The 72,089-nt window shown below is 38.2% G+C and overlaps 2 protein-coding genes across 2 annotated transcripts; both read right to left on the bottom strand.

Annotated features, from left to right (window-relative positions):
* Positions 1–34,606: 34,606 nt before the first annotated feature.
* Positions 34,607–36,341, bottom strand: LOC124091813 (nicotinamide phosphoribosyltransferase-like). The gene is given in 2 exon segments (XM_046443052.2): positions 34,607–35,749; positions 35,752–36,341. Coding segments are annotated over 2 exon segments (1,470 nt in total). The 5' UTR covers positions 36,278–36,341; the 3' UTR covers positions 34,607–34,805.
* Positions 36,342–41,817: 5,476 nt separating this feature from the next.
* Positions 41,818–43,888, bottom strand: LOC124091823 (MAP/microtubule affinity-regulating kinase 3-like). Its single transcript, XM_046443057.2, is given in 2 exon segments — positions 41,818–42,761; positions 42,764–43,888. Coding segments are annotated over 2 exon segments (2,007 nt in total). The 5' UTR covers positions 43,827–43,888.
* Between the last annotated feature and the right edge of the window lie 28,201 nt (positions 43,889–72,089).

Below are 72,089 nucleotides of genomic sequence, written 5' to 3'. Positions count from 1 at the left end.
TCTTTTCCTTTACGGTTTATGCTCTGTGTCTGCATTTAGGTTTATTTCCAGAGACTAGAAACATAAGTGGTAAAAAGTGAATGTAAACATTTTTATACACTTGATAAAATGTTCAAATTGTTTTCCAGAATTGTTGAAGAGTTAATATATCCACCATCAATGCAAGGAGAAAAACTAATATACAGTGTTCTTATGGCGGTTAATCTTGTGTCAGTGTGGCTAAGCCACGGTGCTCAGTTATTTGTTCTACCCTGTCTGGATATGTTGTGAAGGTACTTTTTTTTTCCTCACATGAAAAGAAAAATTTCCACATAAATCAGTAGGTTTTTAAAAAGCAGATTATTCTCCACAACGGAAGTGAGTCTCACTCAATCGGTGAAAGATCTTAAGGAAAAGGCTGACCTCTGCCAAGCAAGAGGAAGTTCTTCCAGCAGCTGGCCCTCACACTTGTGCTGCAACATCAACTATTTTCTGAATCCCTGAACTGCTGATTTGGAACTGGCCAGAGTCCACAGTCACATTTAGTCATTCCTTAAAATAAATCAATCTACATATCGATGCATGCTATTGACTCCATTTCTATGCAGAATCCTTACTAATCCAGTTCTGATGCACAACCTTTGATTTCTATGAAAATTAGATACATACCCCCCCCACACCCCCCAGTGTCAGACATGGTTAGGGTGAGGTGTCTGACTTTCAGGTTCCAATTTTCCTATTTAGGATCATGTTTAGTTTCAAGTGTGGTATTCACTTCCTTCTGTTCTTTTGATCATCATGTTGGTTTTACCTTCAGTTAGTTGACACCTCAATTAGATGGACTTCTTACAAAATTATTTCCCTATTTATAAGATTGTGTAGGCAAAAAGTTCACTTCCATCCATCAAACTTCTTCATCTTACTCTGAAGCATCAAATCATTGGCATGCGTGATTAATTTGCTGGAGTACATTTGTGTTTTCTAATTTTCCAGTAAGTTAATGGTGTTATTTCAATTAAACAGTACCTTATAAGAGAAAACGACTTGTAATTATTTAAAGTGTCAGTTTGAATATGACTTAAGTGGAAATTTTTACATCAATAAAGATAACAATACGGTTATTTTCAGACTTAGAAAAAAAATTAAAAGTATTTTGAAAAGCAGCTTGTATAACATTTTGTATATGACCTTATATATGGGACTGTATAGAACAAAATCATTTCCTGATCTGTATAACTAATTTTTCATTTTAATTTGATGCTTTCTTTAAAATGTAGTTTGGAAAGCATAATGAAATTTCAATGAACAATCTCACGGACTGAAAATGGGAAACTTGCTATTGTTCCAACTTCCACAGTAACCAAATCAGATTTATTCACATTCTACACCAATAGCCAATGCCATTCATGGGACAAAATAATCGCTGATAGCAACAGAAATATTTTTAAACTACCCTCTTCTTTTTATTCACATCTGTTCAGTGTTTGAATGAATTTTTTCATTTTGCTTTAGAAAATGTGCTTAGCTGTATGTTAAGTGGTGAAGGCCTGTGGGTGTGGATAGTGAGAACAGCTGATAGAGGGTGGGTATATCACCAGACTGGGGGAAAAAAACAAACCCCCAAAACACAGTGATCTATGCTGGCCATTCCTTGTGGGATAAAGAATAAGAGAACTCTTTACTAAATAGTTTCCCAAACCTAAATAGTACACATATCTGTGTGCCTTATCATTTTCAAATCAGAGTCTATTATTCTTGAAACTACTTACTGGCCTTAAAAATTGTTACTTAAATCCTAAGGTTCTGTACAGAACTTTATTGTATTACAGTGTAAACTGACTTTTGATTTTAATACTATCAGAAACATATTTTCTACATGGAAAGAGTAGTAACAATTGAGAAATAAACTGGCTTGTATTGTTATCTTCATGAAGTGGTAACTGTAACTGATGCCCAGAAATCTTAAATAAAAGTCTACATAAGAGGTAACTATTTTAAAAGGGGCCCTCTATAGTTATAATCCTGTACGTATTTATTCCTCTGAAGGAAAGGCATCTCTTTCTCTAAGAACTATTTTCTCCTTTAAGGAATGTGTCCTTAATGCTGGACTGGGACTCCATTAGTCTATTACCCCAGGGGACAAAGTATTTTGCAAATAGCTATTAACATGGCTTTCTTTCTAGAAGGGACTCCTTCTAAATCATGAATTCATCCCACCAGCCAGGTTTGTGCTGGTATGTGCTGCTTTCCCAAGCAGAACAGCTCTTAGGAACTTGAGAGAGGTCATTAGTAGTAAGAATTTCTTGAAGATACAGAATATTGAATGCTTCTTACAGAAATTTCCTGGAGAGTGTGGCATATCACAAGGATAGATCCACATGAAAATCCCAAGGCCCAGCATGGTTTCTGGACCACATGTCTCACAGCTGAGTTGTCCTCCATGCTTACCACATTGCTTCCACCTCATTGCCTTTCCATCAGCAAGTCTTGCAGCCTCATGTGTCCCATCCTTGTTCTCAACACTTCCATCCCAATTCCGTCAGGAACTGTTTCTCTTCAGAACAACTGCAATGATCCTTAATTGGCCTTCCTGTATGCATTTCCACCCCCCAACTATCCAATGTCTACACATCCAGTGGAGAGATCTTTCTAGAGTGTAAGTCAGATCATGTCTCCTCCACCTACATATTCTCCAATGGCTTCCCATGACCTTCAAGGCTTTTTGTGACATGACCCTGCCTGTATCTCTTACGTCACCATTCTCAAAGTTCTAATTCACCAAGTTGGGTTTCTTACTGAACTCAGACATGTCAGTCTTCTTCCTGATTCAAGGCCTCTGTACCTGTTCCTGCTTTCTGGGTTTCTTTCCCCAAGATCTCTCCATGGCTGCATCTTTATGATTAGTTATATCTCAACTTAAATATTGCTTCTCAGAGAGGACTTCGTTTCCCAGCCTTAGCAAAGCAACTCCTCCTCACCCCTCCATCACATTTGTTCTATTCTATCTTCGTCATGATGCTTATTGAGACTTGAAATTTTGTATTGATTCATTTATGTGTTTACAACATTCTCTGTATTAGCTATCAAAATTATTGTATGATAAATTATCTAATATTTAGAAGCCTAAAAAGCAAACATTTACTATCTCACAAAGTTTTTGTCAGTTAGGAATTTGAAATGGTTTAGCTTGGATGTTTTGGGTCAGGGCCTCATATGAGGTTCTAGTTAGAAGTCAGCCAGGGCTGCAGTCATTTCCAGTCTTGACTTCAAGATGGCTGACATACAATGTTGGCAGATTTGTGCTGGCCAGCAGATGGTGGTCTCAGTTCTTCACCATGTGGATTTCTTTACAGGCTGCTGGGTTATCCTTAAAATATGTCAGTTGGATGTGCAAGACCAATGCTCCAAGAGAAAACAAGACTGAAACCACATATGTTTTATTATCTAAAATATCCCACTGAAGAGGGAATTATCTGCTCAGTGAATACTTGATTGATAGTTGGCTAATTTGTTAATTACAAATATATGTCTCAGTTTCTAAGTTTGTTTTCGTGCATATCTGTGTGTCAAAAAATACTAACTGGAAGTCAAAGGAAATGAGTTTCTTCCTAATTTCATCCCAACTTAGTCACATGCACCCTTCTAAGAAAGTCACTGTATCTTTATGATCTTTAGTAGTTTCATCTATAAAATGATATTAATATTTATCCTGACTCATTCACATATTGTTGTAAATATTGTGTAATTACAACTTAATTCAACTTGGACTCAGAATTTCAGGTTCTAGGTTTTTAATTCCTTTGAAATTAGTGTTAACCTTCTATTCCTCTTTGAGCAAATAGGTTAAATTAGGTAATCCATAATGTCCTTCCAGCCCTCAGATTCTTCAGTCTCTATGGCTAAGACAACAAATAGGATGATGTAATTTGAAGGCAATTTTAAAACAAAATTGTATGATTTAGCTAAGGAAAATATTTCTATTGCCAAAGGAGTCACAATATAAGTCCACCTATCAGTAAAGCAGCTGTAAAGTGTTCTGACCAAGGAGAGGGGTAGAAGAATGTCTCACATTGTTAGAAAGGGCCCAGAGGACAGTTGGAGGTAGGAATGTAATTACTAGCAAACCTGACTTCCAGTCAATTATGCATTTGCTATCACTTCAGCAGGCTAAAATCTTGTCAATGGTTTTTGAGATTTCTGACTACAGGGCCCAGAGAATTCAAAAAAGTATGAGGAAAACATTTTTTTTACCAGGGCCCAAGAGGGCACCCTTACACCTTTCTAGAAATGAAGGGAAAACAGCACCAACTACAGGTCAGCCCTGGCCTACACATAGTATAAATACACACTTGTTTTGGAATTCTAGTCAGCCCCCAGCAGGAGCTGCATGTACCCACAGACCTCAGCCAAGAACAATCCCCTGCCCCAATTGTAAGAATCTTCAAAGGCCACTGAACCACTAAATGCAAAAGACTCTTGCTAAGACTACTAGCTCATAAGCTTTCCTGAAAAATCCTCTCTGCTTTCATTTTAAAACTTGCTTATTAGAAGTCAGTAGAAACTGAAGTGATAACACCTACCACATTTGTACTTCAGTCATGCCAGTTTTTTTTCAAGATCATTTTGAAAACTGCGACTTGTAGGTTTTGTAAAAACAATTGCCTTATTTCAGATAGAGGTGGTTTAACTTTGAGATCTTCCACTGTTTTTCTTACGAAAAACAGCTTCAACTTTGACAGTCATAACCCTGCTATCCTCATAGTCCGTAATGTAATTAGCAGCCTACATCTATATTTATATGCATGTCTGTAGCTATCTATATAGATTTATATAGATCTGTAGAGACAGAGCACAGAGACAGACAGAAAAGTAAATACCTAAAGAAATTTTAATATTTGTATCTTATAAGAATACTGCATTTCCCATGCTTTTTAACTCAGAAACTTCTTTCATTTGTGTTTAGAATAAAATCTGGGATGTAAAATTCTGGACAATGATGTAACTGATATATTTGAACAAACATCTGTAGGGCAAGACAACGTGTCATTGATTTGTTTGTGGAACTAGACCATTTGAAGTAAAGTAAGGGAGTCTGAGTGACTTATTTGTCAGCATTCTTACTAGTTGTAGCTGGTTATAATAAGCTTAAATAGTCAAGCATATTAACACAGCTCTGGGCATAGGACCTAAAGGAAAATATTAGCATTCAAAGCAATACAAAACAGTGCTACCAAATGCACTGCATTACACATCTTAAATTTTTGATCCTTAATCCCTCAAAGCCACCTTGAACCATGTGCTGAAGCCACCAAGAGTGTTGAATGAAAAATCCAAAGGGATTAAGGAGTCATTTCCGCTAGAGAGAAACACATTTTCTCAGCTGTTCTGGTTTCTATGAGGAGGGATTTTCCCTAAACACTCCTGCCTTTTCTCTGTCCCCTCACTCCCTTTTCCCTGGGGAGTAGAAGGATTTATCATACCGGGAATTTAAGAATAAATTGGACATGTTCAGTTCAGTTCTCCCCTTCTCCATCATCTTTGGGGAGAGAGGCCCTCTGGTCCTTTAAGTCCCACCTGACAGTCCCCAGTACCCCAAGTTGGGGAAATCTGCCTGCTCCAGCATTATGAATAGAACGTGCAAGGTTCTCTGAGGGTCAATTAGCAGGGTATTTATTCTCTCTAATTAAGTACAAGTTTTAACTTTGCCAATATTTTAAGTTTCCATCTGTCAATTTTTATTTCACTTCTCAAAAACCCCAACAGTGTCCAACAAACCAATTAACAGAATGTCTTGGCAAGTTTCCATGCACCTTCATATCCCCCAATTCAAGTCCAACTCTGAAGAAACATACATGCTAAAATGGTAGTTAAGGTTGAGACTTAAGAAAAACTCTTTATACCATGTCAAAGAAAAGAGTAATGTAAAAATATCTGTATTTTAAACACTGCACTAAACATCCCTACAGGACAATGTTTTTTTTTTTTTTTTCAAATTAAGCATTTTATGAATTTTTAAAGAATTGTTCGTATTTACTTTAGTTCTCTCCCTGCCAAAATATGTCTCATATTTTCAAACAAATAGCAGAGATCTCTTGCATAGCCTACAACAAAAGCAATTTTAGGAGGCTGGGGTTGTGGCTCAGAGGTAGAGTGCTTGCCTAGCATGCATGAGGCATTGGATTTGATCTTCAGCACCATATAAAAATTAAAATAAAGATATAGTGTCCACCTATAACTAAAAAATATATATTTAAAAAATAGCAATTTTATATAAAATATATAGTTCTTTCTTATAATTACTTCAATTTAGATTACTGAATGGAAACTTAGAAGTAATAAAAAATTATTTGCTTCAAGAGTCAATTCAAAGAAGAAAAATAGTATGTGTAGACAGCAAAATATTTGTTTTATAATCACCAAATGAAATATCTACAATGATGCATTTTTACATTTTTTCTAATCATAAGCTCATCTTTCTTCCTTGTCTGTGTTCTTTCACTTCTCTACTCCACACTTTGTTCCAAGCTTTGAAATCATGGTCAAAAGTTCCACTTCCCTAGTGACAGCCACTGTCAGGGACTCCAAACTGAGTCAGACAGAAGTTGGCCTAGGATAGGTCAGGCTTTGACGGCTTCCTCAGTTCAAGCACATGAGTATATGAGAACACTACCACTTAACTGTTCGTGTGTCTCTACCATGAAATCGGTATCTATATCATGATGTTAGGAGACCTACACATACTTCATTAAGGTACACTGCCCATTGCCATTATATTGAAATGAATGGAAAATGCTCATTGTCTGAAGGAAGGCTTTTCATCCCTGTGTTTTGATTAATATCAAGATATATTTATGGGCTGGGGATGTGGCTCAAGCGGTAGCGTGCTCGCCTGGCATGCGTGGGGCCCCAGTTCCATCCTCAGTACCACACACAAACAAAGATGTTGTGTCCACCAAAAACTAAAAAATAAATATTAAAAAAAGATATATTTCTGTCATTCCACACCTTCATTCCACAGCCTAATTACAAATGCTCAGTCTCTTAGTGTCTGCACACTGAATTCCTATGCATTGTGTGTGTGTGTGGGGGGGGGGGGTTACGCGCGCATGCGCTGCATGGATAAGGAATTGGAATGAATGGGGGGATGTTCAATCCACCTTTAGAGCTATCTCAGCTTCTTCCATGAGAATCTAGTTTCTCCGACTGTGCTTGAGGATTATGAGAAATGCATCCTTTGCTTTCAAAGCACCTTGCCTTTGGAGTTCCTCAGAGAGCAACATGTTTTTCTCTTTAAAAGCCACAGAGGCTACTTCTTAATTTTTCATGATATAACTATGGAGGGTAGCAGATCTATAACTTTGTTAATACTCTTCCTCTGAAATTAAATATTTTGAAATTACAACATAGACCAAGAAGAAAACTTTAAAGTGATTTATTTCAAGGGGAAATGAGCAGGATGTGGCAGGATCCAGCATGAAACAGAATGACAAAGGGGAAATGAACAAATAGAAGCTGCTCTCTGGATTAAGCAGTGAAAGTAGAAATGAGGTGATGAAGACCTTTCATCAGACAGTTAAATGATTTTTAATTTACTTGACCTTTAAGGAAAAAACATGAGGCTCTTTAAAAGCAGTTATCCATTTGGTTCCCTGTGCCAAGCTTTAATTTTTTTTTCCATTTATGATTATTATTTACTACAAAAGAAATATTAAAATACTAAAAGAATTTACAAACATGAAGAACTTTGTTTACTGCTGCCCTAACAAACTGAAACTATGTGTCACTTCCACCAGTGAAAAGGGAACCAACCACTTCCACTCTCAAAACAGATAAAGTACCTTGTTGAAAGTTCCCTGCATTTGTTTTTACATATTCAGCCCAATAAAGCATGGATATTTTATTCTTTATTGTATGCCCAGCATATAGCACAGTGTGTAACACAAAGTAAGTATTGAATATAATTTCGAATAAAAATGAAATAATGAATATTTCACTAGTCATCCTTGAAACCTACATGTCTCAGTTCTTAGTATATATTGACATAAATGACAACACTTAAAACATTGAAGTGAATTTTATTAGCTTTAAGCCCTCACCTGCTTTTGTAGGAGTTTCTGGTCCCTCAAACATTTTTCCTAAATATTTAAGTTCCCAAGACTCTCCCTGCTGTCTGCTGCTTCAAAGAACATCTCTCTGTCAAACATAGCATCACTAATTCTCTCAATGCCCTGTAGAAGTAAAACAGCTCTTTGCTCCTCCCTTCCTCCATCCCCACTTTGACATAATCAGTTATGAGTGGCCCAAAGCAGCACCACAGTTGTGTTCTGAAACATTATAAAGCTTAACAGGCACACAGTGCTCTTCCTTCCCATGGCAAATACTCGCTGGCAGATAAGAGTCATGGATCAGCTTCATATGGGTCAATCAATTCAGATACTGGAGAGAAAGTGATCTCTTAGCCCCAGTTCTGGCTTTTACCTGTTTATTTAGGAGACCAGTTTGCCCAGAAATCTGGTCCAGATGGGAAAATACATGATATATTGAGGTCTTTTATATTTTAGTTTTTCCTATCCTGTCATTGTATTAAATCATAATCTGCAGAATTTCCATTTGTCAATTCCATAATGTCATGTCTGGAAGATCCTATAGCATTCTGGTCCTTTTCAGATATTAAAGCAGTCTCATTTGATGCTTCTCATTTTAAATTCCATTCTCATATTTCTTCTTCTCACAGCTCAGGCTTAACCTTTGGCTTGTGAGATCCATAGTTCTTAAGAGACATGGTTTGCCTTTTAACTCCTCCCACCCCACCCCACCCCACCCTTTTTTTGTAGTTGTAGATGGACAGAATGCCTTTATTTTAATTAATTTTTTTAAAATTTTTATGTGGTGCTGAGGATCGAACCCAGTGCCTCACACATGCTAGGCAAGCGCTCTGCCACTGAAATATAGCTCCACCCCTCTCATTCCCTTTTCTATGAGCTGTTACATGGGAAAAAGAAATAGGAAAAGTGACAGGGGCCTGGCACAGTTGGCTGTCTGCAGGTGGGGGAAGGTAACCCTAGAATTTACTCCTGAAAGTCTCCACCAATGTGAGGGTCTCTGTATAGACATTATGCATGATTTCTTAGGGACATTCTTCAGCCCCACGTGACCTTTCCTATACAAGAAATCCTCCGAGAGCATAAATCACATTTCCCATTTCACTAGTCAAGGATCAATGTCTCCAAATCCCTCCCTGAGTGGAGTACCACCTTTCCTGACTAGCACATGCCTAAAAAGCTTCTGTTTTGCCTCTTTCTCTAACTTTTGTGAATTTTCTTGTAGAGTCATGGTAACTCCTGAGGTCATTATGCAGACTTCCAATAAATTGGGAACTTGTCACTACTTTCTTCCCATGTGTCCTATACCTGGGTTGCTGTACACTCTATTAACTCAGCTCCTCTGGTGAGATTTCTGTCCTATGAAATAACCAGGTGAGAAATAAACACCAGTCTTCGTGCTCACATTTGGGCCCCTATCTCCAGAGTACACACATCAAGGTTTCCAAAGAGCTCCTTCATCTTCCGTTTTGGGGGACATGCCAAGATGGCTCTGCCAGTTCCATAGCTCAATAAACATTCAGTCAGGAATGAGCTGCGTGCTTCTTGAAACTCATAGTTTCCTCTTTACATCCCTTTTCCTCTTCCTTTCTGAAAAGGAAATCTGTCTATGAAAATGTGTGCTTCCCTTTCATAGTCCTCATGCAAAGACTGCATTTTCTAGCCCACTGGCACATGGGGGGATCTACACAACTTGGTCTTACTACAAATTAAGGAGACTTATTGCCTCCAGGCCCAGGGTTTTAAGAAACTGGTGACTTCCCCCTTCTCTGTCTTCTCCCATCTGGCATATGAATGCAGAATACTTTGATGCCCTGGAGAGTGGTCAAGTTGCAGCATGCAAGGAACTTTGGATCTTAAATGACTCTGAAGACTCTGATCAACAATATTTATGTGGACTTTATGTGAGTAAGAAATAAACCACTGTTTTGTTAAGCCTATTCTGCATTCTGTTACAGGATCTGGAAGTATCCTCACTAGTAGCTCTAATATGTTTGTGAGAAAAGGCAAAGAGTTTTGAGGTGGTCTGTGGAGTTTACAAGGCCAGTTCTGCAGATTATAAATCCAGACCTCCAAGTGAGCTCCAGAGTTGCCTACAACCAAGTGTTGAATGTATTTTTAAAATATTGATCATGAAGCAGCCTTAATTACCTCAGTTTTGAGGCTAATCATTGTCAACATGACAGTCATCACTACCTCAAAGAAACTGTTCTGATCATATGTAATTAGTTCCTTTAATTCTCACAAAAAAACACATTTTACAGATGAAGAAATTAAAGCATAGAGACATTTATGGAATCTGCTGAATGTTATATATCAGGAAATGTTGCAACCAGGATTTAAACCCAGGCAGTCTTGTTCTAAAGTCCAAGCTTTTAACAACTAAACTATATAGTCTCCAACTTCAAAGTCCTTTCAAAGGTCTCAGGACTTTAAAAACAGGCCTGTTAAACCTTTTTTCTAAGCACATCCTTGTGAGGCTCTAGGACTCTTCTTCCCTAGACCACATGCGCTGAAGGCAGGGAGGGCGGGGTGCAGGGGGGCAGGGAGGGACCGGCTTCCTCCCATTCAATTCAGAAACCATGTGTTTCCAAATGGCCATTTTGCTGCTTTCTATCATCCAGTTGCATATGTTCTGACCACAATTTGAGTGTCTGCCATAGATGACTCTGGCATCACTTCTGTGCTACTTCTGATCCGAATTAGGAAAATGGTTCTCCTCTTAAGGTTACTAAAATTCATCTTTAAAACACAAAACAGGGCATTTTTACATTCTTGGTAACACATGCATGTGTATACACACACACACACACACACACACACACACACACGTTGTTCAGCCCACTTCTTGACTTCTGTTTCCAACTTCACTCCAAACTTGGCACAACTGCTTGGAAATGCCACAAAAGCCTATGGAAGAAGTTGGGTTTGAAGAAAATCCAAGCAGTATTTATTTGCTAAATATTATGCTTTACATTGACCCCACTCTCATGCACTGCCCCTACTCATCAGTGTCTCTGCACCAAGCTTATGTATCATGGGGCTCTTTCCTATCTATTTGTTGAACTTACCAATAGCAGCACACAGTGCTCCCAGCCCCTCCCAGCCCCATGTTCACTGTGAGTCTTAGTGATTGAGACCAGCCTTAACACTGACATGTTCAACTACTGCCTCTCTGAGAAAGCTATTAAAGTTCTCATGGAAATAGAATTCCCATCAGCATCCCCTCCCTAATCAGTCCATCTAAAAATGAAGAATATTTTGATCAATAAAAATTCAAAGCAGTTACATAGTTAAAGTTCTTATTCTCCAAGGATGGATGTAATTTTAATTTTAAAGTTTTGAAAATTGTGCTCTATTCTCTTTTACCATTATCCCATACTATTCTTTCATGTATCAAAATTGTCTTTATAGTTTTTATTTTAGTCATTTCATAATATTACAGTGCACTGTTTAAAAAAATAATGTACTTAACTTTTATTGATGAACATTTAGTACTGTTTTGTGGTTCAACTTCAGTTTATTGTCACTAAGGAAAAAATTACTATCATGGTATCTTCAAAATGACAAGTTATTGAAATACAATAAAACCTGATTCTCTAGGGGGAAAATGCCTTTATGAAATAATAATTTTCCATAGTATCTCAGAGTTTTTTTAGTTACTAAGCACTCTAATCAAATCTATAAAACTGTGTGCGGTAAGTTAAAAGTTACCAATTTGTTAATAATAAACTTATGAGCAAAATTTTTGAAATTCCTTTCACTTGGGAATGCTGGACCCTCTGAAAATGCCAATAACTGTGGAAACTGTTTGATAATCTAAGTATTCCTAGAATTTTCAGTATGTTACAATGTTTGATTATTAATTTTAATTTTGGCAAAAAGGTAATGAGGGTTTTTGCACTCTCTTACAGTTACCACCTTCCCTCCCACCTCTCCAAGGTTTTCATCTTCAAATTTGGTAGGGCTTGTATAAACACAACAGGACACACAGCAGAAGAGAGGCTTCCCAGAGAGCAAAGGGCCCTGATCCCTGGGTCAGACAGGGAATTTGGAGACCTGAGGTGACTGAGGAAGAACAGGAAGCTGAGTCTTCCATGGACCAAGTTTTGGGGACAGTATTCCAGGAATCCCAAAGTTGTAGCTGGAAAAGCAGTGCTGATTATACAGTCTCAGGTATAAAGTCAAAGGTAAAAAAGGCAGAATATATAACTCCAGAAAATGGGGAGTTAGGCCAAAAGTTCAGAAAAGCTGTAAAACAGTTCTCAGATGGGTGCTGCAACTGAAAGGACCACATTGTGGTACTCTATTAACAAGCATATTACACAGCAATGAAAATGTAATAATGAATTGAAGATTATTATAAAAGACTTAAAATTTTTCCAACTGATCAAAATTAAATATTTCATCACATTTAAGACATTATCTTAGGTAAGATGTATGTATCTGAATGTTAGAAAGTTAAAAAGTGGAATTAAGTACAATCGAGAATTTAAGAAATATGGTAGGGTGAACTAACTCTTTTATATAAATAATGCTAGATATTTTATTTTACCATAGTTCCTTGAAAATGTGGAAATATGTTGTACATTCAGCAGCTATACTCATTCTGCAGATTATTCAGTAAATACTACATAACAATCTCTAAAAATATTGAAGAATTGTATTGTAGAATTGAAGAGCCACAAATGCCATGTATTCCCAGAATGAAATTGTCCTATGGCTCCTAAAAATATATTTATTGTTATCTTAAGATGGGCTAGACTAGGAGGACCATAAATTGATTCTCAAATCTTTGTAATGCAACCCAAGAAAGCTTTCCTTTTCGTCCACACCTATCTGATGCCTACTCTGAAGCCCTCCCCCATCTTGAATCTATACCAACTGGAGTCTTCCAGGCTTCTGCAGCAAGTAAGAGAGATGGAGGAAGTAGAGAAGGAAGTGAAGCTCTCCCTGAGCCTTCTGCTTATAGTCATTAAAGTGTTCATGTAGGCCTGCAAAGGAAGCTGGGTACTATCAAGAGTCAGAACACATACTTCTGAACACTGTGGGATAGGAGTAGTTCACTGAAAGCCTTTATTCAGAAATCCATCTAGGTACTACTCAGGTTTTCATTAAAGGCAAACATCTACAAAATTAACTGGCTCTGTGATTGACATCTGTTTCTCAACACTTGCCCTCCTTGTTATAACTTTTGGAAACTAGCTTAATATTTTATAAATGTCTTACTGCTCTGTAAAATATGAAATGCAATTTATTTAAAATAATCTCATCAGCATAAAATATTACCTTTAGAGTACTGTGGACAAAGAATTCAGAATTTTATAGTAATAGCTGTACACAAGTTCTTCTTTAGATATCAAGCTCTAAAGATTTAGACACAAAGTACACCAAATATCAATGAGGTATGACAAAGCAGCTGCAGTCCACAGGCCAGGGATGCCATTTATGTCCTGGGAGTGAGTGGCCTGGCAGGGCACAGCTTCCTTTGAATGGAGCAAAGCTAAAGCTGCCTCTGGAGTTGTGGGGCCCAGCAGCCCTGAGAGGCAACCTAGAAAAAAATATTCATTTTAATTATCATTGGAAAACATTGTATGCTTAAATCTGTCTTTAAGGACTCTCAAGAATAGAGCAACTGTGAAGTAAAATTAGAGAGGATTTTTATTTAACACATTCTGTTTGAAATGAGGTGAAAATGAACATATGAAAGAATTTAGCCGCTGATTTGAAAATGTGAGGAAGCACAGAAATCAATGAAGAAAGAAACACAGGCCCCAGTGTTTTGGAAGGAGGCCAGGAAAATGGGGATTTTAACAGCAGAAAACCATTAGAACTTCTGAGGATTCACCACAAGAGGAGCAAGAGGGCAGATGAGTCCCCCACGCCCAGACTGCTTCAACGGCTTTTTGCTTCTCCCCTCTCCACTCTGGTTATCAGATAATGTTACTAATTTTTAATAAATGTGCCAGAATTTCTGTATTAAGTGAATGTTGTTTCAGCTGGAATAGTCATCTTTGGAGGCTAAGGGTTAATTTGATTGATATTAACCTTGTCCAGATTTGGTTACTCCAAATCCGGAGTTTGGGGAACTCCTCTTTGGAATTATCTTTAACATCAGCATGGTAGTCTATGGAATGGTGAAAAATCAATGTCCTAAAAAGGAAGAATCTAATTTGAAGCCACAAAATGTCACTTGATGTTGGGTGATACTTTGTGTAAGTGTTTTGAGCAAAGAGAGCTAGCATTAATGTTATTTGGTAGATATCAGTCAGTGGAAATCTCTATTATGTTTACTTAAAATTATTTTCCTCTTTCAAATTGCACTTTATGTTTTAGGTACAAATCTCCTAAGCATTCTGACCAACTAATACCAGATGATAGACATGTTGAACCTCCTATCATTTTAAAAATTTTGTACTTCTGCAAACCATTATGTAGCCAAATTAAATTATCATCAGAATATTCTATCCAATTAACATTAAAGGTTATTTGGAAAAAATACAATAATTTTTATGTAATACTGTTAAAAGGCATGAGACGAGAGGGAAAAGCAGCAGATTTGGGGTTCTAGTCATTGTCAGACACTTGGCCTGACTGAAACCCAAAGATAATGGGGTTGGAGGAACCAAGCCATGTATACCTAGTGGGCCCCCTTCAACCAGATGAGGAGATTGTCCCTCAAACCAAACAGTGAAAGCAGCCTCTTATGTGGAAAATTCTCTAAGAAGACCTACTTTCCCTCTGCTGATGCATCTGAAACAGGATTTTTATCCTAATCATAACCACCAAATACCAGGTGAAAGTCTCTGTGTGGAGTGAGGAGGGCAAGGCTAGGGGTCATAGCTACTGAAGCAACAAGGGGAAGTCCCAAGCCTCTTTTTTCCAGAGTGTGATTTGAAGAAAGCCAGGAAAGTCTCAGAGCCCTGACCCTCTTGGATGAGGGATATAAATCTCATTAATTTTAATAGATACATAATATTTCCCATTGTGCTCACACTACAATTTATTCAACCATTACCTTTTTTATTAGTGCATTATTGCCATACGTAAATTGGGGTTCATTTTGACATAGTTATACAAGCATGGAATATAATTTGCTCTTATTCAGTCCCCAGTACTTCTCCTTTCCTTCCTGTCTTTCCTCCTCCTCTGCTCTTACCTCTTTACTAAACTTCCTTCTATTTATTTATAGTCTTTTATTGGTGCCTTACAGATATACTTAAAAGTGCAATCACTGTGGCATATTCATAAATGTAATAGGTTAGCTTTGTTAAATTCATTCCACTGTTTCTCCCAATTCCTGTCCCTGCTCCCTTCCCCTCAAACCCTTCCTCTGCTCCATAGGTCTCTCCTATTTTCGTAGGATTCTCCGTTCTTTTTTTTCTCCCATCCCCTTTGTCCTAGCTACCTATCAGAGAAAACATTTGACACTTTCTGAGTCTGCTTTATTTTACTTGGCATGTTTTGGCTATTGTGATTGCACTGCAATGAACATTAAAATGGCTGTATCACTACAGCATGTTGATTTTAGATCTTTTGGATAAATACCAAGGAGTGAGATAGCTGGGTGATGTGGTGGTTGTATTCCTAGTCTTTTGAGTAATTTCCACACTGCTTTCCAGAGTGGTTGTTCTAACTTGCAGTGCCCAGCAAAGTATGAGTGTACATTATCCCTATATCCTAGCCAACATTTACTGTTATTTGTATTCTTGATGATTGCCATTCTGACTGGAGTGAGATAAAATCTTAATATAGTTTTTATTTGCATTTCCCTGATTGCTAGAGATGTTGAACATTTTTTTATATATTTGTTGACCATTTGTGCTTCTTCTTTTGATAAATGTCTCTTTAATTCTTTTGCCCATTTAGGCATTGGGTGGTTTTTGTTTTTGGTGTTAAGCTTTTTGAGTTTTTATATACTCTGGATATCAATCCCCTGTGTGAGGAATAAGTGGCAAAGATCTTCTACTCTACAGGCTCTCTTCTCATGCTCTTAATTGTTTCCTTTGCTGTGCAGAAGCTTTTTAATCTGATGCCATCCTACTTATTAATTTCTTGCCATCCCATTTTTAATAAACATTCAGCATGTTTTCAGGTTTTTGCCATCTTAAAATGTTTGTAACGGACCCTGCAATACATATGTGTTTATATACTGGTGCTTTAATTTCTGTTGGAAATATTCCAAAATTGGGATGGCTAAATAAAAATATACGGTGTTTTAAGTTGTAATAACCAGTGCCAGATTAATTCTACAAGATTTTAAATCCAGTTTCCCAGCTACTATGTATAGGGCCTGCCTTACTAGTGTTGGATGGTGTTACCTTCTTTTCTTTAAGTGTCTGCCTATGTAATGGATAAAATATCCCATCTAATTTCTGTACACTTTTTGCATTGTTCTAATTACTAGTGGAAAAGAAATTATTTGTGGTCTATTTTCTCTTCTGTTCTTTATTTACAACTTGCTTTATTTTAGAAGCCATTTTATAATTTACTATCAGCATTCTTTTTTTTTTTTTTTTGATGTTGCTGGAGAACAACCCAACACCTCATGCATTTTAAGCAAGTGATCTACCCACTGAACTATATCTCAGCCCCTTTTTGTCATATTTCTGATGGCATTCTGATTATATTTTTTCCCAATCCACTGTTTTATAAAAGGTATGTATTTAAATACATACACATGCATTCATTCATTTTAATGCAGTTAAACATAATTTTGTTTTCTTTTTCTTTCTGAGTTTCCTACCTACTTTAATGTCTCTCCTCTGATCAAAATTGTACAAATATTCTTGTATGTATTCTTCTTGTTATATTTAACTTTTTATTTAAGAAAAACTTTAGGTGTAGATGGACACAATGCCTTTATTTTATTTATTTATTCATTTTTTTATGTGTGCTGAGGATTGAACCCAATGCCTCATATATGCTAAGCAAGCACTCTACCCCTGAGCCACAACCCCAGCCTCTTTAATGTTTACTTTTTTGTTCATATTATAATTTCATTTTTATAGGCAGGTTCAAGGAGAAAGCCCTAAAAGCAATCAGACTTTTATTCAATAGTTTCTGTCACATATTTAAGTTTTTCCTTCCTCATTGATACATTTCTCCTTAATATTTCCATTAAGATACTTGGCAATAATGAACTACTTTTTTTAAAAATTCTGAATACAAAATTTGTCTTGACTTTACTCCAATTAATTAAAATAGATTTATTTCAACAGGCATTTACTGCCTCTTGTGTCTACTGTGTGTCAGGTGTTGGAGAAACATTGGCCAGCGTACAGGTAACATGAAATTTCCCACAGGGCACTTCCGAGCTCAGTAGATAAAATGGAATTTCTTTGACCAAAGCTCTACAGAGTTTACAGAGGTGAACTTTATATTAAGGGAGCAATTTTTCATACACTAATCATTATTTAAAATTTGGCAGTGAGAAAGGAAATGACAAAAGAATGTTGTGTGGCGGGGTCATTTTTTTGTCCTCTTGTGGGAAAAATAAAAAATAAAAATCTGATTTTTGCTTCCTCCTCCCAACCCCCTCTGCCCCACCCAGGGTTTGTGTGTGATTTAGAGGAAGGAAGTGTTCAGGGAGAAATCAGTTTCTTAAAGTTTTTACGACCAAATGACTTACAGGACTGGATTTTTCTTTGGCTAGAATAACAACTGCAAACGGATATTTATATAAAGGGTTAGGTCAAACCTAAGAACTTAGGAGTGTATTTTTAGATTTCTGCTTGACCGAGGGGGAAATATGGTAAATGAACCTTATGTTCTTAAATGGGCATGCAGTTGAACTCAAAATATTTCAGAAATCTGACAGAGGGCATTTAAGAACATGAGCTTTGGTGGTCTTTATTAGAAAGCCCTAGACAATGACAATATTAGTACTTTTTTTCCCCCTGTCTTTTGTTTAGAATTTACTTTCAGTTTTAATACTTATGAACTCTACAGTTTTTAAGGTACTAAAACAAAATGAATAAATATTATTTCTTGGAGCTATAAACAGAAAATCTAGTGACTCTAGCTGAAGAGCCATAGAATTATGTTCTCTGGTGTGAAAGTCACCAGCCACATACGGTTACTTGGCACTAGAAATGTGGCTAGTACAAACTGAGATGTGCAGAAATCTTAAATACACATTGAATTTCAAAATTAAGTATAAAAAGGAACATGAAACAACATTAATGTATTTCTATAGATTACATATTGAAATAATAACAACAATGTAGACAAGATTGGTTAAAAAACACATGATTAAAGTAAATTTCACTTGTTTCTTTTTACTTTTTAAAAGGTGACACAAGAAAATTTAAAAGTGCATGTGGTGCTCACAAAACCTTTCCACTGTTCAGCACTGCAATTGAGCACTGGAATTAAGAGCGGGGCTCAGATCCAGGCGTGGTGGCAAACACCTGTAATCCCAGCAGCTCTGGAGGCTTAAGCAGGAGGATCGAAAGTTCAAAGCCAGCCTCAGCAAAAGTGAGATGCTAAGCAACTCAGTGAGACCCTGTCTCTAAATATAAATACAAAATAAGGCAGGAGATGTGGCTCAGTGGTCGAGTGCCCTGAGTTCAATCCCTAGTACCCCCCTACAAAAAAAAAAGCCAGGCTCTGAAGTAAGTACACCCAGTTCAGAACTGGGCTATCAGTGCACTAGCACAGTGACCTTGGGCAAGTTACATAGGCAACTTGTGCTTCAGGTTATATATATATATATATATATATATATATATATATATATATATATATATATATATATGTTGTAAATGAAAAAATCTTCTCTCTTTCAGTAATATGAGCAGAGCCTGGCACAAAGCAAAACTTCACAAGAGTTCATTCTGCTGTTTGTATATCAGAATCCAGAGAATGAGAGTTGTTTTTCTGCATGGGTTCTCTAAAGGAATAGGAAAAAAAAAAAAAAAAAAGATTACATACATGAATTTGCTAATGGAATGCTCCCTTTGTCCCTCCCTACCATCCCATCTTATTGCAGTTCATTCTTTTGGCATTGAGAGGAATCAAATCATCTTTCAAAAATGTAATATTTTCAAGTTTTATAGATTCCATATTAGATACCTTTTACCTCCATAGTTGAGCCCAGTTCTCTGAGGAGATCAATACAATTAAACAAACTTATAGATGTTTCCTTTTCTCTTACTTTCTATGTTACAGAAGCTAAATGACCGTGGTGTTAGAAGTAATAATGAAATACATAATAATAAGATCATAGATGTGATACCCCTGGAATTATGGAAACTAGCTTGAAAATAATAACAGTTTCTGCTTTTGAGCTTTGGCTACTTATTAAACATTTCTCCTGAGTGCTTTACATGTTTCATCTCATTTCAATCCTCATAACAATTTACTGAAACAGGTATCCTTTTCTCCATTTTATGGTAAATTGGTATCTCAAAGAGGTTAAGTAGTTGCCAGAAGTCACATAGTGGCATACCGGGGATTAAAGGAAATCAAACTGTTCTTCCAAAATAAAATATTTTCAAGATTTATGCATTCCCTATCAGTTATATTTTTTACCTCCATAAGTGAGACTCGACTTCCCATGGACATATGGAGTTTTATTATTTCTCAGACAACTATTAATAGGTATTTATGGTACATATCACAGCCCTGTGGAGGAAGGGAAAGCTCTCTATCCATAGCAAAGATGTTACACTGATGAAAAAGAAATAGCTACTGGGATCATCACATCATTTCTGTAAGAGCATGACTTCAGAAATTAAGTTATTTTCTTATTTTCTTGTAGTTCACTCAGTATGATGAAAGTTTGAATTTCATTTATCACTCACTGCACAGCACAGAATACATCACTGAACACATGGTTACTTCATGATTGTTGAATGAATAAGTGTAGTGAGTGTGTCTACCACTAGCCTTTCCCAACCCAGTCTTCTCATTGGGATCATAGAAAGTAAAAACAATTTGAGTAATTATTTGCTCAATTTTTTCCAAGTAGGTGGGTAGCAAATACCATGCAGAATCCACAGGATAGAAATTGATTCATTACATACAGTGCATGTCAAAGGACAATATGGCATAATTCCCTCAAGGAATCCAAGGAAGAATCATACTTGAGTTAAACCACAGTCTTGAGTGCTACTTTCACTTTAGTCAGGACTGGCAAACTACAACCAAATCTGGCCCAGACTCTGGTTTTATAAAGCCTCTAAGGTTAGAAAGCTTTTTACATTTTTAACATTGACTTTTTAAAAGTACAAGAAAGAGACTATATGTGACCTGTAATGTGAAAAATATTTACTGACTATATACAGAAGAAAAAAATTGACTTCTATGTAAGGTTATAGTAGCTATATATCCAAATGAGGGGATCAACTTACCTAATAATATCCAAGGAACCCTCTAAGATTCAGGGGCCCTAAAGTCTTCCCTGACAATCTATCTTCAGATAGAATGTCTTTAGCTGTTTTTATCTGAACATTGATTATCATAACAACAACTCTGTCACCCTCTCTCAATACCAAATAACCACCTATGGCAGCTTATCATGGGGAGAGATGCCTTGGACTTAGAGTGGCAAACTTCTGATCTCAGCCCTTATTAGATCTTGTTTATCAAGTGGGAAAGCTAAAGTCAACATTTATTAAGTGTTGTTTAATAGGTGGGAAAGTTGGGCATGGCAGAGTTAATTCCCTCCTTTACCATTCATTTTGTTCCCTAGATGCCTATTAATAATGCTTCTCTGTGCACAGCCTATTTACTGGTTATCTACTGCTACCTAACAGATGAACCAAAAGTGCAGTGGTTTAAAACAAAAACAGGTCTATCAATAAGGAATATGTTTATTGATATTGTGGTTCAGCATTTCAGGTGATGCTTAGCTGAGTCCTCCAGCACATGGTGTCTCACACATGCAGTGAAAGTATCAACTAAGCCTACAGTTATCTCAGGGTTCAACTGGCATAATTCCGATTCTAAGCTCAGAACTACAACCTCACCAGTTGTTGGCAGGATTCAAATCCTCCTTGGCAGCTGTTGATTTGTGGCTGCTATCATGTCCCTGCCATTTGGGCTTTTACGTAGGGCAACTCATAATACAGCAGTTGGTTTCATCAAACTGAGCAAGCAGTAGAGAGAGAACAAGGGAATTCCAAGATAGAAGTCACAGATTTTCATAAACTAATTTCATAAGTGATAGCCCATCACTTTTGTTGTATTCTGTTTGTAATTCACAAATTTTGAAGTCTAGCCCACACTCAAGAAAAGAAGACTATATAAAAGCATGAAAATCAGGAGGTGAGGATCATGGAGAGCCATCATAGAAGGCTGCCTACTATACCATCATTTTCATGGGGTACAGAGTATATAAGGTAGAAGCAGGTTGGCATCTTAGACCAGAGTGAATGCAAAACCCATGTGGAGCAATCAGCATCTCAAGGAGACCATACATTGAACATCACTGACCTTGTTCTGTGACCTAAGAGCTTATATACCCTTGGATAAGTTACTTTGTGTACTTATGTTTGTTCAACTACAAAATTACAAAAAATCTACCTGACAGAGAGATATCAAGATTAAATTGATGGAACGGAAGATGGCGGCGAAGGGAGTGCATCACCCCCGTGTACCGTGTCAATGTGCGGGAGAATGACGAGTTAGAACGGCTAAAAGCTATCTTGTTAGGAATTTCCAGCAAAATTGGGGTGCTCCAAAACCTAGAGGAAGGATTTCCATTGCACAAGGATCAGCTACAGGCGCTCAAACGCGAGCGATTTGTCCGCACGGACGGTCACACTGCTTATTCAGCAAATCGCCCCGCGGCTACAGTCTGTGGAGCGCGCTGGGAAACGTCGAGATAGCAATGCAAAGATACAGCGCTGCGGATTCAGCAGGCTCCTGCCGGGCTGTGCACTCACTGTGCTCAGGGCTGAATTCTGGGTTTGAGACGGGGGAAGGAAGCGGTCCAATTTGGTTCTCCACACCGGTCAGAGCACAGAGGAAGCCAGCGGCCACCATCTTGGAGAGCTGACGTCACCATCCCTGTTTTCGACAGATCGCAGCTCATTCAGCTATAGAACAGGTAATTTCGGGCTGCCATTCGCCTGCATCTTGCAGACAAATTACTCAGGCTCAGTGCTAAAGAACCCGCGGAAACTGCTTCTTGGAGCCTGCTCCTATCAGAACATACACCGAACCCGGAGCGGCCGAATTCCGGCTCCCGGAACTGCTCTGGCCCAGGGCTAAAGAACCCGTGGAAACTGCTTCTTGGTCCAGGTCCTGCTGAATACTGTGGAGGTAAATACCAACCGAGCCTTCATAGGCAGTGGCAACAGGATTGAGACGGGGCTTGTGAGGGCCGGTCAGGACCCACCCGTTGCTTTGGTCACCCGGCAAAGGGAACGAAATGCTGCCATTCGCATGGGATAACAACATGGCAGAGATCTGATGTCATCAGAAAGCTGTGGAGGAGATAACTTCATTGATACCAGCGGTAACAGAAACAGTTGGTCTCCTGGTAAAGAAAGTGAGTCACAAACACCCGAGTCTCTCTCACTTTGTCATCAAGCCAGAGGGGCAGAGCAGAGCCGCCGCCCGCACCCGGAACAGGCCCCGCGACCCGCTGGCATGGTAGTCACATCACCCCAAATGGAGTAGAGGCAGAGCAGAGCCGTCACCCGCGCCTGCAAGGTAGGCAGACCTGTGAGCGACCCGCAGATCAGGCCCAGCGGCCTGCAGGCATGGTAGACACGTCACCCCAATTGGAGTAGGGGCAGAGCAGAGCCTTCGCCCGCACCCGGAACAGGCCCAGCGGCCTGCTGGCGTGGTAGTCACAACACCCCAATTGGAGTAGGGGCAGAGCAGAGGCGCCGCCCGTGCCCGCAAAGTAGGCAGACCTGCGACCGACCGGCGGAACAGGCCCAGAGGCCTGCCGTCATGGTAGACACGTCACCCCAATTGGAGTAGGGGCAGAGCAGAGCCACCACCCGCGCCCGGAACAGGCCCAGCGACCCGCCGGCATGGTAGACACGTCACCCCAATTGGAGTAAGGGCAGAGCAGAGCCGCCGCCCGCTCCTGAAAGGTAGGCAGAACTGCGACCAAAAGGAAGAAAAGGCCCAGCGGCCCATTAGCGTGGTAGACAGATCACCCCAATTGGAGGGAGACTGCAAGGGAGACTTTTCAACTATACAAGAGCAATATAAATATATAGGGGAAAATTTCAATAACACAACAGTCTCACCAAGCAGAAACGCAAGCAGTATGAAAAGACAAGGAAAGAAAGGACCACAAGCAATGCAGGTCAACGCAACTTTAGAAGAGGTAATAGCTGCAGCAGATGGAATGTCAGATAAAGAATTCAGGATATACATGCTTCAGATGATCTGGAGTCTCAAGGAAGACATTAGACAGCAAAATCAGACAATGAAAGATCACTTCGGATATGAATTACATAAACAAATCCAAGAAGCAAAAGATTAACTATACAGGGAGATAGAGGTTATAAAAAACAAACAAACAGAAATCCTAGAAATGCAGGAAGCAATAAACCAACTTAAAAACTCAATTGAGAATACTACCAGCAGAGTAGAATAGTTAGAAGATAGAACATCAGACAATGAACACAAAGTATTTCAACTTGAAAAGAACATAGACAGCTCAGCAAGACTGTTAAGAAACCATGAGCAGAACATCCAAGAAATATGGGATAACATAAAGAGACCAAACTTAAGAGTCATTGGGATACAGGAAGGTATAGAGCTCCAAACCAAAGGAATGAGCAATCTATTCAATGAAATAATACGAGAAAACTTCCCAGACTTGAAGAATGAGACAGAATCCCAAATCCTAGAAGCCTACAGGACGCCGAATGTGCAAAATCATAAGAGATCCACACCTAGACACATTATAATGAAGATACCCAACATACAGAATAAGGAGAGAATTTTAAAAGCTTCAAGAGAAAGGAAGCAGATTACATTTAGGGGTAAACCAATCAGGATAACAGCTGATCTTTCAACACAGACTCTGAGAGCTAGAAGATCCTGGAATAACATATTTCAAACACTGAAAGAAAATGGGCTCTAACCAAGAATTGTGTATCCAGCGAAATTAAGCTTCAGGATAGAAGATGAAATTAAAACCTTCCACGATAAACAAAAGTTAAAAGAATTTGCAGCTAGAAAACCATCTCTTCAAAACATCCTTGGCAAAACATTACAGGAAGAGGAAATGGAAAATAACAATGAAAACCAACAGTGGGAGGTAGTACAGCAAAGGGGGGGAAATAATCAAAGAGGAAAACAAACCATGTTTAGTAACATAAATAAACAAACATGGCTGGAAGAACAACCCATATCTCAATAATAACCCTAATGTTAATGGCTTAAACTCACCAATTAAGAGACACAGGCTAGTAGAATGGATCACAAAACAAGACCCAACAATATGCTGCCTACAGGAGACGCATTTGATAGGAAAAGACATACATAGGCTGAAGGTGAAAGGTTGGGAAAAATCATATCACTCATATGGACTTCGGAAACAAGCAGGAGTGTCCATACTCATATCAAATAAAATAGATTTCAAGCCCAAGTTAATCAAAAGGGATAAAGAGGGACACTACATACTGCTCAAGGGAACCATACACCAACAAGACATAACAATCATAAATATATATGCCCAAACAATGGTGCAGCTATGTTCATCAAACAAACTCTTCTCAAGTTCAAGAGTCTAATAGACCACCATACAATAATCATGGGAGACTTCAACACACCTCTCTCACCACTGGACAGATCTTCCAAACAAAAGTTAAATAAGGAAACTATAGAACTCAATAACACAATTAATAACCTAGACTTAATTGACATATATAGAATATACTACCCAACATCAAGCAGTTACATTTTTTTCTCAGCAGCACATGGATCCTTCTCAAAAATAGATCATATATTATGTCACAGGGCAACTCTTAGACAATATAAAGGAGTAGAGATAATAAAATGCATCTTATCTGATCATAATGGACTGAAACTGAAAATCAATGATAAAAGAAGGAAGGAAAAAGCATACATCACTATAAGCAATAATAAATGTCTCATCTTAACAGAGTGAAATTCTGGATATATTTGTTTTCATGTCTTGAAAGAAAAAAATATAAATCATTAGATAATTTCTAAATTTGATTTCTTCTGAGTGATCCTTAGTTTAATGATATTGTTATGAAATCATCACATTTCAAACATCTCTTAAACGTGAAGCTATTCCTTTATTCATGAAATCAAATGCAATAACAGGAATACATGTGATCATAAAAATTCAGAACCAAAAATGAGATTAGTACAGGACAGTTATTATTCTCAATGAAATGGTATATCTCAAGAATAAATGCATAAATTCACATTCTGGAACTGCATGCATTAAACAAATACCTTTATGTTTAAAAATGTCTAACATTTTGAGTAGGTACCAATGTTTGTATACAGTATCCATGTTTTCTGATTTTCACATGATCAGGAGTATCATCAATTCAAGCCCCACAGTGAATATAAATACCGGTAAACAAGCTACACAATCATCAACTTTCTTGACTTCCAGAAATGTAGCCCTTAACATTTAATATCCACATTCAATTTTTCTCAATGTATTTCTGCTAAAGGACATACTGAAAATAAAATGTTTATCAAATCATATAATGAATTATATAAGGCAGTGAAGTGGAACATACTTCTAATCCCAGCAACTTTGGAAGCTGAGGCGGGAGTATCACAAATTTGAGGCCAGCCTCAACAACTTAGTGAGACCCTATGCAACGTAATGAGAAGCTGTCTCAAAATAAAAGAAAAAGCAAATTCATAGAATATTATTTATAAAATATACCCCCAAATTATTAAAGATAATTATCCCTTTTAAAAAAGTTATTACTTTTTTAAACTTGGTCATGGTGAAAACCAGCGTTTGAAACTTTCCCCATCCAGTTTCATAAATGTCAGTACATTATGTTGTGCTTCACTTGATGTTCTGTTCTTGTGGGAAAACTGATCTATAGAAGAGAGAGGTTTTTATTATAAAACGTTAGATGCTGTATCACAATAATTAAGCCATCAGGCATATTTGTATGGGAGTTATGGCAGCCACCTTCTCAGCTAAACGTTATTGAGAAGTTTAGTATCACTCCAATGCTTGTTTGAAAATAATTTTAAAATAAATTTAAAATTTGAAAATATTTTGGAGTGCTGGGGATGTGGCTCAAGCGGTAGCACGCTCGCCTGGCGTGGGCAGGGCGCTGGGTTCTATCCTCAGCACCACATAAAAATAAAGATATTGTGTCCACCGAAAACTAAAAAATATTTTAAAAAATTCTCTCTCTTAAAAAGAATTTGGAAAGTAAATTCAATGAAATGCATTGAAACAGTCACTGTTCAATCCACAGAAGTAGTTTTGGTCAATCATCAAAGTCAAGAGAAACAACAGGCTCCTCTAAGCACCCGATTATTGAACTTTATGAATAAGCCAGTAGAAGCCACCTGGTACAGAGATCCACAACCTCCTAGGAGCCCCAAACACACTTCATCAGGAGAGTCAAAGCTTGGTGTGCACACACCACCTCAGCTGAAGGAAGCCATCCATTCAGTTTCCTCACTGTTCCATTAGGGAGCATGACAGTACCCTGTCTTTATGCCTTCCAGTCACATTGCCCCCTCAGGGTACATGGCTACCTGCTACTGCCTGCTAGAGACACTTCTCATCAATATGCCAGTTTGGCAAAATACAGTTTACCTAATTAGCTATTCCAAGGATGAGGCAAAGATGCTCCCTAGGCTTGTGCCATTATTATGAATCTGATGTCCTTCTGTCATCCTGTGAACTTGTCACAGGAGGATTCAATTCAGCATCAAATCCTCAAGTGTTTCTGGAGTTGAGGAAATGTCACAGACCACCTATTAATCATGTCCCTTCATAGATAAAGTTAAAGTGAGTAAAATAAGCATCTAAAGGCCTGGGAAATGTTGGCTACTTCTGATTCATCTCCATTCATTTGGCCCTTCAGTTTCTTCTTATTATTTACAATGAATTCAGAAGATCCTTCCAAATTAAAAGGCCTGATTCCGAAGGCTGTTCTTGAGCTAACTTACTTCTATATCAATGATACCAAATGCTCTCTGTGTCTCAAAATTTCAATGACTCATGTATGTTCCAATATTTCATGAGAGGACCCGATCTTTGGTACGTATTATTTCATGTTATTTTATCTTTAATAGAAGTTACTTTTCTCTAAGTATAAAAGGATTCAAATTAGTTTTATGGAATAAAGCTATAAAAATGGGATGGAAGAAACACTAAGTAACCTAGAGTCTCACACTCCAAAGAAAACCACTGTAGCATTTCCAGCTCTGGGAGTAGCAACATCAGTATGTGAGTGGGCATCTTTGTAACTGCATTCAGGAGAGAAATCTAAAAGGAGGAATAATCTAAGATTGAGAGTTACAGCAGGCTCTGCCTACAACTCTCTAAGGGGAATGTTTCCAAGTCTCAATCTCAGGAGTTTGAGCATCCATGTTCCCTGTCAAGTGGACACCTACCCACCATCATCCTGGAACAGAGTACCACAACTCTGGAGTCACCTAAAAATACACACACACACACACACACCCACACACACACAGAAGGGAATAACAGGACAAACCAAGACCCCCTTCTCCCATGCTCCCTTTTTAACCATGTAGTCTCTGTACTTCTCATTCTGATGGCTCTATTTAGAGACTGACTTGAGATTACGTATATTCTCATAGCTGAAAACAACTATGGAAAGTGAAACTTTCAAACATTCACTGTTAATCACCATGTTTCCTCAAAAACTCCTTAAAGGCAATATACCAATGACATGGGAGTCTGGGTTTTAGGAGACAAGTGGATGGAAGATATGAACAAGGGTATTCAGCTCCTGACTTAGGGAAGTGGAGAAGTGGAGATGCATTTTCCATCTTCACCACCATAACACCCCCAAACTGGAAAGGGATTGGGAAGGACAGTTTGAATGAAGAAAGGCAAATTTGCCCTCTGTAAATTGCCCACACCCCCAAGGCACAATAAGTCCTCTCAGCAAAAGCCAAATGTAAAACCTGATCTAGAATTACAAAGAAGAAATGGTTTTGAATTCACTGGGAATAAATGATGCATTTTTCCCCCATAAAGAGTATGTTAAAGAACCTCAAAACCCATATTGCAGATAAGCCTCTCAATACTTTTAATGATCCATGAAGTTATCAGATATGTTATCTGATAAGCAGAGATTTTTATTTTTTTATTTATACAGTTAATGGACTAGATCAATTTTTTTTTTTTTTTTTTTTTTTTGCATTTCGTTCTGTGCCTCTTTGGGATGCCAACATTAACTCTGATTTGCCTAGTAAGATGCATTTAGACCACAGAGATGTCTTGATTTCAGAAAGTAATATAGAACTTAGTTCTATTGGCCTTTTTCTCTCAATTCAAAATCATCTTATCGAAAGCTAAAATATTCTTGGTATTTGTTCACATTTTACTGTGTTTTGTACATTTAAGAAGTTTTCATTGTTCAATTCTAAATGCTGCTTGGCATATTTGTCTAGAGAGTTAGAAAAAAACTATACACTTTGAACACAATGTATGTGAACATAATGATAATTATAGGCCTGCAAAGACTTTTAAATAAGCAATGTATAGTATTGGTAAGAATATCTGATAATGGTATTTGAGTAGTTCTTATTTGTTAATGAAAACTAGGCAAGGCTTTGGGTGGGGAAAAGTCTTCTTTAGCCATTCCATTTACCCTTGAAGTATTTAATGAAAATGTGGAAACTTAAGTTGCTGTAATATGTGAGTACCTAGAAGTATATAGCAGTTAAGTTTTCAATAACAACAGCCTCATTCCAATATTGGGCGGCAAAGATAAGTTGTTTACTTCTTTGGAGAATAGAACTGTGGTAATCAGAGCCTGGGAAGGGAGTAGAAGAAGAAGGGTTGAGGAGAAGTACAGGGGTGCAGTTGGATGAGAGGAGTAACTTCTAATGTTCTATAGCATAGTAAATAACTATGTTTGACAGCAGTTAAATATTACCAATAACTAATAGAGTATTTTGAATGTTCCAAGCACCGAGACAGATAAATACCTGAGGATATATGCCAATTAAATTGATATGATCCTGACACATTGTTACACATTTTATACACATCTTGAAATATCACCTGTGTCTCATAAGTATGTACAATTAGCTCTGTCAATTAAAAATCAAAATATATATTTTTAAGATTTATTATTTCTTCTGTTAATTACATGATTTGTGAGAATCCCTTTTTTATTTTTTCCTAGTACTGTGGGTGAACCCAGGGGAATTAAGCCACTGAGTTATATTCCCAGGTTTTTGTTGTTGTTGTTGTTGTTGTTGTTGTTAGTTTTTATTGAGATAGGACCTCTCCTAAGTTGCTAGGCTGGCCTTGAACTTGAGATCCTCTTGTTTCAACCTCAATTGCTCAGATTACAGGCATAGGCCACCACATCTGGCAAGAATCCTCATTCTTATTGTGAGGAGCTGGCTCTTCCTTTACCTGTATTTCCTATCTCTGTGTGGGGTAAACACTAGTCAGTACCTAGGAAGGCTATTGTTCCTGGCAGTGAGGTAAGGACTCCAAAGAATGTGATAAGGAAGAAAATGGAGAGGAGCAACTGGTTGTTTCCTTTCTCTCTAATCTTCAGGTGAGGAATAAAGCAGAGTGACCTTGGTTATAAAGTAGAAGAATGTACACATAAAACTTCTGAAGAACTTCACCTCTGCAGTGAGCAAGCAGCCTATCCCATATATTCCCCTGCTTGTACATGCCATGCAGCCCTCTATTGTATCCTGGCTTGCCACCACCAAGGAGCAGGTGAGTCATAAAATATCCAAACCCTATCTGTTGAATCCTCAAAGTTCCTTCTTTGGGACTGAAAAACCCTTGCAGCCCAGGGGGTTGAACACTGTATTTCTGATTGTGTCCTTTTTTTTTTTTTTTTTTGGATTGTTGTTCTCTTATATAAGTATAGTTAATAAAGATTTGCTTTGGAAAATTAACAAGGGAAATAATTTACAAGCATTTTTGGACATTACAATATCTTCAGAACTCCGTTACAAACATGTGTTACGTCAACTTATAATAAGGAGCTAAATCATTTGCTTAAGTATAAACATAATTCTTTGTGCTTATAGTTAAGCACTTTGATACACTTAATTCAAACAAACAAAAAAATAAATAAATCCCCAGGGAAATCTTTGCTAGTAGGAGAAAAACGTTACAACCTCTCAATCTAAATCACATGCCAAAGTTGATATTTAGATTCCAATATCACATATAAATCTAAAATCCTTTGACATTTTATATGACTTAAATATGCATTTTAGCTCCAGCTTGCAGCATCCCTTTGTCAGGAAGGTGGTCAATTATTGCAGGGTTGGAGCAATTCAGAAGTAACATACAATGCCAGGCTTTGTAGCCACGGGTAGTCTGGTTATGAGAGTTTACCCTTGTAACAACAGAGAAGCAAATAAAATTTAGGGAAGTTATACATTGGAATTATGTATTTCCATTGTGTCTTTAGAATGAAGAAACTCTCAGGACTTGGGATATAGCTGGCAGGTAAAATGCTTGCCTTCCCAGGAAAAGGCTCTGTGTTCAATTCTCAGTACTAAGAATAAAAATAAATTAGAATAAAGAAATTTTCAAGCTTTGCTCATTTGTGTTATTAATGAAATGTCCTCTGATAAAATGATGCTCTTTTTTTTCAACCATAGAACTCTTTTAAGGTCTAAGAGGAGTAGGACCTCAGTTAAGTTGAGCAATAAGGACCAAAGTGTTAGCACAGACTTTATTGTGATCCTTAATTCCAATTTATCATTTCCACTCTACTATCCTTAATTTCAAATTATCTTTTCCACTCTACTTTTCAGGGACTGAAAAGGAGTCTGTCGAGTACACATTATTTGAGAAGATAGAAACTAACTTATAGAAGTATAAAAGAAAACGAATTCCACTTTAAGGATAGCTATGCTCATATTTTCACAGGAGAAGAAATATGGAGGTAGCTTAATTATAATGACTTAAATGGATTATTGGTTTAATTCTTTTTAATGCAGAAGCTTATAAGATAGACCCATGTCATCAGTACAAGAAAACAGGTTACAGGAAAAGCATATATTTTACAGTGAACATTTGTAGATTGCATATTGGAATAATTTGTATGTATTTATTCAATATATTGCAAACAAGAGAGAGTTAAAAGGTAAAAAACTACTAAATACATGTTTGTTTTTATCCCAACCACAGGACAGATTGATGAGCAATCTTTCATAAAACTTTACTTTTAGTTTCCAAACTTTTCCTGCAGCAAGAAGAGATGGCAGTGCTTGGAAATGGGAAAACTAAAACTGAAAACATCTCAGAAAAAAAATTCTCTGAAGAAACTTCTTTTTTCCTGGGTAGAGTCATGCTACAGGCATCCTGCCAGGGAGATAGACTCCTTGCCACCTAAGCATACTAGCATGAGCATATATAAATCAATCCTTCTATCACACAGATGAAAGCTGAGCAAGCCTACAGGTAATGAAGAACGGTCTGCAATTATTCAGGCTCACCTCATCCCTCTAGTCTAAGAGAAGAGAACTTATTTCTTTCTAAATGAAGTACAAATCCCATAGTAGCAGTTTTGTTTGGCTAACAGGGTCATGTGACTCAGTGTCCATGAGTTTCCAGAGGGCTGTATTGATACCCTTTTCCCTAGAATCCATACAGTACAGCAAGGCCATTTTCCCAAAAGTAATAGTACCACTAATTCTAGACTGGAGAAGAGATGATGGTCATATGCAATCGAAGCAATGTCCTCCTCAAGTGACAAAACCGCAGGAACACTGTTGGAAAGAAACAGAAATACAAAAGGTCTGATTTGCTTCTGCCATGTACTTGCATATTTGAGATATTTAAAAATTTTAGTGGATATTAAAAGTGTAGAGATAAACAGAATAATCTCCAAGTCAGGCTTATTTGAGGTTCTCTCTCTCTCTCTCTCTCTCTCTCTCTCTCTCTCTCTCTCTCTCTCTCACACACACACACACACACACACACACACAAACACACACACTCTTTCAGAATGCTCAATGAAAGAAACCAGCCTTCCTCAGCCTTAGGTATGAAAGAGGTTTCAAAGGCACACACTGGGCAATTACTGCAATGCATGAGCCTTGGGTCCATTTATAATATATGGGAATTGTCCTAGATATTCTGAGTATGATGCACAATGTTGATAAGCTAGCCAACTATATATCAAATAGGCCATATTGGAGATATAACCAAAAGGATTGGTGCCCTTAGGGAGCTTTGTATTCTATGTTCTCTAAGCCTTACCCAGGCTCTAAGGTAAAAGATCTTAAAATATTTTGTAGCAAAGTTTTCCATTAATTTTTTTTCCCAAATGAAGTCTTTACTCAGCTGTCCAACATATGCAACAAATAAAAGTAAAACTACTTAAGTTGAGTGTGAGTTTGGGAAGGGAGCTTGCCTAGGCCCAGCTTCTTCCTGCCATTATTCTTGTGTTCAGTCAGAGTTGATCTAACTAATGAAGGAGGCAGGACTCATAGATGTTAAAAGTCTTATTGTGCTGATTTCTATGCCAAATTTTAGTCTGACAATATGATTTTCAGAGTAATTTTTAAATGTGGGAAATTCAACCAAAATTCCCTCAAACAGTAATGATTTGCTATTAGAAAACAAGTAGAACAAATCTTAAAGAACAACGAATAGAGTATAGAAAAGAAAATGTTTGCTTTTAACAATGGATATAGTACCATGGAAGAATTGGATAAGCAAAACTTAGACAATAAATCCAAACCTTTCAGTAGAACCCAGCTCTCCCATTGATATAAAAAGCATTCCAGGGACCATAGAGATTTTGAAATCACTGCAGAGGGAATACAAATACAGTTTGTAGAGGTTAATTAGGGCATTAGACGACAATATTGCTTTTGGAAAGTTTTTTGTTTAAATAACTGGATTGCTGAAAGATTTCAAATAGATTTCTGAGAGAAAACAAATGAGTTTTTGGATTTAAATTTAAATAGTTGAAACAAGTTTATCCTAATGTAATATGCCTTAGAATAACTATGAAGATCATCATATATACCGCCCAAAATACAAGAAACATTTTTTTTCCTCCAACTGAGGCAACTAGAGAATTAAAGCATATAGAAAAGAGATTTTTTTAGTCATGTGGAAATTCTTGAAAGTGATAGATGAAGACTGGTAGCTTGAAAAGGGTTAGACAAAGCTGATGTCATAGTGTTTACTTCCAAATGTTCAATGACAGTAAATGTATTTCTCTCCAAGCCCTAAGAGCAGTTTAAAGATGTTATCTAATTAATCCATTCCTTTAAAAAATGATACTTATATCACCCCATGAGATAGTCATCTGTTCTACTGCAATTATGCTGAGAGAACCAAGGAATGTATGACAAAGGACTTGTCATTCATCCACTTAGCAAACAGATACAAGGCAATGTCACTATCTGTAACAGGTGCTGAGGATAAGCAGCAAATAAGATATAATCTCTGTGAGAATTGCACAGTTCAAGGTAAAATAGATATAGAGATCATGTCAGCATGATATAGGTATTCTGAGAAGTAACTACAACATTATATTTGGAAAGATAATTAAGAGGATGTTCAGGAAGGGTTTGTCATCTATAGGGAACCTAGATATACAAGTTGGCCAGGAGAGGAGAGTGATGAAAGAATGTTCCATTGAGAGGGGTCACAATATGCAAAAACCTAAGGGCCAAATACAAAGGTCATGTTAGAGGCTCAGGAATCATTCAGTGTCACTGAAGTAAGAGTTAGAGAAGGGGTGTTATGATACTATGCTGATAACATAAACAGAATCTAGACAATGAAAGGCCACAAATAGTATGTCAGGGATTTGAGGCATTAAATAAGGCTTTCAAGCAAAAACTGATTTTTGCTGGATCTGAATATAAAACAGATTGTTCGGACTGGAAGTGGAGAAGGGTGTGAAGGTGAGCAAGACTGTATGCAAGGAGAACAATGAAGAGGGAACAGTTCTTTTCTTTTTTTTTTTTTTTTAAGGCCATGTTTTATTTGCTGATTAATGGACAAAAGGCAATGTAATTTATTTTCAAGTATTTTCTTGAAAGTCTGTGCTCATAAAAATCATGAAAAGTTGGAAAGACTGTTAAATCACTGAAACTTTAAATATATCTTACACAATCTTGTTTGTACAAAAATACAAGTTAAATATAAACATAAAGCAATCATGATAATTTTATGCAAATCTGTTTTATGTGATCTTTAGTTATATATAAAAGTCTTGGTTCTGTTATTTGTGAAAAGATCAATATCAGATTGAGTTACTATCTATTGGCAAAGGGCCCTAAAAAGCTTACTTTAGCAGTGATCTTTTACATGGTTATGTGCATTTCCTAATTTGAGATCACCTAAACACTGGAAAAAGAAAAAAAAAAAAAGAAGAAGAAGAAGAAAAAAAAAAGGGCAGTATGTCCATAAACCAACAAATAATTTGGCTATAATGTATCATAAAACACAAAGAAACCCCACACATCTGTACAATAAACATTATGTATTACATACATACAGGTGTATACATGCATGCACGCATGTAAACACACACACACACACACACACACGCACACACCCAATCGTAAAACAGCCTAATGAGGTGCGGCTTCCAGTTCAATATTCAGCTGTGCATTTTTTCTTACTTCATCAAATGAATAGCTTTTTGTCACCTTCCCGTTCTTGAATACAGTATGGAGAAGATCGTGACCATATTCCTCAAGATCTCCTTTTCCTTCCTCAAGTGTAACAAAATTCCCTGCTGGTGTCCTATGTAAAGATAATCGGCCCTTTTTGGACCTTTTGTTGGGATCAGCAACTGGGTCCTTGAAGACATTAATCCCAAGGCCATTAGTTACAACATAGCTACACTTTAAGGAACAATTCAAGAGATCTCTTGTTAACTTCTGTAGCAAAGCTCCACCAGAACCAAAGGAAACATTTTCAATACTCCACTTTTTTTGTTTCATGCCTTCTACGATCTCTTGTAAGGTGTTAATATCTACTCCATCCCCTTGGATAACTCTAAGATAAGGTGGCAGCAACTTGTAGCCCTTTGAGTTCTCAGTAACAGGAAACTTACCTAAAATATCCAAAACCTTTAATACAGTGTCAAGAGGATTTCCAGAATCAGGTCTGATTATTAGTGGTGCCTCTGTACTTCTTGATACTATTAAATGTCTTAGATCTTCACCCCATATTTTTTCACACGCATTATAAATGTCATAGCTATCGCTGACCACAGATACAGGCACTGATGAAAACTGTGTTACTATATGTTCAAAAGCATCTTTTTCATGGTCTTTCCCCCAAGCTGTTATGGTACTGTGTTCTGCAGCTGGAACAGAATAGCCTGGGACAGGATCTTTTGTTCCATAATATTTTTTAATTAGTGCAATTCCTGCTACTGTATCTGTTCCTTTGAAGTTAACTAAATGAGCAGAAGCTCCTATGCCAGCAGTCTCTTGGGAAGAGACTCCTCTGTAGCCAAAATCATGTAACTTGTATTCCAGACCATCTAAGTTACCAGAAGTTTCTACAAATATTTGGCCAATATTTTCTTCTGCTCTCTAGAATTTGTGGCCACTGTGATTGGATACCAGGACTGCACAAGAATAGTCTCAATCCAATTTGTAAGCCAGTAGCACTCTGGATCAGTGTTTTCCACTGTGAAAAGAACGTTTCCTCTGGGAATGACAGACCCTTCAGGAACAGCCTTTACTTCTATTGGAAGATGCCCATCGTACTTCTCAAGAATGTAGTTCCAACCCTTTTCATTAAAGACATCATCTTGGAAATGTTCTTTGTATACCTCTTTGGCTTCCTGGATTTTCTCTTTGGTCACTACTTTACCTTTTAAGTACTTATTAAGAATGTACTGCAACCCATAAAATACTGTTTCCTCGTATTTCACCTTCCTTACTTTGGAGTTTTCAGTCTTCTTTTCACGGCATTCAAAGTAGGAATAAACTTTACTTGTATTGGGTGGGTACTGTTTATAGTGAGTAACCTTGTAGGAGTCGGTGGCCAGAAGGATGTTGAACTCGGCTTCTGCCGCAGCATTCATCTTGGGCCGAGTAGAGGGGGCGCGCGCCGCGAGCTCCCCAGCGCGGCTGCGAGGAAAGAGAAAAATGGGCTTCACCGCGCTCCGTTGCTTAAGTCACCGCTCGGTCTGAGGAGGAGGAGGGAAAGGGGGAGGACAGAGCGTGGGGAGGGGAGGGAACAGTTCTTCAGTAAGAGAATTCAAAATTTCATTGGGACCAAACAGAGGTAGCAGAAGTGAGGACAGAGAAAACTGCCCCGATCCAACTGGTCTTTATAGGGCCCAGCAGATAAGACTTCACAGCAGGAAGGACAGAGACCAAAAGAAGGGAAGTAGGAAGCCTTCTGGGTTTTTGGTCTTGGCATTGGGTGTCCTTAAATGGGGAATACAGGCTGGATTCTGGTTGATGAATTTAGTTTTTAACATGTGGAACGTGGGGTTTCTGTGATTCCCCAAGAGAAATTCTTGTGTTTTCTCTATTATTTTCTTTACTTTTTAGGTACTAGGGATTAAACTCAGGAGCACTCTACCACTGAGCTACATCACCAACCTTTTTCATTTTCTGAGTCAGGGTCTCTTTAAATTGCTGAGGCTGGCCTCAAACTTCTGATCCTCCTGCTTCAGTCTCCTGAGTAGCTGTTATAATAGTTGTGCACCACACACCTCTTGGAATTTTTGTTCTTATCATGATCCTACTTTGTTGAATGTAACTGCATTAGACGAAATAGGACAAATTGAAGGAAAGATTATATACTGAAGGCAAATATTGATGAGGAAAAGGGAGGTAATTGGAAAACAAACCACTGAACCAGTGAAATAAAATGAAATGCCAGGTACTGCGGCTCACACCTGTAATCCCAGCCACTTGGGAGACCAAGACAGAAGGATCACAAGTTGAAAGCTAACCTTCACATCTTAGTGAGACCCTGTCTGAAAAATAAAAATTAAAAAGGACTGAGAATGTAGTCCAGTGGTAAACCACACCTGGGATCAATCTCCAGTACCAAAAGGGAAAGAAAAGAAAGGGAGAAAAAAGACACTACTCAGTGAAATGGAATTACAAAATCATAGTATCATAAGTACTGTGAGTAGTTTTCCATATTTACAAGATTAAAGAAGCAAGCAACACCTGAATTGCATGTTGTCAGTATAAATTCATGGAGGCAGAGCACGAACACCTGTGTGTACACAAAGAAGTCAGTGGAAACATGAGATTAGTAGAAAATAATGTCAGACCACCTACCTGACATGGGTAGCCAATAAGATTGGCTGTCTTGACTTGATTGACCTGATTGGCCTCAGTGTCAGTGTTCATCTCTTAAGGACATATGTACATCTCATATTGAATATTCTGAGGTTTCTTGACAGGAGATTTTTAGTGACGAAAAGTTCCGGTTCTGAAAGACTATCGTTATTATGCATGAAACTTTGTTGGTCTATTTTTTTAACGCAGAATGGAAATATTCTTTAAATTTAAGAGTTAATGGATTTCCTTTTCCATGTAATATATACTAGATAATTGTCCAATCTTGACAATTAAAAAATAAAAAACAAATAACAGAAGTTGAAAGAACTCAGAGGAAGAGTCAAAAGTACTAATATCTGTATGTTATAAAGCAGAGAATAAAAAATGAGTGTTTATGATATATGGAACAAAAAATAAAATTATGAGTACTATTTAATGTTCAAATATAAGAATTTAGGAACAAAATGATAGAAAGCTTGTATGCTACGTCACCTAAAGATTAAAATATAGCTACCAATTCATCACAGTGCTTGGCTGCAGTCATGACAATGGTATGAATGTGTGAACAGAGAGTGTGTCAATCAGAAAGAACATACCATTAAAATGCACTATTGTGTTCCTAACAAAGTCAAGGGAGACCTGTACACTTGTGAAAGGATCACTCAAAATACATTGAGTGAGAAACTTTGCTGAAGGTCACATGCACTCCATGTGTTATGGAATGTGGTTCTTGATATGTTCTGTTACAGAGGCAATGGCTGTCTTGGAAACATTAAATGGAGAGCATGTTAAGAGAGATGGTGCCGCAGTCTGGCTGGGCGTATCCTGCTGTCTAAATCCCGTGAGAACTCAAGGGGAACTCAGGCAGCAGGATATGCCCTATTCCCAGCAGGAATAATCTTAAACCTTAAACCTGGAACCTAAACCGGGAACGCCCTAAACCCGATTATCTTAAACCAGGAACACCCTAATCCGCCTTGGTCCTTGAGCAAGGTCACCTACATTCAATGTCACTGCAACATGGGGTACGCTGGCAAGGAAATTGTCATACCTACTTGGCTAATGGCTCCCAGCAAGATGGATTACCTCTTAACTGAAAGCCATTTTGCAGCAATGAACTGTTTGGAATTGTATTTCTTACAGGCGTCCTTCACTCTTTCTCAGGGTCCCATGACTTTAGGGCATTCACAGTAAAGGCCAGCTTCCACTCCCAGGCTTGGTGTTCTTTTCCTCAGATTTCACTGTCATGATGTAGAAGATGGAAGATGGAAACGACAATGCCTGTCTGAAGGAGCAAGTGGATTAGGGTTCTTGAAATGTTCTGTGACAGAGGCAATGCTATCTTGGGAACAGTGAATGGAGAGCATGTTAAGAGAGATAGATTACCTCAGAAGTGATAGCCAATTACAGAGCACCGAAGTGTTAGGAATTGGCAGGTCTCCAGTAGGTCTTTCTTTTCTTCTCTGACTTAGGTCTTTCATAGTAAAGGCCAGCATCCACTCCCAGGCATGGTGTTCTTTTCCTCAGATTTCAGTGTCATGATGTAGAAGATGGAAGAAGGAAACGACAATGCCTGTGTGGAGCAGCAACTGGATTAGGATTCTGAGAAGTTCTGTGACAGTCAATGGTTGTCTTGGGAACATTAAATGAAGAGCGTGTTAGTAGCGATGTATGACCTCAGAAGTGACAGCCAATGAAGGTGCACTGAACTGTTAGGAATTGGCAGGTCTCCAATGGGTCTTTCTTTCTTCTGGGGGTTCCATGACTTCAGGGCATTCAGAGTACAGGCCAGCATGCACTCCCAGGTTTGGAGTATTTTTCCCCAAATTTTACTGGCATACTGTAGAAGATGGAAGATGGAAATGATGATGACTGTTTGAAGTAGCAGCTGGGTTAGTGTTCTTGAAATCTTCTGTGACAGAGGCAATGGCTATCTTGGGAACATGAAATGGAGAGCATGTTAGAAGAGACATATAACCTCTAAACTGAAAGGCATTGATGGAGCACTGAACTGTTAGGAATTTTCAGGTCTCAAATGGGTCGTTCTTTCTTTTTCAGGATCCCATGACTTTTAGGTCTTTCATAGTAAAGGCCAGCTTCCACTCCCGGGCGTGGTGTTCTTTTCCTCAGACCTTCAGTTCATGATGTAGAAGATGGAAGGTGGAAAGAACAATGCCTGTATGAAGCAGCAACTGCATTAGGGTTCTTGAAATGTTCTATGACAGAGGCAATGGCTCTCTTGGGCACATCCCATGGAGAGCATGTGAAGAGAGATGGATTACCTCTGAACTGAAAGCCATTGATGGAGCACTATGGTGTTAGGAATTTGCAGGTCTCAAATGGGTCTACCTTTCTTTCTTCTTCGGTGTCCCATGACTTTAGGGCATTCGTAGTACAGGCCAGTTTCCACTCCCATGCCTGATATTCTTTTTCTCAGATTTTTCTGTCATGATGTAGAAGATGGAAGATGGAAACAACAATGGCTGTATGAAGCAGCAACTGGATTAGGATTCTTGAATGGGTCTGTGACAGAGGCAATGGCTGTCTTGGGCACATTACATGGAGAGCATGTGATAGAGATGCATTAACTCTGAACTGAAACCCATTAATGGAGCACTGAAGTGTTAAGTTTTTGCAGGTCTCAAGTGCATCTTTCTATTTCGGAGTTCCATGAATTTAAGTCTTTCACAGTAGAGGCAGTTTCCACTCCCATTCGTGGTGTTCTTTTTGTTTTTTTTTTTTTTTTCAGATTTCTAGGTCATGATGTAGAACATGGACGATGGAAACAACAATGCTAGTATGAGGCAGCTACTGGGTTAGGGTTCTTGAATGATCTGACAGAGGCGAGGTCTGTCTTGGAAACATTCAATGGAGAATCTGTTAGGAGAAATGGATTGCCACTGAAATGGACGCCTTTAATGCATTACTGTAGTGTTAGGAATTTGCAGGTCTTAAATGGCTCTTTCTTTCTTACTTTTCTGGTGTCCCTTTATTTTAGGGCATTCATAGTAAACTGCAGTTTCCAATCCCAGTCATGGTGTTCTTTTCCTCAGATTTTACTGTCATGATGTAGAAGATGGAAGATGGAAATGACAATGACTGTCTGAAGCAGCAACTGCATTAGAGTTCTTTACAGGTCTGTGACAGAGGCAATGGCTGTCTTGGGATCATCCAATGGAGAGCATGTAAGGAGAGATGGAGTACCTCTGAAATGAAAGCCATTGATGGAGCACTGTACTGTTAGGAATTGGCATGTCTCAAATGCCGCTTTCTCTCTTTTTTTCTTTTTCTTTTTCCGTGTCCCATGACTTTAGGGCATTCATAGTAAAGGCCAGCTTCCACTCCCAGGTGTGGTGTTCTTCACCTCAGATTTTCAGGTCATGAAGTAGAAGATGGAAGATGGAAATGACAATGCCTCTCTGAAGCATCTGATTAGTGTTTTTGAAATGTTCTGTGACAAAGCCAAAGGCTGTCTTGGGAACTCTCAGTGGGAAAGCGCCCCTTGAGACTTCCCAGTTGCTATGGGAATGATCTGTTCAAACAGAGGTTCTGTGACACTCATGGAGTTCTTCATTTCTTGACCATGAGTTTTGGATGCCAGGTGTGGGAGTTAGAAGTTTATCAAAGCAAGCTGGTCATCATAATCGGGTTGCCCCTATTTATGACCCTGGTTTGGCTCGCTTTGCACAAACTTTCTCCCAAAACCCCTTTCATTGATCACACTGAGAAGGCTTGTGGTCATTGCACTCCACAGTGTAATAGCCTGTTTGGGTCCCATCTGCTGCCACCTGCAGGGTGGTTGATTGAGGAAACCAGATGAGGGGCCATGGGGGATGAGAAAAGTCAGAAATCCAAGGGGTGAAAAAGCTGGAACTTGGTGTCCATTACACTCTGGTAGAGTGCAATGGTCAGGAGCCAGCTCAACACGTTTGTTATATAAGTTTTATCCTTAAAAGGTTTTTTTTTGTGTGTGAGAAAATTTGGGCAAAGCCATCAAAACCAAGGTCATATGTAGACCAGTCCAATTATGAGTGGCAGCTTGTGCCCATAACGTTCCACCGCTGAGCCCTGCCACCTGAACCACAAGTTCAAGAACTGAATAGCTCCCTGGGTGGTACAGGTGGAACAGGTCTTCACCCAAGTAACTGGGCAGTCTTGACCAGCGCCTTGCATCAAGAATTACCAGGAGGGGCATCACCTCCTGGGACAATTAAAGAAAACCCTAACTTAGTCACTGCTCCCAACAATTGCCTAAATGTTATTCTATATGTCCATCAGTGTTGAGGAAAACACTTCAAGTTGCTGCTTAATTTACATCCTAATGACTGGGTTCCAGTTTGAGCTCACTGGCAATTTTGGAAGCAATATTTTTGAATGCCTTGGATTTCTCTGATATGGGCTTAAAGCGGACCCCGTTTAAAGACAGTCTGGGAAGTTTACATACCTCCATCTCCCACTGCACCACTTTCTCGGTGTACCCATCTCCATAGATGCAAAAGAGCAGAAAGGGCGTCTTGTGCATATATTGGCAGTTGTTGGCATCTAGCACCTTGTGGATTTCCCTCATGATGTCACTAGGATCCATGGCACTAGTGATTTTCATGCCCCAGGTGAAGTGCAGGGAGCGAGGTTTTGCTTGTTGGTTCTCCTTTCTCTGCTCAGCAGAGACATGTTGACTTGAACCCTTATATCTCAGGGTCTTCTCAGACTCAGTTGGAGGCCTTCTTGTGAATTTAGATGTTAACTTAGTAAAAACACCAGTGGTGCCTCTTCTTTGAGTCTGGGGCAATGCTTCAGCTGGATGGAAGCAGCTGGGTGAGGCAAGAGGACCTTCGTGTGTTGCAGTTTGGGATTCCCGGGGCTGGCGGTGGAACATTCTACGAAGGGCACTGGCTCTGGGGAAGCAGATGCGGCCCCGGGTGGAGGTACTTGGGACACTGTGGGTTGAAGTCACTGGAGGGCTCTGAGCAGGGAAGTTGCTGTTGTTCTGACCATTCCGGCTCACTGAACGTGTGTCTGCTTTGGTTGTTTTGCGGCAAATGTACTTACTCCACAGTGTCCTCCCTCCAGATGGTGTGCTGCTCTTGTAGGCAGCAGGCATTTTCTTGAATTCAGGAGTCTCCAGCTCCTTGGGACTGGTGGTGATCCCAGGTAGGGGCCTGGCTGGAGAAATTCCCTTTCCTCCCACAGCACTGCCGCCGGATTTCTGGGAGGCCATTTGATGTTCTCTGAGGTGACTCTGGGCAGTGCTGGTGGATATGGCCCAGTTCCAGCATGGTCCAGGGACTGTGTCTGCTTCTGAGTGGAAACGCTTCGCTGCACTTTGCGGTGAGGAGGCCAGCTGGTGCTCTTTCTGAGGACCCTGCTTGGCAGCAGCTTAGCCAATGAGATGTTTCTGTGGGAGATGGCCACCTCTGGACCAACAAGAGGTTGGAGGACATCAAGGCCTCTGTTGATCCACCTGTCTCCCATAATTTCGGCCAGGGTGCTGCGCTTAGTTGGATTGAGCACCAGCAAGCGTTTCAGCAGATTTTCACATTCTGTTGACATGTACAGAGGGATTCGGTATCTACCTTGTAGCACTCTGTCTCTAATTTCTCTCACATTGTCCCCAACAAAAGGAAGTGACCCGGTGACTAGGGTGTACAGAACCACACCAAGACTCCACACATCCACTTCGGGACCATCGTACTCTATGCGCTGGAAGAGCTCTGGAGCTGCGTAGGGCAGACTGCCGCAAAACGTGTCGAGTTTACGCCCAAGTGTAAACTCGTTGCTGAGTCCAAAATCGGCTACCTTGATCTTCATCTGTGAGTCTAATAACAGATTGTCCGCCTTCAGGTCTCGGTGGGCGACCTGCTTTTGGTGACAATATTGGACTGCAGACACGACCTGCCGGAATATAGATCTTGCCTCCTCTTCCTGCAGCCTTCCTTTGTTGGCCAGATAGTCCAAAACTCCCCCTCCACTGGCGTACTCCAGGACCAAACAGAGTGCTTTTTCGCAGTCCAGAGCTTCATAGAGCTTCAGGATGTGTGGGTGGTCTAACATCTTGAGGATTCTCACCTCTCTGTACATCTTTTGGAGGACTTGTGGCTTCAGATGTCTCTTATCGATGATCTTGATTGCCACTTCTTTACCTGTGATGACGTGACAGGCCAGCATGACTTTGGCGAAGGTCCCCTTGCCAAGGGTTTTCACTACTGTATAATCTCCAATGTGAGGTGGTTTACCTGCAGAGGAAGCTGTGGATTTTGGGCGCTGTGCTCCAGAGTGCCCGGTCTGGGAGGTGTCTTCTGCCCGTCTAGATCCATGCGAGGGGTGCATGGTTTGACCCAAGTTGATGATCGATGGGTCTGGATGTCCCTGGAAAGTTTAGGATAGGTTAGGGCTAGGCAAGGACAGGGGTTGGGGGGAAACAAGGAGAGAGTTGGAGATGGGTTGGGGAAAAAACAGCCACAACTGCCTTTTACCAACAAATATCTTGCCCAGTTCAAAAACTCGCTCTGGGAACATCAAAGGCCAAAAGGCAAATGAGGAGTGGTTCTAGGTCCACTCATTTCTAGGATTCTCATTCTATTATCTCCTAGGCAATCAATGCAGTCATAAAGGTACTGACTGCATAAAGAGTGGTCATATGCACCCTAAGTGGACCAAGGACCCAGGCACTTACTCTGTCTATGGAACTTGACAGTTTGGGGGTCAAGACCTGATGAAAAAGAGAACTATATTTTTTTTTCCAGAAATATTCAGCTGGACATAAACACACTTGACAATTCAATTTGGATGGTGAAGTTGATTGGTGAAAGCACTGGGGTTGTAAGAGTGGCCCACTTTACCTTTTGAATATAACCCTGGCTGCTTATTTTAAAAGGGAAATGTTTTTCTTTTCCCCTTCTCCCTGTCTCCCTCCCTAACCTGGGGGCAGGGAACAAGATTACCTTGAGTTATCTGTTCTCCACAGGAAGGAGAAGTCACCAGAAGAACTAGGAAGTGATGAGCTCCCAGATCAACTAGTTAATCATAACACACACTCAGGATGCACCTGGGAACCCCTGGTCAGGGCACACCTGGAGTGGAGCCTTTGAATAGTCTCCTTAAAAACCCTCTGTTTTCCCTGATGGGCAGAATCAAATCTTCTGGCACAGGAGTCCCCTGTGTTTCCCCTTTGCTGGCAAAGCAATAAACCTCCTTTTACCTCGATCTCAAAACCTTCTCCTCATTATTGCATGGCCATCAGGGACAAGGCCCAAGGTTTTTGGTAACAGGTCAGGGACCCAGGCTCTAGTGTATTGCTCATCTGCTTTTTTCCCCTAGTGTCTTTCAAAAGTCTTCAAAACTCCTTTATTCAATCATTGTAGGGGCCGCAACATGCAAATACTAGTTTCACCTCTCTTCTTTGTAAAAGTTGTCTTGCATTTCTGCCAAATACCTGTATCTTTCAAGGAGATTATTAATTTACTTCCAGTATTGAACATGTAGGCTTTTTAATATCAGTAAAGAAACAAAATAAAATGTGTCACACATGTGGCCACTTAATACTTACAAGTCATTCTCAAAATAAACCCGGATGCAATTTCAAGTGCAGCCGCACTCCATCTGCTGAAATTTTATATCTTACCCTATGGTATGATTTTTGGAAATTAAGTCATTTTTTGAACAAATACAAAATATTCAAAAATGGGCCTGGCATATGCTTTGTACTCATCAACTTCTTGTGGAATAAATGCTTTACCATTGCTTTATATTCTTAATTACCAGAAGAGTGTGTGTGTGTGTGTGTGTGTGTGTGTGTGTGTGTGTGGGCACATGCACATCAATGCAGCATTTCCTTGTTAATAGCAGTCTTCTTGTTCATATTGAATGCTTTCACACATTATATTCTAATAGTGCTACACACATCTGGTGTCAATGTAACAGTGGTCCACCTTGTGTTTTGAATAGAGCTCTTGCTGCTCTGCCCCTGTAACTCATTTTTTAAGTAGATATGTTTTTATTCTCTTCTTCTCTCATTGCTCCTCCCTAATTTCAGGGGGAACAGGATTATCTTTTTTTCCCCATTTCAGGCAGATTTCTCTGTCTGAGTGTTCACACCCACCAAAGGAAGGACGTAATCCAGACTTTGGGGATGGTACCAGAAGATCTCAGAAATGATTCTCCCAAATTAACAAGTGAATTACAACTCCAGACAGAGAACATGTAGAATGTAGCCTTTGAATCATCTCTTTATAAGCCCCCTGTTCCTGCTGATAGGCAGAATCACAGCCTTTGGGACAGAAGTCTCCTGTGTTTCTCTTTTGTTAGCAAAGCAATAAACCTTCATTTTCTTTTCTCTCAAAACCGTGTCCTCCTTATTGAACTGGGATTTCAACAATATCAAGATGTATAACGAATTCAAAATACATACTATTTGCAATTAGTAGACAGGTATCATTTGAGTCTACCAGATTTGTACAATAACTATTAAATATTCTCCCATATTAAGTGGCTGATACTGTGAATACTTTAACCTTTTCTCAGTGACTCATGTTCACCTCTAGCAACATCAATAAATGTAAGATTTCAAGCCTTATGGGCCTTCCATAAGCTTCCATCAGCTCTCAATAGAGGTCTGACACATTGTTTTGTTTTGTTGGGTTTTTCTTTTCTTTTTTTTTTTTTTTTGGTGTTGTGTTTTGGTATTAAACACCCACTGAAAAACTTAGATTATTTGTCTAAATTTTATGTTGTGACCATATAATTTAAGATTCAAAGTGAAACATTTTGAGAGTTAAAAAAGGGGGGCATAAGAAGTAGTCAACAATAAAATTATACATTATTTGGAACATTTTATATTGGCTGATGATTAGCTTTATTTTCTCACTATGCCTATACAATGGTATAGTTAAAAAGTAATGATTCTAGTATAACAACAGTTCCATTTAAAACAAGTAATGGTTTTATTTACTACAATGGTTCTAGTCAAAAACTCATTTTAAATCAAATATTTTATGCAAATTAAAATTCCAAAAGTTCATAAGTACCAAAGTGTCTTTAAAAAAGATAAAATCTTTATATTGGCTATAAACTCTTGAAGAATGATAGCTCTTTGTATACATCCATGTTCTTTAATCAGATTCTTAACCTCATGTGTTCCTTAATCTCATGTCAGAGATATTTTTTCTGAAGAATATATTTTTAAAGAAGATCTCATTTAAAAGCTTCAGTGCATTTCCCACAATCCTGGTCATGCATAAATTTTATAATTAATATTTGCCTATATTGATTTTCTCAGTTGACTCTTTTCAGCATATTATATTTTTAATCAGGAAAACAATCTTTCTACAATTAGTGATATACCTGTTAAACTCAGTGAGAATTATTATAAAGAATATCTTAAATTCAAATTTTTATTTAAAAATATGTATGTATTTTAGCCAAGTATTTTTATAGGTCTCCCTTCTCTTCAAAGTGCCTCTCTTCATCTAATGTTTTCTCCATGCAAAATGTGCTAACATGTTATCTCTGTTTATGATTCTTTCTACAGTAGTGCCAAATTTAGATGATATAAAACTATAATCTTTATTTCACGTCAATAAGGTTGTTATGATTTGATTCTGTGTCCTTTCCAAAAGTCACGTTGAAATTTATTGTCATTGAAAAAATATTATGAGGTAAGTTTGTTGAGGTAATGAGGCTCTGCCCTCATAAGTGGATTATGCTGTTATGGTGGGAATAGGATTTCATAACAGGGTAAGTTAGTGCCCCCTTACCCTTCTATACCCTCTGCCATGGGATGACCCGCCAAGAAAGCTATCACCAAATGCTGTCTCATGGATCTTGGACTCTCAGCTTCCTGAATAGTAAAATATAAGTTTCTGTGATATGTTACTATCACAGCACAAAATAACAGAATCTGTAACTTTCTAATTAAAAAAAAATGTCCGGAGTTGGAACATGGCGGTGGGTGCGGAAGGAGCAATCCCATGACCTCCTCAGCTATGCTGGCAAAGAGAGACTTCAGAATGTCTGGATGCTGTCTGCTCAGGAACGCCTAGCAATGTTGGGCTGAGGTGGTACCTAAGTGAGCAGTTTGAGTGTCTCAGAGGCCACAGTGTGCTCAGGTAAGGGTGAATCCAGGCCACCTGGAGCGTGGAGTTACTGGCTGGTTGATTTGTGACCTGCCACCGACCCACCATGACTCAGTGCTACAGAGACCCTTGAGTAGAGTAGAGAAACAAAACTTTGGAGCTTTGGAGGATCTTTTGAGTGGTGCCAACAGAGCCTCCATGGTCCAACAGACCGAGAGCTGAGGTAGGATTTAGGAGATACAGACCAGACCCAGTCTTCCCATCGGACACCCTGGCAAGGAAACCAGGGTCCACCCTGGCAGAGAACTGATGTCACCAGAGTTCGGGGGATGGATCCCTCCACAATGAAATTGGCGACCACAGCGCTGACAGCTGAGGCATTTTTCACAAGCTCCTGGGGGCGTGGCTACCTGAGGGAATTAGGCAAAATAAGCCAATGGCCCCCAGCTCCAGTGCTCCACAACCTTGGGGTCTGGGTGAACAGCAAATAGAGAGAGTGCCCAGTCTTTCAAGAGAACAGGGTACCCAGGGGGCTGTAGGCCTGGAGTGTAGCTAGATCTGTGGAAAATGGCACCAGTGAGTGGGACCTGGCGGGCTGGAGAAGCATGGGTGGAGGGGGTGGGGGGGGCTGCTGGTGACCAAGAACGGCCCTAGGCGACCAGGATTGGTGAGCCACCCAGCTGGGGAGGAGGAGCTGTCTCACAGGGATTGTTTCTTGCATCTTGAGGGCAGAAGTTTGGCCCAGAGGGCACAGCTCCACTTACTGGAAGAAACTCTTAAGACTGCATTTATGTTTGTTTGTTTGTTTGTTTGTTTCAACTTTTAATTTTTTCCCCTTTTCCTTTATTCTTCCTATTTTTTCTTTCTCTCTATCTCTCTCTTTAATGACTTCTTCCTTCTGCTTCCCCTTCCTCCCAAGCATTACGACTTCAATTATGCATAATTTACTAAATGCATATAGGTGAATGTTCCAAGGCAGTCTATAGTACTCCCAAGTCCCTAGCTACCCCCAAATACTCCAGTCCATTCTCCTGTAAATATCCCACTTCAGTAGAGCAATCTTCCAAGGTTGCTAAGATATACCAATCCCCATACCATCATATCACCCGACCCAAACATAAAGTCCTAAGACCAAACCGTTGATCGCTATACGCCATCAGAATCTGTATGTCATTTATGAAATGAATGTATTTGCTTTAAAGTACAATAAAACCCAACATCTCTAGACATGGTCTCCCACCACAAAGGAGAGATCCGGAGATATACAAAACCAAAACAAATTTATAGGAGTAAATAGTAACACAGCAGTCAAACAGAGCCAGAAAATAACACGAGCATCATGAAAAAACAAGGAAAAAAAAGGATTACAAACAATGCAGGACAGTCTAAATCTACAGGAGAACCTAGAGGTATCAGAAAAATGGTCAGATAAAGAACTCAAGGCACACCTGACACAGATGGAATGGAATCTTAAAGAGGTCATTAGACAGCAAATCGAAACAATGAAAGAACACCTCAACAACGAATTACATAAACAAATTCAAGAAGCAAATCAACAACTCTACCGGGAGATAGAGTTTATAAAAAAGAATCAAACAATAATCCTAGAAATGAAGGAAAGTATAAACCAAATTAAAAACTCAAATGAGAGTATTGCTAGTAGAGTAGATCAAGTAGAAGTCAGAACATCAGACAATGAAGACAAAATATATCATCTCGAAAACAGTCTAGTCAACTCAGAAAGGCTGGTAAGAAACCACGAGCAAAACATCCAAGAGATATGGGATATCATAAAAAAAATCAACTTAAGAGTCATTGGGATAGAGGAAGGTATAGCGGTCCAAACCAAAGGAATGAGCATTCTGCTGAATGAAATAATTTTAGAAAACATTCCAGACATGAAAAATGAAATGGAGGTCCAAATCCGAGAAGCTTACAGGACGCCAAACATACAGAACCACAATAGACCAACTCCAAGACACATTATTATGAAGATATCCAACATACAGAAGAAGGAGAGAATATTAAAGGCTACAAGAGAAAGGAGGTAGATTGCATTCAGGGGTAAACCAATTAGGTTAATGGCTGATTTCTCATCACAGACGCTGAAAGCGAGAAGATCCTGGAAACATGTATTTCAAACGCTGAAAGATAATGGGTAACAACCAAGAATATTGTATCTAGCAAAATTAAGCTTCAGGTTTGACAACAAAATAAAAATCTTTCAAGAGAAACAAAAGATAAAAAAATTCGCAGCCAGAAAACCAGTACTGCAAAGCATTTTGGGCAAATCAGTAAATGGGGGAGAAAAAAACTAAGCAAAGAGAGAAAAACAAACCAAATTAAAAATGAATAAATAAATAAACAAACAAACATGACGGGAAGTACAAACTATATATCAATATTAACCCTAAATGTTAATGGTTTAAACTCACCAATAAAGCAACATAGGCTGGTAACCTGGATTGAAAAAACAGACCCAACAATATGCTGCCTCCAGGAGACTCATCTGATAGGAAAAGACATGCACAGGCTGAAGGTGAAAGGTTGGGAAAAATCATACCATTCACATGGTCTTCGGAAGCAAGCAGGGGTGGCCATCCTCATATTGAATAAAATCGACTTCAAGCCTAAGTTAATCAAAAGGGATAAAGAAGGACACTATATACTGTTAAAGGGAATCATTCACCAACAAGACATAACAATTATCAATATTTATGCACCAAACAATGGTGCTGCTACATTCATAAAACAAACTCCTCAATTCAAGAGTCAATAATTATGGGTGACTTTAACACACCTCTCTCACCATTAGACAGATATTCTAAACAAAAGTTGCATACAGAAACTATAGAACTCAATAACACAATTAATAACCTAGACTTAACCGACATATATAAAATATATGAGCCATCATCAAGGGGATATACTTTTTTTCTCAGCAGCACATGGATCCTTCTCAAAAATAGACCTTATATTATGCCATAGGGCAACTCTTAGAAATTATAAAGGTGTGGAGATAAAACCATGGATCTTATCTGATCATAATGGAATGAAACTGGAAATCAATGATAAAACAAGGAAGGAAAAATCCTACATTACTTGGGGAATGAACAATATGTTACTGAATAATCAATGGGTTACAGAAGATATAAAGGAGGAAATCAAAAAATTCTTAGAGATAAATGAAAATACAGACACAACATATTGGAATCTATGGGACAAAATGAAAGCAGTTCTAAGAGGGAAATTCATCGCTTGGAGTTCATTCCTCAAAAAAAGAAAAAACAACAAATAAATGATCTCACACTTCATCTCAAAACCCTAGAAAAAGAAGAGCAAAACAACAGCAAAAGAAGTAGAAGGCAAGAAATAATTAAAATCAGAGCTGAAATTAATGAAATCAAAACAAAAGAAACAATTGAAAAATTGACAAAACTAAAAGTTGGTTCTTTGAAAAAATAAACAAAATCGACAGACCCTTAGCCATGCTAGCAAAGAGAAGAAGAGAGAGAACTCAAATTACTAGCATACGGGATGAAAAAGGCAATATCACAACAGACACCTCAGAAATACAGAAGATAATCAAAAATTATTTTGAATCCTTATACTCCAATAAATTAGAAGATAGTGAAGGCATAGATAAATTTCTTAAGTCATATGATCTGCCCAGATTGAGTCAGGAGGATATAGACAACCTAAACAGACCAATATCAATTGAGGAAATAGAAGAAACCATCAAAAGACTACCAACTAAGAAAAGCCCAGGACCGGATGGGTATACAGCAGAGTTTTACAAAACCTTTAAAGAGGAACTAATACCAATACTTTTCAAGCTACTTCAGGAAATAGAAAAGGAGGGAGAACTTCCAAATTCATTCTACGAGGCCAACATCACCCTGATACCTAAAATAGACAAAGACACTTCGAAGAAAGAAAACTACAGACCAATATCTCTAATGAACCTAGATGCAAAAATCCTCAATAAAATTCTGGCGAATCGGATACAAAAACATATCAAAAAAATTGTGCACCATGATCAAGTAGGAGTCATCCCTGGGATGCAAGGCTGGTTCAATATACGGAAATCAATAAATGTTATTCACCACATCAATAGACTTAAAAATAAGAACCATATGATCATCTCGATAGATGCAGAAAAAGCATTCAACAAAGTACAGCATCCCTTTATGTTCAAAACTCTAGAAAAACTAGGGATAACAGGAACATACCTCAATATTGTAAAAGCAATTTATGCTAAGCCTCAGGCTAGCATCATTCTGAATGGAGAAAAATTGAAGGCATTCCCTCTAAAATCTGGAACAAGACAGGGATGCCCTCTCTCTCCACTTCTGTTCCACATAGTTCTCGAAACACTGGCCAGAGCAATTAGACAGACAAAAGAAATTAAAGGCATAAAAATAGGAAAAGAAGAACTTAAATTATCACTATTTGCAGGTGACATGATTCTATACCTAGCAGACCCAAAAGGGTCTACAAAGAAACTATGAGAGCTAATAAATGAATTCCGCAAAGTGGCAGGATATAAAATCAACATGCATAAATCAAAGGCATTCCTGTATATCAGCAACAAATCCTCTGAAATGGAAGTGAGGACAACCACTCCATTCACAATATCTTCAAAAAAAATAAAATACTTGGGAATCAACCTAACAAAAGAGGTGAAAGACTTATACAATGAAAACTACAGAACCCTAAAGAGAGAAATAGAAGAAGATCTTAGAAGATGGAAAAATATACCCTGTTCATGGACAGGCAGAACTAACATCATCAAAATGGAGATATTACCAAAAGTTCTCTATAGGTTTAATGCAATGCCAATCAAAATCCCAACGGCATTTCTTGTAGAAATAGAGAAAGCAATCATGAAATTCATATGGAAAAATAAAAGACCCAGAATAGCAAAAACAATGCTAAGCAGGAAGTGTGAATCAGGCGGTATAGCGATACCAGACTTCAAACTATACTACAGAGCAATAGTAACAAAAACAGCATGGTACTGGTACCAAAACAGGCGGGTGGACCAATGGTACAGAATAGAGGACACAGAAACCAATCCACAAAACTACAACTATCTTATATTTGATAAAGGGGCTAAAAGCATGCAATGGAGGAAGGATAGCATCTTCAACAAATGGTGCTGGGAAAACTGGAAATCCATATGCAACAAAATGAAACTGAATCCCTTTCTCTCGCTACGCACAAAAGTTAATACAAAATGGATCAAGGAGCTTGATATCAAATCAGAGACACGCAGTCTGATAGAAGAAAAAGTTGGCTACAATCTACATATTGTGGGGTCGGGCTCCAAATTCCTCAATAGGACACCCATAGCACAAAAGTTAATAACTAGAATCAACAAATGGGACTTACTCAAACTAAAAAGTTTTTTCTCAGCAAAAGAAACAATAAGAGAGGTAAATAGGGAGCCTACACCCTGGGAACAAATCTTTACTCCTCACACTTCAGATAGAGCCCTAATATCCAGAGTATACAAAGAACTCAAAAAATTAGACAATAAGAAAACAAACAACCCAATCAACAAATGGGCCAAGGACCTGAACAGACACTTCTCAGAGGAGGACATACAGTCAATCAACAAGTACATGAAAAAATGCTCACCATCTCTAGCAGTCAGAGAAATGCAAATCAAAACCACCCTAAGATACCATCTCACTCCTGTAAGATTGGCAGCCATTATGAAGTCAAACAACAACAAGTGCTGGCGAGGATGTGGGGAAAAGGGTACACTTGTACATTGCTGGTGGGACTGCAAATTGGTGCAGCCAATTTGGAAAGCAGTATGGAGATTTCTTGGAAAGCTGGGAATGGAGCCACCATTTGACCCAGCTATTCCCCTTCTCGGTCTATTCCCTAAAGACCTAAAAAGAGCATGCTACAGGGACACTGCTACATTGATGTTCATAGCAGCACAATTCACAATAGCAAGACTGTGGAACCAACCTAGATGCCCTTCAATAGATGAATGGATAAAAAAATGTGGCATTTATACACAATGGAGTTTTACTCTGCATTAAAAAATGACAAAATCATAGAATTTGCAGGGAAATGGATGGCATTAGAGCAGATTATGCTAAGTGAAGCTAGCCAATCCCTAAAAAACAAATGCCAAATGTCTTCTTTGATATAAGGAGAGTAACTAAGAACAGAGTAGGGAGGAAGAGCAGGAGAAGAAGATTAACATTAAACAGGGATGAGAGGTGGGAGGGAAAGGGAGAGAGAAGGGAAATTGCATGGAAATGGAAGGAGACCCTCAGGGTTATACAAAAGTACATACAAGAGGAAGTGAGGGGAAAGGGAAAAATAATACAAGGGGGAGAAATGAATGACAGTAGAGGGGGTAGAGAGAGAAGAGGGGAGGGGAGGGGAGGGGAGGGGAGGGGGGATAGTAGAGGATAGGAAAGGCAGCAGAACACAACAGACACTAGTATGGCAATATGTAAATCAATGGATGTGTAACTGATGTAATTCTGCAATCTGTATATGGGGTAAAAATGGGAGTTCATAACCCACTTGAATCAAAGTGTGAAATATGATATATCAAGAAATTTGTAATGTTTTGAACAACCAACAACAAAAAAATTTTTAAAAAAATAAAATTCAGAGACATTTATAATCTCAAAACCTAATACATGAGGATGAATTGCCAAATATATTGAAGGTCAAAGAGAAGTGTAGAAAGACACCCATAGAGGAAATATTTAGCCAAAGTTCTCAAAGTCATCAAAACCTAAGTCACCAAGGCTGGTATGATGACCTGGGACACTGTATAGGCTGGATCAAGGTAGGTAGGAGTGATTAATCATACATACCTTATGAATAGTATTGTGGCTGCCAATCTCAGGTGGTTGGGGGAAAAAGGAAAGCTAGAAGAATTTACCCACATGATCTTGTATCATAAATAATTTTACTTGTAATGGAATTTTTCTATAAGCCTGGAAACTTTCCTAACCCTTCTTTTACATGAACTTCCTGTAATACATGGTGCAGAAAGAACTCTATTCATTCTCCACTCAAGAATGGGTGAATAAACAATAAAGAAGCCATGGGATAAACCTCACCAAAATACCACCAGAGAGAGAGACCGGGCTCAGATGTAAGACAAGAGAGAGAGAGAGGAAGGAGCAATATGGGGGAGGGGAAGCAGAGACAATAACAAGAAAAACAAATGGCAAACAAAATTTAAGAAAAATACTTTTGCAGAGAAGATTAAAAATACTTCAAAATTTAATTAACTAATTACTTCTGTAAAACACGAGCATAAAGCAAAAATGAAAGTTCAAGCAAGACAATCCTATCCAAATCCTAATGACATTTTTTGCAGAAATAAAAAAAATCCATCCTAAAGTTCATACAGAATATCAAGAAACACTGAATAGACAAAACAATATTGAAAAAGAAGAACAAATTTGGAAGTGTCCTGCTTCCTGATTTCAAAATTTACCATAAAGCTATGATAATTAAAACAGTGTGCTACTGATACAAAGATCGACATATAGACCAATGTAATTTAATAGAAAGCCCAGAAATAAATCCTTACATATATGATGAAATGATTTTTGACCATTGTTCCAAGACCATTCAGTGAAAAAAAGACAACATCTTCATAAAGTGGCATTGGGAAAAATAGGTATCCGCATAAAAAATAATGAAGTTAGACCTTCACTTTATATCATATATGAAAACTAAAATGGATCAAAGACCTAATACAAGAAATAAAAGTCTTCGAAGAATTTCAGAAGAAAGCTTCATGGTGTTAAATTTGGCAGTTGTTTGTTATACATTATACCAAAAGTACAGGCAAAAGGAAAAGCAGGTAAGTGTGACTACATTAAAATTAAATAATTTTGTGCACCAAAGAACACAATCAACAATGTGAAAAAAACACATGTTTTAGTAACTTTTTCACTGCTATGACTAAAAGTTCTGACCAGAATAATTATAAAGGAGGAAGTTTATTTAGGGGATCACGGTTTCAGAGGTCTCAATCCGTAGTCAGCAGGCTCCATTCCTGGGGGCTAGAGGTGAGGCAGAACAACATGGCAAAAGAGTGTGGCAGAGGGAAACAGCTCACATGGTGGTCAGAATTGCAGAGAGAGACTCCACTTACCAGATACAAATATGTATCCCAAGGCCACACCCCCAATGAACCATTTCCTCCAGCCACACCCCACCTGCCTCCAGTTACCACTCAGTTAATCCCATCAAGGATTGATTCACCAATAAGGTTAAGGCTATAACCCAATCATGTATCCTCCAAACTTTCTTGCATTGTTTCATATGTGAGCTTTTGGGGGACACCAGATCTAAATCATAACAATGCATGTAATAGGAAAAAATATTTACAAGCCATGTATTTCATAAGAGATTAATATCCAGAATATAAATATCTCTAACAACTCAGCAATACAAAAATAAACAACCCAATATAAAAATAAATACTTGAATTGACATATCCCTAAAGAAGAATTATGAATAGCCAATAAGCACATGAAAAGATATTCAACATCACCAGTCATTAAGGAAATGCCAATCAAAACCACAATGAGATACCACTTCATGTTATGGTTTGGATGTGAATTGCTTCCCAAAAGCTCATGTGTTAGACAATGCAAGAGGATTCAAAGGGGAAATAATTGGATTGTGAGAACCTTAACCCAATCAGTGAATTAATCACCTGATGAGACAAATTGAGTGGTAATTGAAGGCAGATGGAGTATGGCTGGTGGAGGTACTGGCATTGGAGGTATGGCTTTGGGGTATATATTTTTATCTGGCAAGTGGAGATCTCCTTCTCTCTCTGCTCTGTGATCATCATGTAAACTGCTTCCCTTCACCACACTCTTCCACCATTATGTTCAGCCTCACCTCAAGCCCTGAGGAATGGAGCCTACTGTCTATCGATTGAGACCTCTCAAACTGTGAGCTCCCAAATAAACTATTGTCCTCTACAGTTATGCTGGTCAGGTCTTTTAGTTGTATCAGAAAAAAAAAAACTGACTAAAACACTTCACAACCACTCAGATGGCTTTTTTTAATCAAAATTATAGAAAATAAAAAATATAGGCAAGGATATGAAGAAATTAGAAAATTTGTATACTGCAGACAGTAGTGTAAAATAGTGACATTGCTATCAAAGGATGATGATGTCTCAAAGAACTCAAAAAATTAAACAATAAGAAAACAAATAACCCAATCAACAAATGGGCCAAGGACCTGAACAGACACTTCTCAGAGGAGGACATACAGTCAATCAACAAGTACATGAAAAAATGCTCACCATCTCTAGCAGTCAGAGAAATGCAAATCAAAACCACCCTAAGATACCATCTCACTCCAGTAAGATTGGCAGCCATTATGAAGTCAAACAACAACAAGTGCTGGTGAGGATGTGGGGAAAAGGGTACACTTGTACATTGCTGGTGGGACTGCAAATTGGTGCGGCCAATTTGGAAAGCAGTATGGAGATTCCTGGGAAAGCTGGGAAGGGAACCACCATTTGACCCAGCTATTCCCCTTCTCGGTCTATTCCCTAAAGACCTAAAAAGAGCATACTACAAGGATACTGCTACGTCGATGTTCATAGCAGCACAATTCACAATAGCTAGACTGTGGAACCAACCTAGATGCCCTTCAATAGATGAATGGATAAAAAATGTGGCATTTATACACAATGGAGTATTACTCTGCATTAAAAAATGACAAAATCATAGAATTTGCAGGGAAATGGATGGCATTAGAGCAGATTATGCTAAGTGAAGCTAGCCAATCCCTAAAAAACAAATGCCAAATGTCTTCTTTGATATAAGGAGAGTGACTAAGAACAGAGTAGGGACGAAGAGCATGAGAAGAAGATTAACATTAAACAGGGATGAGAGGTGGGAGGGAAAGGGAGAGAGAAGGGAAATTGCATGGAAATGGAAGGAGACCCTCAGGGTTATACAAAATTACATACAAGAGGAAGTGAGGGGAAAGGGAAAAAATACAAGGGGGAGAAATGAATTACAGTAGAGGGGGTAGAGAGAGAAGAGGGGAGGGGAGGGGAGGGGGTATAGTAGAGGATAGGAAAGGCAGCAGAACACAACAGACACTAGTATGGCAATATGTAAATCAATGGATGTGTAAAAATGGGAGTACATAACCCACTTGAATCAAAGTGTGAAATATGATATATCAAGAACTCTGTAATGTTTTGAACAACCAACAATAAAAATTAAAAAAAAAAAACACTGAGGAAAAAAAGATTAAATTGAATAATGTGTAGCATACATTTGGCACATGATATATGGTCAATATCAACAATTATCATTATTTCCCTTTGTAATTATAGACCAGTCTATCAAGCTAGCAGGTGATTGCTTTTAAAACCAGTCTCTCTGTATAGATAGTGGCATCCAGGAAGGATGTTTCAGTGAAAACAGCATTACAATAAAAATAATCACTTACATTAGTTTTGCACTTTGCACTTTACAAAATGTTTTTACAAGCTTGATCTTACTTGATCTTCATACACCATAAGAGAGTAGTTTGAGGCTAATATAGAGTCATATATTTATAAGATGAAAAATTTAAAAAACAGGAAGATTAAATGTATCACCCAGTTTTGAATGAATTACACAATGAATCAGTTTATCAGGACAAGGATCTCTGAAAACATGTGGAAGAGATTAGTGGTGTCTGGTGGTGGTAGGATCAAAACGTGCCAAAACTAGAAGTACTAGTGAGGCATGGGCCACATGGTTAGGAATATGGGGGGTTCACACCCCAAAGGATGAAGCAAACCAATGAGTCAACAACCAGGAAGCGAGTGGCAGTCTGAGCTTGCCCAAACCAGAGCCCAGAGCAAAAATGTAACAGAAAAAAATGCACTCACAAAATAACCATGTCATAAACACAGAAGAACAAGGGAAGGGAAGGCCAGACAAGGCTGATATTCAATTCTTTTGGTAAGATAAATTTCTTTCATTAAATTTATCGAGAACTATAAAAAAAAAACAAACAGGCAAGTGTGATCAGTAACTTATAAACCATGGAAGAATACAGAAAGTGGAGGTAAGCAAGGAAGGGATTCAGAGTATTCCTAGCAATTAAAATCCACTAAGAACTCAGAAGTAACTTAAATGTAGTGACAATATCCCTATATTATTTGTATAGTTTAATATCGTACCTCCCCATCTGCATCTTCTTCCCATTGTGTATAAGAGAATGAATCATTAATAACCTCAATCCAGGGACTGCATGGGCATTCTATATAATACTCAAGATGCATTTTGTCAGGAAATATAGCTTTATAAGTTGTGCAGTTTAGAGAGAGTGATTTAACAAAATAGTTATCCACCAATATTCATTTGGAAGATAAAATACTGCCAACTTTTGTGCTGAAACACAAACTTAGTTTTTTTCCTAGAGACTTGACCTCAACAATATGCCTCCTTGGCAAATTCCCTTGGCAAGCCTTTATGAAATATTTTTTTAAATTACAACATAACAAATTTATTCTATGCTGAGATATTATTTATAATTCTGATTTAAAGTCATCGCCTAAGTTAGATGAAGAAAAAAAATATGTATTCTCCTTGGATATAAAAACAATAAGAGAAATGGTTAAGACTCTATTCTTAAAGTCTTTGTGAAAATTAAAACATAAATACACACACACACACACACAGTTCTTTTATGAGATACAAGTGATGCCCAAGTTATCCCAAATCTAGGAAAGTATTAAAACTTGTACATTATGCTTCCCATAATAGAGTAAATACAGTGGTGAGGGAATTTAGAAGAATTAAAAACAAAAAAGACTTCTGAGGCAAAGAAGCAGTCAAGTGGAACTTTAAAAGACTGGCAAAGGTTAAGGAGGGAGCTGGACTATAGCCATTAGCTCAATGGCAGGGCACTAGTGTATGCAGAGGGACACTGTCTTAGCCTGTTGGGGAGACTAGAACACAATAGCATGAACTAGGCAGGTAATAAACCATAGAAAATTGTTGTTCATAAACCTGGAGACTGGAGGGCCCAAGATGAAGACCCTGGCATGTTCAGTGTGTGGTTAGGGCCCACTTTGGTTCATGAATGGCACCTCCCCTGTGAGTCCTCACTTGGGAGGGCAAATAAGCTTTCAGGATTCCTCTGTAGGAGGACTCATCTCAGTCAAGAGGCTCCTCATTCATGACCTAATTAATCATTGCCCTGGGACCTCACCTTTTAATACTGTCACCTGGGGGGTTGGAATTTCAACCTGCAACTGTGAGGAGGGACAAAAATATTCAGATTAGAACTGTCATTAATAACTTGGGATAGAGAGGTTAACACATTCAGCCACAAGGAGTCAGGAATCAGGACTTTCCTGATGGCACCCTAGTTCAACACAGACTAATTTTAAGTAAGAAAGTGACAATATTAGAATTGTATTTTAGAAAAATTGGAATCATAGACAAGAATGGAATAATGGGGGAAAGATTTTAAGCAACATAATTTATTCCTAAAGAACGTTTTCAGAAAAGGCTGTACCTAATCAAAACAATCTAATTTTATGCACATTTTCCACTGTGTGCTTTATACCTGTTTCCATTTTTAACCCATTGTTAGTGCTTCTTGTTACAGACACATCTATTTTAGACTGGAAACTACTTTAATTGGTTCCCTGAATTATGAGTTCTTTTCACAAGGTGAGGTATCGTGATTAACTTCAATTATTTCCTAACTTCCTAAAGACACACTGCACTAGGATTACTGTATTTTTTGTCATTTATATTCATATATATTCTGTTTCAGAAATAAATGAAAAATAGTTTGTTTTATGGAAATAATGAGTCATAGAAGAATTTTTACCATTTGCTAGTGACATCTGCCAGTCGGCTTGGCAGTGCATAACAGTAAATATCTTTCTTGCTTTATGGAAATAGAAAATTTAAATGTGACTTCACTTTAAAATGCATTTGAAAGAGAATGAGATACATATTATACATATCATAAATACAAAAAAGCACAAGAGAGTTTCACCTGACTCTTTCTATGCAGCATTTTAGACTTCTTCAGTAGTAAGAAAGAAAAGTTATGGAATTACCCAATGATACACAACAGGCAGCTGACACTTGGCTGAATGTGTAATTCTACAGCATTAGGGAATGGAATGGTTGTATTTGTGTGAGGAAGGAAAAATAGTGGCAAAGTGTCCAGAAAACAAAAATGTTGTATGAGCCCTTGATTTGTATCACAGATGATTCTGAATTATTCTTTTTTCTTAAATTTTTCTTAATTTCCAGAACTTAATACCAATTATTGAGAGTTAATACTGTGTGGTAAATCATTAGTGCTATTCATCAAATATTTTAAGTTCTCTTCTCAAGCATATGAGAAGTTTCCTGTCCCCTTTAAATGCCATGTGCCTGACAACTTGAAAACAACCACATGACCCACTTTGGTTAATAAACTAAAAAACAAAACAAACAAACAAACAAAAAACCAGAGAGATATGTCATATCTAAGGAAAGGCTTTCCTTCCTCCTTCCTTCCTTCCTTCCTTCCTTCCTTCCTTCCTTTCTTTCTTTCACCAGGGATTGAACCCAGGGGTTCTTAACCACTGAGCCACACCCCAGCCCTTTTTATTTTATTTTTTAATTTTGAGACAACGTGTCACTAAATTGCTTAGTCTCACTAAGTTGCTGAGGCTGACTTTGAACTTGTGGTCCTCCCGCCTCAGACTTTCAAGCTGCTGGGATTATAGGCGTGCATCATCATGCCTAGCTAAAGAGAAGTTTTAAGGGCAAGGGCCTTCTTATCCTCTGACATGGAATGTTCAAGCTGATAGCTCTTCTTTATTCTTCGTCCCCGAGTGATTATGGAGAATCATTATATATGGTGAATTTTGCAGCATAAGCAAAAAAAATGAATGTGCATTTTTATTGCAATAAAAGTAGCCATATCTTGACTAATACAGAAACAGGAACCTTGACATGAGTGCTGCCATAGTAAATAAGCCTGAAATATATGGCAGTGGCTAAGGGATGGGCAGCAAAGGCTGAGCAAATTATGACTGGAGCCTAGAGTGATGGTGATACAAGTAATGCAGTTGCAAAACATTTGGTAAAACTGTTGCTTGTGATAACATGGAAGGCAGAAAATGCAACTCCAGAGGAAAAAAATTGGGGAGCAGTGTTAATGGTATGTATTGATTACAGTTGGCTGTATTTGACATGGAAACATAGAAAAAGATGACCTCAGAAACAGTTAAGATAGATTGCAAGCACAGGAAATAAGTAGTATCCAGAAATGTGGGATTCTTCAGTGTTAGAGAAGCCAAGTTCATTTCTACATTCAAAAGGATAAAACTAAAATGTCTGAAACAAGGGGTCAACTGGCATTGTACTAAGAGTCATATAAAGCATGTCAATGGATTGATTCATGTCCCCCTCGAAATTCAAAAGTTAAAGTCCCAACCCTCAGTATCCAAAATGAAACTTGATTTGGGAATACAACCTAAGTTAAAATGAAGTTGTTAAAGCTCTGATTCAATATAACTAATGCCCTTGTAAGGAGAACGAGAGAAACACCAGAGGTGGTGGTTAATTTTACGTGCTAGCTTGAGTGGCTCATGAGTTACCCAGATTAAACATTGTTTCAGGGTATGTGAGGAGGCTTCCAGATGAGATTAGCTCTTGAATCCGTGGACTCAGCAAATTTGACTGCCCTCCCTGTTGTGGTTAAACATCATCACCTAATCTGTTAGGGCCTGAGTAATACAAAAGACCAAGGAAGAAGGAGGAACTCACCCCTTTTCTTCCGTCTCACTGCATAAGCTGAGATATCTCATTTCATCCTTTGCCATGAGCTAAGACTTATATCATCAGCTCCCCTGGTTCTCAGGCCTTCAGACTCAGGCTGAATTATATCACCAGCCTCCCCATTTCGATAGCTTACACATAGTGGGACTTCTCAGCCTCTATAATCACGTGAGTTGATTCTCTAAGATAGATAGATAGATAGATAGATAGATAGATAGATAGATAGATAGATAGATAGATAGATAGATAGATCTCCTTTTGGTCTGTCTCTCTAGTGAGCTGTAAAATACCAGATTCACACATAGAGAAAAGGTCATGTGAGGACACAGCAAGAAGATAGCCATCTGCAAGCCAAGAAGAGAGGCCATAAGAGAAACCAAACCTGCTAAAACCTTGGTCTTGAACTTTCAGCCTCCAGGGCTATGGGCAAATAAATTTCTGTTATTTACACCACCAGTGTGAGATATGTTGTTACAGAAGTCCTAACAAACAAATACAAAGGGAATGGCTATCATATAGCTGAATAAGATATTACTGCAAAAAAAAAAAACAGTAAATATTTTCAATTAGATCAGGTACCATACAATTCAAAGTTTTCACAATTAAGAGAAAGAGAAAGGGCTGGGGATGTGGCTCAAGTGGTAGCATGCTCGCCTGGCATACGCTGGGCACTGGGTTCGATCCTCAACATCACATAAAAATAAAATAAAGATATTGTGTCCACCTAAAGCTAAAAAATAAATATTTTTTTTTAAAAAATAGAAAGAAATAAGAAATATGTCAGGAAAACAACTTTGGTTTGCCACTGACACATGTAGCTGTTAGAATCAAATAGGTTAGAAGCTGTATTAGTCAGCTTGGCAGGAAGCAGATGGCACACACAAATTATTCAACTGAAGGAATTTAATAAAGAGGCAGTTTACAGAAGCATGTCAGAGTTAAGGTACCAATTAGAGACAATGAGGTACTCAGGAATGAGCAATCACAGGGGAACTGTACCACCCCAGACCTAAAGGACAAAGGGGCTGCTCTGAGTGGCAGGGCCCTAGTGAATTCCAGAGTCATAAATTAAAGGCCTCTCAATAGGCACCTGGAGAACAGAGCAAGGCAACTACTACAAGGATATGAGAAATTTTGGAAAGAGAGCCCCTAAGTAGGGACAAATACTCTAACCATTCTCTCTTAAATCTTCCCCTCTGGTTTCCCAGCTCTGCCTCCCAGTCACCAAATAGCAAGAACCCAGTGGTTAAGAAAGCCAGGATGGTGCAAGTCAGGAAGGTCAGCTCCTAGAGGTGACAGAACAAGGTGGAAAAGGAAATACATTTGATGGTGGAAACAGATAATAACCAACACAAAATTTGATAAAGTTTTAAAGAAAGATTTATTAGCAAAAAAGGAATAAGCCTTGACTGAAGAAGTGACTGAGATTTTCTATGACCTTAAGGCCCCCAATCTCTGTCGGCCAAAAATTGGGAAGCTGTTCATTGCTTCCCAAACTGATGAACTTGGGCCTAATCAGGCACTATTTCCCACCACCCAAGGACCATTATTTCTACTCAATAGGTTTTTAATCAACAGTTTCTATGAATTAGTGATCACCTTGTGTCTCCCTCTCTCCATTTTTGAAAGTATTCATTTAAATAACACTATTCTTGCTTTGCTATTGTATATCAGGTGTACAGGAGACAGGTAACTTGCTTTCATAGCTCATAATCCTCTGGATCATAAAGAAATACATCCATTCGACCTGTAGGTGTGACTGGATGACACACTTGTGTTTTCTACCAAAGGGAGGTGGGGAGTATAGGTATAGGTGAGAAGAAAAGGAAATTTTTGAATGTTTATCAACCAAACAGATGTTTGGTGGCAGGCACAAGTGTTGCTCTGCTTCTCCTTGCATTTATCCATCCAATTAAATTAGATGGTGGTGCTTTTTGAGCAGAGGTGACATGTCACTTTGATAAAAGGCTTAAGAACTAGTAAGGAAAACATTTTTGAGAGACTCAGAACATGTCCTTCCTTTAATTGAAAAAAGGAGAATAAGAAAAAGAAAGACAAAACCTGGTTTTCTAGTTTGGCAATGAAAGGAAGATCTCTTCATGGAGTGCAATGATTTGACCTTAAAGCTCCAGCTGCCCACCCACACTTGATTCACGCCTCCCCTTGGCAGATTCTTACCCTTTGGCCCAAAGAGAAAAGAGGGAGGAAAAATACTGATTCCCCTTTAATGCTTAATCCAAACATGGCCACAAGACCCTTCTTGGGAACATATTTTTCACATAGCATGAGCAAACAACATGAATTTATTGAAGGAAATAAGGTATGGAATAGCATGAAACAATCTTCCAGTCTAACAAGACAAAGCTTCTCAATTTGTAGTCCCCACAGGATCCCTTTAACACACCTCGTCTTTCCCCAACAGGCAGGTGTAGGGGCAATATCCCCTACCCAACTATCCAGGCCAAAACCTCTTTCTTCTTCTAGTCTGTTGAGCAAATCTCTCTCTCTCTCTCTCTCTCTCTCTCTCTCTCTCTCTCTCTCTCTCTCTCTCTCTCTCAATATCTTTTCAGTTATACATGGGCACAGTATCTTTATTTTGTTTATTTATTTTTATGTGGTGCTGAGGATCAAACCCAGGGTCTCTCACGTGTGAGGCGAGCGCTCTACCAGTAAGCCGCAAAACCCAGCCCCAAATGTCTCTTCTTTTTCTGGTTCAAGCCTTCCCTCTTGGTTGTTTGTTGCTGGGGAATATCTCCTCCCCATTTAGAGGACTGTGGTTTCTGCCTCTTGAGATTCAAAAGAATCTAAGTAAGCTATACATATGTACTTGCTGGGGAAGGAAGAGGTGGGGTCCTTTCCTTCCTTAAGCTTTTGGCATCTCAAATCAGTCTATGTCAAAGGCTTTCTCTGCAGACACCTAGTAGCTGAGAGCTTTGATTCTGGGGAGAGACTACTGGTTTCTAAATTTTAGCCCTCTTACTTGCTGGATAAGTGAACTTGAACATCCACTCAAAACTCTGAGCCTCATATGAAGATCAGGGATAAATAATAGTATCAAATTATGGGATTATTATGAGGATTAAATGAGATAACATATGGAAAATGCTTACCTTAATGACTGTTACTTAGTAAATGGTCCATATAACTTAGCTATTTCTATTATTATTTTTATTACCATCACCGTTACCATCATTGTAATCTTACTGAAACTGAAGTACATTCTAGGGTTTGCAAATTTTTCACAGTGTCAACCTAGAAATAGAGTGCTTTAGCACAGTTTCTGGGGATATGCATAAAAAATCACCAATAAATTATGAATATCTTTTTGTATTTCCTCTGTCAACCTAAACATATATTCTTTTTCTGTATACTAAAAAAATAAAAATTAAAAATTAAATCCATGATTGCTAAAGCAATACATTTAACGTGTTAAAGTTTTCCACTTCATATTAACCCTATAATTTGTTCATAAAGAATTTTCCCAAAGCTCAGCTAACACTATGCTTTCATCTTTATTATAACTAAGAGTTGCCTCTTTCATAACTGCCACCATGCAATATCAAATGAGCATTCTTCTAAGTTCACTATAGAGCCATTGTTTTCGGATTACTCTTAATAACAGTGCAGTTTTGTTCTGAACCTAAGATTCATGGACAAGTCGAAAAACAAAAAAGCAGAAGATGAACCATAAATGCTAATGTTAGCAGAGAACCAGGCTTCTCAAACAAATAGACCCCAGATATCTCTAGATTGTGATCTGGGTCCTAATCATTAGTCTCAGCAGAGACAGAATTAAAAATTATTTAGAATTTTACAATGGATAAAGTGGTGGTTTACCCAAGACCTTTCTATTTAGGTCAAAAATAGAAATATAAATTGAAGCAAAGAAACCATCCCATAATAAATATCCACTTGAACAAAAATAGCCACTTCAGAGTTCAGCATTATGTGCAATAAGACTCAGTGTGCACCTAGCCATTCTAAAATATCCCTTCATTTTATTCATTTTTCCCTTTAAAAGACAAAAAAAAAAAAAACAGAGGAGAAAAGTTATATAATCTACGCAGTGGATGCCTAACCATTTTTATTTCTTATTGCAGTTTGACTTGGAAAAGAACACTCAGTCCTAGAACATGGTAATTCATCTCCTGTTTCTTTGTCTGCAACCAGAAGTAGGAGATAGTTCAGAGCCATTGCCAATCAGAAAATGCAACAAAGCTGTATTAGTTTCTCATTTGTTTACTGACAGATCGAAAGCCACTTCCCTTGAATCTCAGACATCCTGTTAGGTCTTAGAGGCTCCATTCAGGCATACCTAGAGTACTTCAGGAAAAAAAAGGGGGCATCCAAAAAGGCTCCTCTTTTTTGCTCTGTTAACATGTCATAGTTGAGTAGCATTCTTAAAATATTCTCCACCCTTGTTTGTTTCTTAATGCAGTACCAAGATGTAATTTGTATGGAAGCCAAAACTAGAGACATGCTGAATCTGTGAATACTGAGGAAGTGGTTTCCTTAGCAATAACAGGCATGTGAAAGTCAAAACTTCCTTTCCTTCTCATGTGACCTTTTTTCAAAGCAATTCAGATAGAGGACAATAGAATTGAATTCCAAGCACCCACAGTGTTCATGAATTGCTAAGCAGTGATTCACCAAGTACCCAAATTACTCTAGACTGCTTGAGCATTTTATTAGTGAAATTGCTTTGTATTTAAAATTTCCTTCCTCACTTTGTGCATCAGTTTTCCTCCTTCTTACAGGCAACTTATTCACGACTCTGAGAAAACGGAGATATTCTAAGCAGTTCTAAGTAGTGATTAATATAGGGACTTCAAAATAGCAGAGTGTTAGAAGTGAAACATTCCATACAATATTCATAACTATAACTATTTCCTCTCTTTGGATACATTAGGTACTAGATACATGTTGAAAATTTGTTTGCTAGTTGAAGTTTATTATTTAATCAGAATAAATAGTTTAATATTTTGGGAACTCATTCAGGCACAGTTTAGAAACACTAAATGTTTCATTCATTTCAATGATTGAGTTATCTCTACCCACTCCTTTTTTTTTAAAAAAAAGGGGGGGTGTGCACATGGAGCTTACAAATTGTATGTTCTTCTTAGTTCTCAAAGGCTAAATGGTAGTACGTCATTTAAGAATATACTAGAAAGCTGGGACCTTAAAATGAAATGTTCTTTTGCCTTTAATTAAATTACTGTTCTTGAGGAACATGGACAAGTCTGTCCTATGAACTCTTTATTGCTTTTCATAGTTTGTGAACTGTGAATCACTAACATTACTCAATTTCTTACCATTAACATTCTGTGAAGTGACTTGCAATGAGTTACCAGATAGATCTAGATACCATATAGCTGTAGGTTTGTGATCCTGATCTTCTGTGATCCTGATGTTTGTGTCGTAGGATTCTAAAGGTGCTTCTTGTATTGGGTTATTATAAGAAATCATAAAGTCTATAAAAGGAAGACCTAGCCAAGTAAGTGTTGCATAGTAGCTGCTTAGGAAATATTAGTTCTTCTCTTCTCTGTGTCTTTGTTCTTATGTCTTACAGTCAATATATCTTGACTTGCTCCTAGTTTAACAGCTCTCTGGGACTCAGAAGTGGTCCCAAATAGAGCCTTAATTTTCAAGTGGGTCACAACCATTATTTTCCTTGATTATAAATAAAGATTGAATCCTAATAGGAGTGTAAAAATCTCTAGTGAGTTTATTCTCTGATCACTTTGAACAGTACTTGTGAGGTTATTTAACAAAAACAAGCTGAACGGTCCAAACAATCAGGGTAATTTTCCATGTCCTCAAATAAAGGCAGAGATACAAAGTTGTTATGTTCTCATTTGCCCACTTCTCCACCCTGGCAGTAAGAGAGGTCAGGCTTTGGGGAGATTATTTCTGAACCTGGATATGTGTCCCACAATGAATATGTACTGCATAATCTGCATGAAAACTGGATCTCATTTTTAGTGCCTTTAATCCTATAAGCATCCTGTACTTTTTCTAACCAAGGCTGGTTCTGGAAGGTGGGCATTAGCCCACATTGCTGATTTGGCTAGTCCTGCCTTCAGCAGAACCAAAGTCATGGAGAAAGAACTTGACTGTCTTTTGAAGCAGAATAGCCAGGCTAAGGCAATGGGAAATATTTCAGAGTGACAAAAAATTGCTTGCCAAATATTTTTAGAGCTTATTTCTGGTTGACTCAGCTGGTCAGAGAAACGTGACTCCATGAGTTAAGAGTGACGTTGGCTAAGTCACTTTGTCTCTCCAAGTACTGGAACCTTAGATTAAATAACAGGTTTTCAAACCTTGTTCCACAGGAGCTTTGGAATTCTGTTATGCTGAGTGGCGGTGGTGATGGTGGTGGTGATTAAAGGAATGTCTAGCAGGTGGGGTTCTGCTTATTTGAATCAAAGAAGCTTTGCTTTGTCTTGTTTAATTTGTTAAATGTATCCTTTGGGAGAAAAATGAAAGTTAAAATATAGGCTAGCTGTTTTCCAATTTCCTCTGAGGCTCGACATTATAGAATTGTAGGTGTACACATTTATAGATCATAATTTTTATAAGAAGCAAATTAAAATAAGAAAAACATGAACTAAAAACTTTGTATCATGACCAAGAACTTCTCCAAATCTTAGCCAGAATCTTTTTGTTGTTTTTTTGTTTGTTGTTTGTTTTTTCTTTTTATATTAAATTATTTATTTATTCTAATTTGTTATACATGGCAGCAGAATGCAATACATTTCATATTACACATATACAGCACAATTTTTCTAGTCACTGGTTCTATACAAAGTATTTTCACACTCTTCATGTCTTCATACATGTACTTAGGGTAATGGTTCTATCATCTTTCCTACCCCTTTGCCTCCTCCTTTTCTCTCCCTCCCCTTTGCCCTATCTAAAGTTCCTCCATTCCTCCCATGCTCCCCCCCTCCATTGCCATTGTAAGTCAGCATCCTCATATCAAAGAAAAAATTTGGACTTTGGTTTTTGGGGATTGGCTTACTTCACTTAGCATTATATTCTCTAACTCTATCCATTTACCTGCAAATGCCATGATTTTATTCTCTTTTAATGCTGCGTAATATTCCATTGTGTATATATACCACAGTTTCCCTCTCCATTCATCTACTGAAGGGTATCTGTGTTGAATCCACAATTTAGCTATTGTGAATTGTGCTGCTATAAACATTGATATGGCTGTGTCCCTATCGTATGCTGTTTTTAAGTCCTTTGGGTATAAACCGAGCAGTGGGATAGTGGGTCAAATGGTGGTTCCATTCCAAGTTTTCCAACGATTCTTCATATTGCTTTCCAGATTGGTTGCACAAATTTGCAGTCCCACCAGCAATGTATGAGTATGCCTTTTTCCCCACATTCTCACCAACATTTACTGTTGTTTGTGTTCTTGATAGCTGCTATTCTGACTGGAGTGAGATGAAATCTTTGAGTGGTTTTGATTTGCATTTCTGTAATTGCTAGAGATGTTGAACATTTTTCATATATTTGTTGATTGATTATATATCCTCTTCTGAGAAGTGTCTGTTCAGTTCCTTGGCCCATTTATTGATTGGATTATTTGTTTTTTTTTAGTGTTAAGGTTTTTGACTGCTTTATTTATCCTAGAGATTGGGGCTCTATCTGATGTGTTTGTGGTAAAGATTTGCTCCCATTATGTAGGTTCTCTATTCACTCCACTGATTGTTTCTTTTGCTGAATCCATCCAATTTATTGATTCTTGGTTTTGATTCTTACGCTATAGGAGTCTTATTAAGGAAGTTGGGGCCTAATCTGACATGATGGAGATATGGGCCTACTTTTTCTTCTATTAGGCACAAGGTCTCTGGTTTAATTCCTAGGTCCTTGATCCACTTTTAATTGAGTTTTGTGGATGATAAGAGATAGAGGTTTAATTTCATTTTGTTACATGTGGATTTCTAGCTTTCACAGCACCATTTGTTGAAGAGGCCATCTTTTCTCCAATATGTGTTTTTGGCACCTTTGTCTAATATGAGATAACTGTAATTATGTGGGTTTATCTCTGTGTCCTCTCTTCTGTACCACTGGTCTACAGGTCTATTTTGGTGTCAATACCATGCTGTTTTTGTTACTATTGCTCTGCAGTATAGTTTAAGGTCTGGAATAGTAATGCCACCAGCTTCACTCTTCCTGCTAAGGATTGCTTTGGCTATTCTAAAAAATCCCACCAGAAATCTTCTAGAACTAATAAAGGAATTCAGCAAAGTAGCAGGATATAAAATCAATACCCTTAAATCAAAAGCATTTCTGTACATTGGTGACAAATCCTCAGAAAGAGAGACTAGGAAAACTACCCCATTTACAATAGCCTTTAAAAAAACAAAAACAAAAACAACTTGGGAATCAACAAAAAGAGGTGAAGGACCTCTACAATGAAAACTACAGAACGCTAAAGAAAAAAATTAAAGAAGACCTTAGAAGATGGAAAAAACTACCTACTTCTTAGATAAACAGATTTCATATTGTCGAAATGACCATACTACCAAAAGCACTATACAGATTTAATGCAATCCCAATCAAAATCCCAATGGCATTCCTCATAGAAAAAGAATATTTCAAAATGCCTATTTTTTTCCCAGAGGGTATTGAGAAGGATGTCATAGACAATTTGGGGTAAATATGCTGCAATTAATAGAAAGGAAACAGCAGCAAAAACAAGACAGCACAGGCATGAAGTTCACATGATTACAAATCAGTATGGTAAATCAGTATTGTTCCTTTCTAATTCAGAGGGAGGAATGTCCCTAAGACATCAGCAATACATTTTGAGCTGTCTCACATTTACCTATTTTACTAATTTTTTTTTTAATCTCTGAAAACTTCATGAGCATTGTTGGGTGTGCAAAGCAAAGGTCCTAAAGATAATAATATTTTGTTCATATCAACAGGCAACATCAGGAAGAATGAGAGTCACCAAGGGATGGAAGCAGTCCTCTTTCTGGCCATGTAGTGGTCCTGTCAGTAACAGGTGGAGTCCTTCTCTTTGCACAGTATATATTTTTTTCAAGGTAAATTGTTTGATATCTATTCCCCATTATCCAGTGCCTTCAGAAAAGGCTGGAAGTAAAGCAGCCAATCTTTCTGGCATAGTTTTACCCCTATTAAAAAGGCTATTGTTGAACTGTTCAAATTGGGATGCTTTGATTGTTAGCACGTTCAGCAGGCTGTGATTACAGTAATTACAGACCTGTGAAGGTCAAATTGACAAAACTGAATATAAACTGGAACTGAATATAACTGGGACAACCCACTGCACTAGTTCTTTCTTCACCCTTTGGGCTTTTTTTTCCCCCTGTTGTTGTTGTCGTAAGAGTTGCCAAGTGGCAAATCTGTAATAGAAAATAAAAATGAAAGTCATCGATTTCACAATTTGGCTTTCCTTACTCAGAATCACTATTCAAGGAACTAAAGTGAATGCAACATTGTACTTTCTGGTCCAGATATATTTTGAATTCTATTAACTTCCTCCCTGGTCATGGTCTTGAATTTTGAGCTCTATCTAGGTTTTTTATTTAAAAAAAAAAAAAAAAAAAAAAAACATGTCCTGGGCTGGGGATGTGGCTCAAGTGGTAGCGCGCTCGCCTGGCATGTGTGTGGCCCGGGTTCAATCCTCAGCACCACATACCAACAAAGATGTTGTG

The sequence above is a fragment of the Marmota monax genome, unplaced genomic scaffold (assembly GCF_021218885.2).
Source record: "Marmota monax isolate L192 unplaced genomic scaffold, Marmota_monax_Labrador192_F-V1.1 WCK01_AAM20220418_F8-fsc00091, whole genome shotgun sequence".
In the NCBI taxonomy this organism is placed as follows: domain Eukaryota; kingdom Metazoa; phylum Chordata; class Mammalia; order Rodentia; family Sciuridae; genus Marmota; species Marmota monax.
Note: the sequence above shows the minus strand (reverse complement) of the source record. Positions and strands in the feature narration are given on the sequence as shown.